General features: G+C 32.9%; 3 protein-coding genes across 4 annotated transcripts; all 3 read right to left on the minus strand.

Annotated features, from left to right (window-relative positions):
* Positions 1–9991: 9991 nt before the first annotated feature.
* Positions 9992–15898, minus strand: LOC101898948 (uncharacterized). The gene is made up of 3 exons (XM_059129562.1): positions 15348–15898; positions 15080–15272; positions 9992–10316 (listed from the first exon to the last, which is right to left on the minus strand). Exons 1-3 carry the CDS (start codon positions 15564–15566, stop codon positions 9994–9996), a joined length of 735 nt encoding a protein of 244 aa, XP_058985545.1. The 5' UTR covers positions 15567–15898; the 3' UTR covers positions 9992–9993.
* Positions 15899–19943: 4045 nt separating this feature from the next.
* On the minus strand, positions 19944–37586 carry LOC101897406 (transmembrane reductase CYB561D2). Of its 2 annotated transcripts, none has more exons than XM_005182389.4 (4): positions 37337–37586; positions 22929–23646; positions 20335–20527; positions 19944–20261 (listed from the first exon to the last, which is right to left on the minus strand). In XM_005182389.4, the coding sequence occupies exons 2-4, from the start codon at positions 23340–23342 to the stop codon at positions 19945–19947; spliced, it is 924 nt and encodes a 307-aa protein (XP_005182446.1). In that variant the 5' UTR covers positions 23343–23646; positions 37337–37586; the 3' UTR covers position 19944. The 2 variants fall into 2 exon arrangements, with proteins under 2 accessions (XP_005182446.1, XP_058985544.1); XM_059129561.1 differs by lacking the exon at positions 37337–37586 and adding an exon at positions 31623–31741.
* Positions 26116–46060, minus strand: LOC101898778 (uncharacterized). Its single transcript, XM_059129564.1, has 3 exons — positions 46008–46060; positions 26633–26825; positions 26116–26558 (listed from the first exon to the last, which is right to left on the minus strand). The coding sequence occupies exons 2-3, from the start codon at positions 26811–26813 to the stop codon at positions 26245–26247; spliced, it is 495 nt and encodes a 164-aa protein (XP_058985547.1). The 5' UTR covers positions 26814–26825; positions 46008–46060; the 3' UTR covers positions 26116–26244.
* Positions 46061–70057: the final 23997 nt, after the last annotated feature.

A 70057-nucleotide genomic window follows, 5' to 3' on the forward strand; every position in this document is an offset into this window, starting at 1 on the left:
ATACTTCCTGAGTCTCAGATTATAGCCTCATTCTCAAAAACCTATGCTTCATGGGCTTCAAATGATCTTGAAAATGGAAGTATTCTTAAAAACCCACGCTTATGATGCTTTCTTACTGCCTTGGAAATGATCCATGCTTAAGGAACACTTCACTCGAACTTGGGAAAATTCCACAAAAAAGTCCAAGCTTATAGACTTTTAAATGCCCTTTGAAAAATTCTTTAAAAACATCCAATCTTTTCAGAAAATATTAAAAAAGATCTGAAAAAAATATACGTAATTCCTTGGGCTTCTGATAGCCTTAAAATTATTCTTAAAAAAAATACACATTTTCTGACCTTCCGTTAGACGTGGAAATGTAAAATTCGGATAGCCTAGCATATATGCTAATAAAATCCATAGATTCCAGGGCTTCAGATAACCTTGAAAATTTAAGTATTCTTATGAAGTATTAAGTACGAAGCTTTCTTACTACCTTAGAATTATCTTGAAAATCCACTCTCAAGGAACTTCATATCGACTTGGGAAAATTCTTAAAAAGTCCACGCTTGTGGACATTTAAATAGCCTTACATTTTTTTGTCTAACTTTTCAGCTCGAGTTTCAACATTTTCTGGCCATAAGAAAGGCTTGAAAATAGTAAAAAAAAATTCCATTGATCGGAAGATTAAAATAGCCTGAAATTTTTTAAAAAATGAAAATATAAAAAATTTTCCCTTCCTTCACATGGACTTTGGAAAAAAATACACCATTTACAGCTTGCGATAGCTCTGAAAATACCCGTAACAAATCTAAGATTTTCTGGCCATAAGGAAGCCTTGAAAATATTACAATGAAGATTCAGGAAGCTTGAGATTTACATAGCCTAAAAAAATTAAGAAATTTACGTTTCCTGGAGTTCGTATGACCTTTTAAATATTAGCAAAATATCATCTCTGTAGAGTTATATATGTCCAGGGACAAATTCTTAAAAATATATAAATTTCTACAGCTTCACATAGGCATCGAAATGTTTTTAAAAAAGTTCAATTTCTAGATTTATTTTTTATTTCTAGGTATGCATTTTGGAAATTCAAATAAAAGTTTTTACTACAATAGCCGATTTTTCCTTTATGCTATCGAAAAAAATTGCAAAATTAGTAGATTTTCGCAGGTTCTAAACAGCCTTATGGTCTTGGAAAAATTTTAAGGTATTTTTACCAATTCAGGGTTCTGCTTTTTAATAAATACGAGTTAAAATAAACTATCCTCGAAAATATTTAAAAAAATCTAAATTCAAGGAAATTAAATCAAATAATCATGAAGTATTTTTTAAAATCCTGCTCTGTACAGCTTTGGAAATATTAAAAACATCTTATGATCATATGTGATCTCCGCGACTCTCCTTATCTTAAAAAAAATTAAAAGTATTTTAAAAATATTTTTATTTCTTGTACTTAGAAATTAATCGTTAAGCTCTTATGTAAAATTTCTTGAATAGTTCACAATTATGATTATCTAAATTCAAATGTTCTCAAGCTTCATAGCAATTAGGCAGTATTTTAAATGTATCTTTGGGAATATACAAAATTTCGAAATGTAGAGCGATTTGAAATTATTCCATAAATGTAGATGACATTGCCAAAAAAACTCCATGATTATCTAGAATCGAATTTTATTACGTCTTCGATTTTTAAAGGAAATACAAAAATTGGACCCCTAAATGATGCGAATACGGTATGAGTGTTGAATTTGAATAGTAACTTAACAACAAATAGAAAACAAAAACTAATAGCAAACTAATCAAAATATAATCCCCCAAGATAACTAAAAAAACAAATAATTATGCCTTTAAAGTGCTTTATTTTGGATAAATTAAAAAATTGTTCCAAAAAACTATTTTTGAAAACCAACACAACACAGAATCTCAAAGACATTTTATCGAATAAAAAAAAAGAAATTACTATTTATTATGAAAACATATTATATTTGAATGGCGAAATGTAAAATTATGTATTTAAAAACAATTTATGCTATAAGTTTTAAATTATTTCTATTTCAAAAGGCAGTGGATGATGCAGATTATGTTTGAAAGGTTTATTTATTGCAATACAAGAAAAAAGGAAAGGAGAAAAAATGTAACTCCCCCCAAACAAATAAAGGCCAAATCGGTTTTAAGAAGAAAATACCTATATCATTTCGATATATCAAAAGTAATAACACTTGGAGGATTCCCGACCTTTGTGTACTATATAAAAAATTTGTTTTATAAAAGATTTGTTGTTAGTCCCATAGAATCTGCAATTACTTACCGTATATCTATACAAATATTTGTAAGTCCACTGTATGCCTAACAAATTGGACTCTTTTTAGTTAAAAAAAACATTTAGAAAATACTAAAATTTTTATTAATTTTTTTACATCACTACTCTTACGCTATACACACAAAAAAGTATTATTTTTTAAATTATTTTCAAAAAAAAAAAAAAAAAAACAAATTAAAATTGCACTTAATTTTATTCAGAAAAAAAAATGCTAAAAAAATAAACTAAAACTAAATGTTTTAAATAACATTAAAAACTAATAGAAAATAATACTGTTTTTTATTTAAAGATGGGGAATAAATTTGGAATTCAAAGAAGACTTTTTATACCCTACAACACTAGGTGTGGGGGGCTATTATAAGTTTGATTGAGTCAAAAATTATGTAACACCTCGAAATATTGGTCACCCACATAGGAACCGTTTGTCCATGTTAATTTGTAATCAAGCTACTGGTCGCAATTATAGGCCGATCCTCACGAAATTAAAAATTTAGATGGGATTAGGGTTAGGGTCAGAATAGAAAATAAAAACCAGTAAAAAAAAGTCTAAAAGTCGGGCGGGGCCGACTTTATGATACCCTACACCACTTTGCTAATTTAGTAGAGCTCCACAGTTTTTATGGGAGAATTCAATCATACACGCCATGATTATGATTATAATTTAAAGTTCAAAGGATAAAATATGCCGAAGCATTTGTATCTCTTAAATTCGGACTTGTATTGCCCATTTGGTGCACAATTGAATTTTGAAATCGGATAATAATATAGATCTCGATAAAATTTTGCAAAGATATTTCTGAGCTGTATTTGATATATTTTCCTGAATATCGTTGTTACGGAGTGCATATTACAGCTGTGGGTAACAAATATAACAAATCGGATGAACAATATATATGGGAGCTATAGCTATATCAGAACCGATCTTCAACAAATTTGACGTACTAGCTTCTAGACTCAATTCGGTCGTAAGTTCCAAATTCCATCCCATTTGGGCAAATATTAGACGTTTAGTGCGCTATCAAAGGTAAATCGGACTAAGTTATATATGGGAGCTATATATTGAAATTTGAACCGATCTCGATAAAATTTAGGAAATGTATTTCTGAACTGTATTTGATATATTTCCCCAAATATTGTTGTTACAGAGTGCATATTACGGCTGCGGAGGACCAAAATAACAAATCGGATGAACAATATATATGGGAGCTATAGCTATATCTGAACCGATCTTCAACAAATTTGACATACTAGCTTCTAGACTCAATTGGGTCGTAAGTGCAAAATTTCATCCCATTTGGGCAAATATTAGACGTTTGGTGCACAATTAACGCGAAATCGTACGAAGTTATATATGTGAGCTATATCCAAATCTTAACCGATCTCGATAAAATTTGGCAAAGATATTTCTGAGCTGTATTTGATATATTTGCCCAAATTTTGTAGTTACAAAGTGCATATTACGGCTGCGGAGGACAAAAATAACAAATCGGATGAACAATATATATGGGAGCTATAGCTATATCTGAACCGATTTCGATCAAATTGGGTATACTCATTTTCAGGTCCAATCTGATCGTACGTGCAAAATTCCATACTATTCGGAAAGATATTACACGTTTGGTGCACAATAAAAGGCTAATCGGACGAAGATATATATGGGAGCTATATCCAAATCTAAACCGATCTCGATAAAATTTAGGAAATGTATTTCTGAGCTGTATTTGATATATTTCCCCAAATATTGTTGTTACAGAGTGCATATTACGGCTGCGGAGGACCAAAATAACAAATCGGATGAACAATATATATGGGAGCTATAGCTATATCTGAACCGATTTCGATCAATTTTGGCATACATATTTTCAGGTCCAATCTGATCGTACGTGCAAAATTCCATACTATTCGGACTGATATTACACGTTTGGTGCACAATAAAAGGCAAATCGGACGAAGTTTAATATGGGAGATATATCTAAATTTTGAACGATTACCTTCAATTTCAATAGAGTTCGTTCCTAGGTCAAACAAATGATTTGTGCAAATTTTCATCTGGATCGGACAATAAATGCGACCTGTACTTGGTTTACAAAAATACGTTGACAGACAGACGGACGGCCGGACATGCATAAATCGACTCAGAATGTGATTCTATGCAGATCATCAAAAGGAACTATGGGTCTATCTCGTTTCCTTTTGCCTGTTACAAACAAATGCACAAAGACATAATACCCTGACCACCTTGTGGTGTAGGGTATAAATATTTAGGGGTTGAAATGGACCAAAAACAGAAAAAATTCCTGATTTTGCAATTGCTCTATAGGCCTTAATTATGAAACAATCGACGCGAAAATTTACATGGATTTAGAGTTTAGAACTGGGCAGAAGCCTACCAAATTGGGCCATCGGACAATAATAGCTGGCAAAGTATACCCCAACTTTTATGTAAGAAAATACGAAAATTTCCATTAAACCCCGTATATTTTTAATCCCAACCAAATCAGAAATACATTTAAAGGGCACTTCGTGATGCTGATAGGCATGAAATCGGATATATAGCAAAATAGGAACAATGTATATATGTAAAAGAAATACATCTAATTTATTCTGATTATAAGTTAAGAACCGCTTGGCCGATTTTCACAATTCCCATCAATTCGGAATGGTATCTTGCCAGAAAAGGATAAAATTTAAGAAATCCGCAGAAAAATAAGTATTTAAGCCTATTGTCCTTAAGATGTACATTTAGTAGGGGTATAAATGGACTAAGAAAGTTAAAATTTTTCTAATTTTATAATCTCTCTATAGGCCACAATTGAAAACCAATCGAAACGGAATTTCGTACAGAAGAGAGGTTAAGTACAGGGAAGAGGTCTAGCATTTTTGGATGTCCATTGGATTCGATTTAGCTGTAAAATGGACCACAATTTTCATGTGATTTTTTTTTTTTGGGTACCTAACAATACGACCGATTGCGTAAATATGAGCCAAATTCCCCGGGTCAAAACCCTAAGGGTAACATCTGGGCAGGGCTCTTTGATATTGTTTCAAAAACGAAATCTTCCAAAAAATTCACGAATATAGCCTTTGCTTACTTGTTATACCCTCAGCCATATGGCTACAGAGGGTATATATCATTTGATACGGCCAAAACGTGCCTAGTCGAAATAACGGTTTTAGACCCTAGGTCTCTTTGGACCAAATCCGTTTCAGAACATTTAGAGTCGATCTAGCGATGTCCGTCCGTCCGTCCGTCTGTCTGTCTGGCTGGTTCGCACGATAACTCTCGAAGGGAGTATCCGATTTGGTCCAAATTGGGTACATCGTAATATTTTTGTCAAACTTAGATCGAGTTCGGAGATGGGCAATATTGGTCCACTCCTTTTGGTACCTCCCCCACAAAAGGTCGAAATGTTTAAAAAATATATTTTTTGCACAGAAAGTGAATCGATAATCCGATTTTGCTCCAACTTTGCATATCCTAAAATTTGCGTCAGTACTAGGTCAAGTGTGAAAATGGACAATATCGATCCACTCCATCAAGTACCTCCCCCACAAATGGTCAACATTTTGAATAATTACAACTCTCATAAAATGTGATGCAAGAGTCCGATTGTCTTCAAATTTCACACATCCTACTATTTGTAGTAACCCATGGTCTGGTGTGAAGGGTGAATACATCGGTCCACTCCTTCTGGTAGCTCCTCCACAAAATATTGAAATTTTGAGTACCCATGAAGCTCACAAAAGGCCAAATTAACATCCGATTCCATTTAGACTTGGCACATCTGTCGCAATATTTATACCCTACACCACAAGGTGGTCAGGGTATTATGTCTTGGTGCATTTGTTTGTAACAGGCAAAAGGAAACGAGATAGACCCATAGTTCCTTTTGATGATCTGCATAGAATCACATTCTGAGTCGATTTATGCATGTTCGTCCGTCCGTCTGTCTGTCTATGTATTTTTGTAAACCAAGTACAGGTCGCATTTATTGTCCGATCCAGATGAAAATTTGCACAAAGCATTTGTTTGACCCAAGGGTGAACTCCATTGAAATAGGAGATAATCGGTCAAAATTTAGATATAAGTCCCATATATATCTTCTTCCGATTTGCTTTTTATTGGCCACCAAACGTGTAAAATTAGCCCAAATCGGATTGAATTTGGCACTTACGACCAAAGTGAGCCTAGAAACAAGTATGTAAAATTTGATCGAAATCGGTTCCGATATAGCTATATCTCCCATATATATTGTTCCTCCGATTTGTTATTTTTATTCCCCACAGCCGTAATATTCGCTCCGTAACAATGATATTCGGGGAAATATATCAAATACAGCTCTGAAATACCTTTGCCAGATTTTATCAAGATCAGTTCAGATTTGGATATGGCTCTCACATATATCTTCGTCCGATTTGCCTTTTATTGTGTACCAAGCGTGTAATATTTAGGGGGAGGTACCAGAAGAAATGGTCCGATCTCTACCATCTTTATAACAGATATTGTGTTAATGGAAATATTGAGATTTGCCACGTTTGAATGGAATCGGATGGTTATTTCGTGTTTTATGAGCTTCATGAATATTCAAAATTTTGATCCTTTGTGGGGGAGGTACCACAAGGAGTGAGCCGATATATTCCATCTCAACACCAGACATTGGCCTAATTAATATTGCGATGTGTGTAATTTGAAGAGGATCGGGTGCTTATTTCGGATTTTATGATCGTTTTGGTTAATCAAAGCTTTGACCCTTTGAGGGGGAGATACCTGAAGAAATGGTCCGATCTCTACCATCTTTATAACAGATATTGTGTTGATCGGATGTTTATTTCGGGTTTTATGAGCTTCATGGTTACTCAACATTTTGACATTTTGTGGGGGAGGTACCATTAGGAGTGGACCGATATATTCCATCTTCACACCAGAAATTGGGTTAATAAAAATAATGTGATGTGTGTGATTTGAAAAGAACCGGATACTTATTTGGGATTTAATGATCGTTTTGGTTAATTAAAACGTTGACCCTTTGTAGGGGGGTACCAGAAGAAATGGTCCGATCTCTACCTTCTTTACAACAGATCTTGTGTTGATAAAAATATTGAGATGTGCTAAGTCTGAATGGAATCGGATGTTAATTTCGTGTTTTATGAGCTTCATGAATATTCAAAATCTTGATCCTTTGTGGGGGAGGTACCAGAAGGAGTGGACCGATACATTCCAATTTCACACCAGACCTTGGGTTATAAAAATATTGTGATGTGTGTAATTTGGAAAGATCCGGATGCTTATATCGAAATATATGATCGTTTTGGTTATTCAAAATTTTGACCCTTTGTGGGGGAGTTACCTGAAGAAATGGTCCGATCTCTACTATCTTTATAACAGATCTTGTGTTAATGGAAATATTGAGATGTGCCAGGCTTGAATGGAATCGGATGGTTATTTCGTGTTTTATGAGTTTCGTGGATATTCAAAAATTTGACCCTTCGTGGGGAGGTCCCAGAAGGAGTGGACCGATATATTCCATCTCCACACCAGACCTTGGCCTAATTAAAATATTGCGATGTATGTAATTTGAAGATGATCGGATGCTTATTTCAGATTTTATGATCGTTTTGGTTATTCAAAATTTTTACCCTCTGTGGGGGAGGTACCCGAAGAAATGATCCGATCTCTACCATCTTTATAACAGATCTTGTGTTTATGAAAATATTGGGACGTGCTAAGTCTGAATGGAATCGGATGTTAATTTTGCGTTTTATGACATTCATGAATATTTAAAATTTTGACCCTTTGTGGGGGAGGTACCCGAAGAAGTGGACCGATATATTCCAATTTCAATCCAGACCTTGGGTTAATAAAAATATTGTGATGTATGTGATTTGAAAAGAACCGGATGACTATATCGGAATTTATGATCGTTTTGGATATTCAAAATTTTGACCCTTTGTGGGGGAGGTACCAGAAGAAATGGTCCGATCTCTATCATCTTTATAACGGATCTTGTGTTGATGGAAATATTGAAATGTTCCAAGTCTGAATGGAATCGGATATTAATTTCGCGTTTTATTAGCTTCATGATTATTCAAAATTGTGACCCTTTGTGGGGGAGGTACCACAAGGAGTGAGCCGATGTATTCCATCTTCACACCAGACCTTGGCCAAATTAAAATATTGCGATGTGTATAATTTGAAGAGGATCGGATGCTTATTTCGGTTTTTATGATCGTTTTGGTTAAATGTCCGCCTTTTGGGGGGGAGTTACCAGAAGAAGTGAACCAATATTGTCCATCTCCGAACTCGAATTAAGTTTGATAATAATATTATGATGTACTAAGTTCGGACCATATCGGATACTCTCTTCGAGAATTATCTTGCTCACCAGCCAGAGAGAGAGAGAGAGAGAGACGGACGGACATCGGTAGACGGACTCCAAATATCCTGAAACGGATTTGGCCCAAAAAGACAAGGTATTTTTGCATTATTTAACAGATATTGCCCATTTTCGCACCTGACCTAGCACTGATGCAAATATTATGATTTGCAAAGTTGGAGCAAAATCGGATTATCATTTCTCTTTCTGTGCAGCAAAATTATTTTCTTTGAAAATTTCAACATTTTAAGGGGGAGGTATCAAAAGGAGGGTTCCGATATTGCCCATCTTCGAACTCGACCTATGTTTGATAATAATATTACGATGTACCAAGTTTGGATCAAATCGGATGCTCCCTTTGAGAGTTATCGTGTGCACCAGCCAGACAGACGGACATGGACGAAGGGACATCGCTGGATCGACTCCAAATGTCCTGAAACGGATTTGGTTCAAAGAGACCTGGGGTCGAAAACCATTATTTCGATGAGGCACATTTTGGCCGTATCAAATGATATTTACCCTCTCTAGCCCTATGGCTGAGGGTATAAAAATGGGAACTATATTTGAAGCTTAGGTAAAATGGAAAGATTCAAAATATTAGCTGGACAATTTTGGGATTAAGTTCAAGGTGATGGGGCTATATTTTAAATGTTATCTATTACTGAGAGTTATCCTCACATTCTCCATATGATCGATAGGAAAAAAATCCTTGGATGTCAATTTTTTTGGTGTATTGTTTTTTTTTATTTTTTGGTGGATGTAGGAGCTCTGAAAAATTTTTCGAAGTAAAATCAGAATTCATAAACCAAACCCTTGCTGCCCTGACCGCTACCTCACTCCTGATTACTGTGTTGATGGTGTCCGTCTTCGAAAGTCCCTTGTTGTATTGCCTTCCCTTTTCCACCTAACAACAATTATTCCTCCACAGCTTCATATAAATCCAAAACCATATCTGTCCGTAGATGGTAAGTAGCCATATGCTAACTACACTAACTTGTATTCATTATTTGAACTCTCTTTTACTTAAAAAATAGGATATAAATTTGAAATTCAAGTAAAAAGGAACCATTCAAAACATTACCTGGACATTTTTGGGATTTGGAAAAAATATGATGAGGCTATATTTTAAAATTAATCTAAGGATGAGAAATACAATCGCTACTCTAAAATTGAATCATATAATACATGAGCTCTGAAATTTCTTTCGAAGTAAGATCTGAATTTACAAATTAAACCCTCGCTGACTGCTTGACTGCTTCTCCACTCTCGGTGACCGTGTTGATGATGCTTGGACTTCCCTTCCCCTCCCCACCCCACTTAACAACAACTACTCCCCCACAGCTTCATATAGACGAGACACCATATCGGTCCATAGATGGTAAGTAGCCATATGCTACCGATACTAATTTGTATTAACCATTTAAAATCGTTATAGGTCGCTGCATCCAAGGAGTACTCGATGAAAATATTCGTATCATAGGCTGTGTACATGCTCAGCATTACCAGCGTGTAGGTCAATAGACCCCAAATGTTGTGCAGCGTTTTATTCAACATGGGCTGGATGCTTTTCATTTCGTGGGCATAGAGGGCACTAAGCCCACTGAGAAGGGTGAACAGTAGCATTACGGATGTGATGAGACCTGCAAAAAGAAAAAGGAGGAAAAACAAAATAATGAATTAAAAGAAATGAATTCGGAATAATTTTAAAAGCTAGTGATTATTTCAAGCATATGAGGAGGCGTGGATTTTTTAAAGAATATTTTTCCAACGACCTTCTCAGGCGTGGATTTTTTAAAGAATATTTTTTCAACGACCTACACAAGCGTGGATTTTTTAAAAAATTGTTTTTCAACGACCTTCACGGGCGTGGATTTTTAAAGAATATTTTTTCAAACGACCTTCACAGGCGTGGATTTTTAAAGAATATTTTTTCAACGACCTTCACAGGCGTGGATTTTTTAGAGAATATTTTTTCAACATGTATATGAGGCGTGGATTTTTTAAAGAATATTTTTTCAACATGTATATGAGGCGTGGATTTTTTAAAGAATATTTTTTCAACATGTATATGAGGCGTGGATTTTTTAAAGAATATTTTTTCAACATGTATATGAGGCGTGGATTTTTTAAAGAATATTTTTTCAACATGTATATGAGGCGTGGATTTTTTAAAGAATATTTTTTCAACGACCTTCACAGGCGTGGATTTTTTAAAGAATTGTTTTTCAACGACCTTCACAGGCGTGGATTTTTTAAAGAATTGTTTTTCAACGACCTTCACAGGCGTGGATTTTTTAAAGAATTGTTTTTCAACGACCTTCACAGGCGTGGATTTTTTAAAGAATTGTTTATCAACGACCTTCACAGACGTGGATTTTTTAAAGAATATTTTTTCAAAGACCTTCACAGGCGGGGATTTTTTAAAGAATATTTTTTCAACGACCTTCACAGGCGTGGATTTTTTAAAGAATTGTTTATCAACGACCTTCACAGGCGTGGATTTTTTAAAGAATTGTTTATCAACGACCTTCACAGGCGTGGATTTTTTAAAGAATTGTTTTTCAACGACCTTCACAGGCGTGGATTTTTTTAAAGAATTGTTTTTCAACGACCTTCACAGGCGTGGATTTTTTAAAGATTTTTTTCAACGACCTTCACAGGCGTGGATTTTTTAAAGATTATTTTTTTCAACGACCTTCACAGGCGTGGATTTTTTAAAGATTATTTTTTTCAACGACCTTCACAGGCGTGGATTTTTTAAAGATTATTTTTTTCAACGACCTTCACAGGCGTGGATTTTTTTGAAGATTATTTTTTTCAACGACCTTCACAGGCGTGGATTTTTTAAAGAATATTTTTTCAACGACCTTAACAGGCGTGGATTTTTTAAAGATTATTTTTTTTCAACGACCTTCACAGGCGTGGATTTTTTAAAGATTATTTTTTTCAACGACCTTCACAGGCGTGGATTTTTTAAAGAATTGTTTTTCAACGACCTTCACAGGCGTGGATTTTTTAAAGATTATTTTTTTTTCAACGACATTCACAGGCGTGGATTTTTTAAAGAATTGTTTATCAACGACCTTCACAGACGTGGATTTTTTAAAGAATATTTTTTCAAAGACCTTCACAGGCGGGGATTTTTTAAAGAATATTTTTTCAACGACCTTCACAGGCGTGGATTTTTTAAAGAATTGTTTATCAACGACCTTCACAGGCGTGGATTTTTTAAAGAATTGTTTTTCAACGACCTTCACAGGTGTGGATTTTTTAAAGAATTGTTTTTCAACGACCTTCACAGGCGTGGATTTTTTAGAGAATATTTTTTCAACATGTATATGAGGCGTGGATTTTTTAAAGAATATTTTTTCAACATGTATATGAGGCGTGGATTTTTTAAAGAATATTTTTTCAACATGTATATGAGGCGTGGATTTTTTAAAGAATATTTTTTCAACATGTATATGAGGCGTGGATTTTTTAAAGAATATTTTTTCAACATGTATATGAGGCGTGGATTTTTTAAAGAATATTTTTTCAACATGTATATGAGGCGTGGATTTTTTAAAGAATATTTTTTCAACATGTATATGAGGCGTGGATTTTTTAAAGAATATTTTTTCAACATGTATATGAGGCGTGGATTTTTTAAAGATTATTTTTTCAACGACCTTCACAGGCGTGGATTTTTTAGAGAATATTTTTTCAACATGTATATGAGGCGTGGATTTTTTAAAGATTATTTTTTCAACGACCTTCACAGGCGTGGATTTTTTAGAGAATATTTTTTCAACATGTATATGAGGCGTGGATTTTTTAAAGAATATTTTTTCAACATGTATATGAGGCGTGGATTTTTTAAAGAATATTTTTTCAACATGTATATGAGGCGTGGATTTTTTAAAGAATATTTTTTCAACATGTATATGAGGCGTGGATTTTTTAAAGAATATTTTTTCAACATGTATATGAGGCGTGGATTTTTTAAAGAATATTTTTTCAACATGTATATGAGGCGTGGATTTTTTAAAGAATATTTTTTCAACATGTATATGAGGCGTGGATTTTTTAAAGAATATTTTTTCAACATGTATATGAGGCGTGGATTTTTTAAAGAATATTTTTTCAACATGTATATGAGGCGTGGATTTTTTAAAGAATATTTTTTCAACATGTATATGAGGCGTGGATTTTTTAAAGATTATTTTTTCAACGACCTTCACAGGCGTGGATTTTTTAGAGAATATTTTTTCAACATGTATATGAGGCGTGGATTTTTTAAAGAATATTTTTTCAACATGTGTATGAGGCGTGGATTTTTTAAAGAATATTTTTTCAACATGTATATGAGGCGTGGATTTTTTAAAGAATATTTTTTCAACATGTATATGAGTCGTGGATTTTTTAAAGAATATTTTTTCAACATGTATATGAGGCGTGGATTTTTTAAATAATATTTTTTAAGATGTATATCAGGCGTGGATTTTTTAAATAATATTTTTTAAGATGTATATCAGGCGTGGATTTTTTAAATAATATTTTTTAAGATGTATATCAGGCGTGGATTTTTTAAATAATATTTTTTAAGATGTATATCAGGCGTGGATTTTTTAAATAATATTTTTTAAGATGTATATCAGGCGTGGATTTTTTAAATAATATTTTTTAAGATGTATATCAGGCGTGGATTTTTTAAATAATATTTTTAAGATGTATATCAGGCGTGGATTTTTTAAATAATATTTTTAAGATGTATATCAGGCGTGGATTTTTTAAATAATATTTTTTAAGATGTATATCAGGCGTGGATTTTTTAAATAATATTTTTTAAGATGTATATCAGGCGTGGATTTTTTAAATAATATTTTTTAAGATGTATATCAGGCGTGGATTTTTTAAATAATATTTTTTAAGATGTATATCAGGCGTGGATTTTTTAAATAATATTTTTTAAGATGTATATCAGGCGTGGATTTTTTAAATAATATTTTTTAAGATGTATATCAGGCGTGGATTTTTTAAATAATATTTTTTAAGATGTATATCAGGCGTGGATTTTTTAAATAATATTTTTTAAGATGTATATCAGGCGTGGATTTTTTAAATAATATTTTTTAAGATGTGTATCAGGCGTGGATTTTTAAATAATATTTTTTAAGATGTGTATCAGGCGTGGATTTTTAAAGAATATTTTTTCAAAGTCTATATGGGAAGGAGATTTTTTAAGAATATTTTTTCAAGGTCTATGTGAGAAGAGGATTTTTTAAGAATATTTTTTTCAAGATGTATAGGAGGCGTGGATTTTTTAGAGGATATTTTTCAATATGTTTTGCTTTGAAATATTTTGAAAAATTTATAAACACAAAATTATGGAAATATTCTCAAATAATCTACAATAATGAAGGTTCTTGCTATTCCAAAATTGAGCTCCTGATATGAAAATATTCTTAAAACAAGTTCATTCTTATGGAGTCTCTTTGTCCCTGGAAATACACTTAAAGGGTTCATGCTAATGGAAAAAGTTTTTAAAAATTTACCTTTTTAAGATCTCTGAAATGACATGGAAATAGTTTTAAAAAATTGCGTTTCTCATTTTCTTGGACATTTTGTTTAAATGCCACATTTATTATCTTGAAAATATTCTTAAAAAGTGCGCTTTCGTGGAACTCTAGAATTCCTTGAAAATATTGGATTGGATAGTCTCGAAAATGTTCTAAAAAAATCACATTTTTGAAACTCTATAATAATATGGAAATATTCCAAAGTCCACTTTTATGGACCAGGAGGATGCCCTTAAAAACATTCATTAAAATTTAACGTTTGATTGCCTTGGAAATATCCTTTTTAAAACCACGGTTATTGAGTTCCAGAATGCCACCGAAATATTCATAAACCTGCAAGGAAAGGTAAAAAGTCGGGCGGGGCCGAATATATGATACCCTACACCACTATGCGTAATTAGTAGAACTCCTGTAACAAAAAAAATTATATTGGGGATTTATGTGAAGTAGTAGTAGTAGAATCTTATTTGAATGCGTATCCACGGCCTTAGAATATACAATTACAATACAGGGAATAAAAAGGATTGTTTATGGAGCTCCGGAATCCCAGGGAAATTTTCTTTAAAAATGACATTTATGTAGTTCTGTATTGCCATGGAAATATTCTTGATAAATCTACGTTTATGGAGCTCCAAAATGCCATAGAAATATTCTCAAAAAAGAATTTTCCGGTGTATGAAACTCTGGAAGGCAATGGAAATATTCTTGAATAATCCTATTTTATGGAGCCCTAGATGGCCATGGAATATTTTTTTAGAAACGTTCATGTTTTTGAAAATTCCTGATAGCCTTAAAAATATTAACCAAAAATCCACGCTCAATGAGCTCTTATTAATACTCACCCACAATTCCATGTACGCTATGGAAATGTTTCTCCTCAATACCAATTTTGATGGCAACTCCAACTAAACCCAATATGGAACCACATAACTGCAAAATCCAATGGGTTTTGGTTTTCTGAGAACGATCACAGAATTTGGTGCGGGCATTGGCACGATAATAGGCCATGAGGCCCTCAGACATCAGGCAAACAAACTAGAAATTGGAGAGAGAGAAGAATTTATAAAGAAAAGCTGACATCATCAATCGAATCAATTTTTTCCGACTTACTCCAATTGTGCAAAACACAGCATGAAATGGTATTTCCTGCAACGGCAAACGCAGGCACATCCAACACATATAGAGGCAAACAAAACCCATTAGCAGGCGATTTAGGGAGATCAGCAAAAATTCCAAAATTTGACATTTTGTCACAACCAACTGGCCTGGTCGAGGGGGAGATTTCTGCTTCTCCACTTTATTGATGACAATTTTCCCCGTCTGACGCATTCTCTTGCATTGATCTGAAATGATTCAATATTCTTCGACAACTAATCACCTGGCAGAATATGTCTCGATATCAAAGCCCTCGCTACTGATTGGGAGTTTTCTTTCGGCTTCTTATCATCATCGATCATTCAAATGAAGAGAAAACAAATAGACAAACAAAAAAACAAGTGGTGCAATCTTTTTTTGATATGCAAACGGCAAAGGAGATCGTTGTAGGAAGCAGGAGGAGAAGAAGAAGAAAAGCAACTTTACATATCTAGCGAAGATATTGATGTATGGGGAGGAGTTTCTCATCATCTTATGTTATTTTGGAACTGATTAATGTTGACGGCATTGTGTTGGGTTGCCGGATATCTCCCAAGCTAAACACAAGGGGTTTCAAGAGGTAAAGTTATTCTTAAAAAATTTACCAATTTCAAGTTTTAAAATCTACCATTCTCTATTTTCAGATAGCTTTGGAAAAAGTCTTCCAGAATCCACATTTATGGAGCTCATGATTGGCTTGAAAATATTCTATAGCATTTTTCATTTACAAAATCCACATTTGGTCTGAAAATATTAAAAAAATCACACTCATGTGCGATCCCATGAAGACTCTGGAATATTATTGAAAAATCTACTTCTTTGGAACTTAAAATGCCAAGGAAATACTCCTAAAAAATCCACGCTCATGGAACCCCAAAAAACCTCTGAAATATTCTTCAAAAATATACGTTTTTGGAGGTCAGAATTCCATGGAAATACTGCTAAAAAATCCACGCTCATGGGACCCCAAATAGCCTTTGAAATATTCTTTAAAACTTTACGTTTTTGAAGCTCAGAATTCCATGGAAATACTTCTTATAAAATTCCACGTTCATAGAACTCCTCATATCCTTGGAAACATTCTAAAAAATCCACGTTTATAGTACTCCTCAGATTCTTGGAAACCTTTTTAAAAAGCCACGTTTATGGAACTTATAATTAGCTTGACGATATTATTAAATAATCCACGTTTATGGAACTCCTGATTGCCTTGAAAACCTTCTAAAAAATCAAAGTTTATGGAAGTCCTGAGAGCCTTGGAGATCCACGTTTTTGAAACTTCTAATTTTCTAGATTTTTTTTTTAAATCAACATTTATGGAACTCCTGTTAGCCTCGGAAATCCTCTTAAAAATCCACGTTTTTGAAACTTCTAATTTTCTAGAATTTTTTTTTTTAAATCAACATTTATGGAACTCCTGTTAGCCTCGGAAATCTTTTTAAAAATCCACGTTTATGGAAATTCTAATTGGCTCGAAAATATTTTAAAAAAATCCACCTTTATGGGACTTTTAATTGGTTTGAAGATATTTTTAAAAAAATCAACGTTTATGGAACCCCTGATAGCCTCGGAAATCTTCTTAAAAATCTACGTTTATTGAACCTCTAATTGGCTCCAAAATATTAAAAAAATCCACGTTTCTAATGGACTTGAACATATTTTTAAAAAATCCACATTTATAGAACTCGTAAGAACTTTGGAAATCGTTCTAAAAAATTACGTTTACGGAACTTATAATTGACTCGAAAATATTTAAAAAAAAATCCACGTTTATGGAACTGCTGATGGCCTTGGAAATCATCTTAAAAATCCACGTTTATGGAAATTTTAATTGGCTCGAAAATTTTCTTAGAAATCGACGTTTGTGTAACCACTAATTGCCTCCAAAATACTTAAAAAATACACGTTTATGGAACTCCTGAGTACTTTGGAAATCCTCTTAAAAATCCACGTTTATGGAACTCTTGAGTACTTTGGAAATCCTCTTAAAAATCCACGTTTATGGAACTCCTGAGTACTTTGGAAATCCTCTTAAAAATCCACGTTTATGGAACTTCTGATAGCCTTGGAAATCTTTTTAAAAATCCACGTTCATAGAACTCTTGATTACAGACTCGGAAATCTTTTTAAAAATCCACGTTCATGGAACTCCTGATGATAGTCTCGGAAATCTTTATTTTAAAAATCCACGTTTATGGCACTCCTGATAGCTTTGGATATCTTCTTAAAATTCCACGTCTACGGAACTTCTAACGTTACGGAACAGAATGTTTATGGAACATTTGAAAACAAAAGCCACGTTTATGGCACTCCGTATAGCCTTGGATATCTTCTTAAAAATCCACGTTTATGGCACTCCGGATAGCCTTGGATATTTTCTTAAAAATCCACGTTTATGGCACTCCGGATAGCCTCGGAAATCCTTTTTAAAAAATCCACTTTCATGGAAATTCTAATTGGCTCGGAAATCTCCTTAAAAATCCACGTTTATGGAACTTCTAATTGGCTGGAAAATAATTAAAAAATCCACGTTTATGGAACTCCGTATAGCCTTGGAAATCTTCTTAAAAATCCACGTTTACGGAACTTATAATTGGCTCGAAAATATTAAAAAAACATGTTTATGGAACTGCTGATAGCCTTGGAAATCTTCTTAAAAATCCACGTTTATGGAACTCTTGAGAGCCTTGGAAATCTTTTAAAAATCCACGTTTATGGAACTCTTGAGAGCCTTGGAAATCTTTTAAAAATCCATGTTTATGGAACTCTTGAGAGCCTTGGAAATCTTTTAAAAATCCACGTTTATTGAACTCCTGATAGCCATGGAAATTTTCTTAAAAATCCACGTTTATGGAACATCCAATTGACACGAAAATATTTTTAAAAATCCACGTTTATGGAACTTCTAATGATTTTAAAAATATTTTAAAAAAATCCACGTTAATGTGACTTCTACTACCTTGAAAATATCCTCAAAAAATTCTACGTTTATGGAACTCCTGATAAAATTAGCAAATGTCTTAACATGTCCCGAAATTTCTCTTTAAAATTCAAGATTCTCCTGCTTATTATTTCAATTATTTTTAAAGAACTAGACTACGGAGTCCGAAATATCCCTGGAATTTTTTCACCCTACACCACATGATAGCCTTGGATATCTTCTTAAAAATTCACATTTACGGAACTTCTAACGTTACGGAACGGAACGTTTATGGAACTGCAGATAGCCTTGGATATCTTTTTAAAAATCCACGTTTATGGAAATTCTAATTGGCTCGAAAATCTTCTTAAAAATCCACGTTTATGGAACTCCTGATAGCTTCGGAAATCTTTTTTAAAAATCCACGTTTATGGAACTCTTGAGTGCCTTGGAAATCTTTTAAAAAATCAACGTTTATGGAACTCCTGATAGTCTCGGAAACCTTTTTTTTTTAAATCCACGAGCCTGATAGTCTCGGAAACCTTTATTTAAAAATCCACGTTTATGTAACTCTTGAGAGCCTTGGAAATTTTTTTTAAAAATCCGTTTATGGAACTCTTGAGAGCCTTGAAAATCTTTTAAAAAATCCACGTTCATGGAACTCCTGATAGCCTTGGAAATTTTCTTAAAAATCCACGATCTTCATAGAATCACTTTCTGAGTCGATTTATGCATGCCAGTCCGTCTGTCCATGTAGTTTTGTGAACAAAGTGCAGGTCGCATTTATTTTCCGATTGAGGTGAAATTTTCCAAACAATATTTGTTTGGCCCAAGGACGAATCCTATTGAAATTGGAGAGAATCCGTTCGAATTTAGATATAGCTCCCACATATGGCTTCAACAGATTCCGACTTAATTGTGCACCAAATGGCCAATATCAGTCCAAATTACCTGAATTTTATAATATCCAACTGAATTTAGTCTAGCAGCAAGTAAATCGATTTGGAATTTTAACTTCCTCACATGCGTAATATGTACTCCAGAGGAAAGATATTTGGTACAAGATATCAGATACAGCTTAGAAATAAGTGTTTTAAATTTTGTCAAGCTTGGTTCAGATTTGGATATAGCTCTCGTATATATCTTTATCCGATTTCAGGGTTTTTGTGCACCAAATGGCTAATATCAGCCCAAATGGAGTGAATTGTGGCGCATCCGACCTATTTCAGCCTAGAAGCATGTACTTCAAATTTAGTGAAAATCTGTTCAGATATAGCTATAGCTCCCATATATATGTTTCATCCGATTTGGGGTTTTAAGCCCCCCCCCCAAAATAATAATCTTTGATACCGAACGTCAGACACTGCTCGAAAATGTATCTGCCAAATTTTATGGAGATCAGTTCAGATTTTTATGTACCTCCGATATACATCTTCTTCGGATTTTACGGTTATTTCTCATCTTATATATGTAATATCAGCCCAAATTGAATAGACTTTTTCATATTCAACCGAATTTTACCATTTTGTGAAGATAGCTTTGATTTTTTTTTTTGGAAAATCAGACTTTATTAATAATATATATAATTTTTTTTAACTGTCAATATTCTTATCAACTAAAATTTCAAAAAGAAATTCCAAAATCCTTCCCAATTCAACTATAATGTTTATAAATGCTACGCATTTTATGCATCATGGATTTGAAGGGACCCCACGCTGATAAGACCAAGGTGAGTAGGGTTAAAACTTTCATTAGAATTGTAAAATCATGCGAAGGTGTTTTACGTGAAAAGAATCCCGTCGTATAGCCATAATATTGGGCCGATAGGGCCACTGCGAATGTCACCAAACCCAAGAGATTATGGAAACTTTTATTCAGCAACGGACTTAGGCATTGTTTCAAACGCATTGAATAGAGGGCCGAAAGGCCGGAAAGCAGACTGATACAGCACAGGATTAAGGCGGCAAAACCTGAAATTTTGAAAAAAGAAGAATTTTGAAAAATATTTCAGATTTATTTTTTTTCCCCTCCATTTGGACTCACCCAATTTGCCATGTGTCGAGTGCAAGGAGAATCCCTTTTGTATGCACTTAATGAGCACGCCAGCTATGCCACAAGCTCCACCCAAAGCCTGAAGTACCCAATGTATGGTGGTCTTTGTTGTCCGACGATAATTATATGTCAGCACATTGTGATTGTAGAGACACATCACGCCCTCGGCCATGAGAAATGAGAACTGAAATGAGAGAGGGGGAGAAGAAAAAAATAAATAAAGGCCAATTGGGGATTTTTAGGATTTTTTCGAAAAATGTGGAGTTTTACGAATATTTTAAAGCCATCGGACTTTTTAAGAATTTTCCAATTCAACCCAGAGCTTCTTCAACGTGGATTTTTTAAGAATATTTTCAAAACAACCTGCAACCCATGAAACTTTGATTTGTAAAAAATATTTTCGAGACCATCCAAGGCCCAGGAAACGTGGATTTATAAATAATATTCTGAAGGCTATCAGAGGCTCTACAAATCTGGATTTATAAAAAATATTCTGAAGGCTATTAGAAGCTCCATAAACGTGGATTTATAAAAAATATTCTGAAGACGTGGATTTATAAAAATATTCTGAAGACGTGGATTTATAAAAATATTCTGAAAACGTAGATTTATAAAAATATTCTGAAGACGTGGATTTATAAAAATATTCTGAAGACGTGGATTTATAAAAATATTCTGAAAACGTGGATTTATAAAAATATTCTGAAGACGTGGATTTATAAAAATATTCTGAAGACGTGGATTTATAAAAATATTCTGAAAACGTGGATTTATAAAAATATTCTGAAGGCTATTAGAAGCTTCATAAACGTGGATTTATAAAAAATATTCTGAGGACGTGGATTTATAAAAAATATTCTGAAGACGTGGATTTATAAAAAATATTCTGAAGACGTGGATTTATAAAAAATATTCTGAAGACGTGGATTTATAAAAAATATTCTGAAGACGTGGATTTATAAAAAATATTCTAAAGACGTGGATTTATAAAAAATATTCTGAAGACGTGGATTTATAAAAAATATTCTGAAGACGTGGATTTATAAAAAATATTCTGAAGACGTGGATTTATAAAAAATATTCTGAAGACGTGGATTTATAAAAAATATTCTGAAGACGTGGATTTATAAAAAATATTCTGAAGACGTGGATTTATAAAAAATATTCTGAAGACGTGGATTTATAAAAAATATTCTGAAGACGTGGATTTATAAAAAATATTCTGAAGACGTGGATTTATAAAAAATATTCTGAAGACGTGGATTTATAAAAATATTCTGAAGACGTGGATTTATAAAAAATATTCTGAAGACGTGGATTTATAAAAAATATTCTGAAGACGTGGATTTATAAAAAATATTCTGAAGACGTGGATTTATAAAAAATATTCTGAAGACGTGGATTTATAAAAAATATTCTGAAGACGTGGATTTATAAAAAATATTCTGAAGACGTGGATTTATAAAAAATATTCTGAAGACGTGGATTTATAAAAAATATTCTGAAGGCTATTAGAAGCTCCGTAAACGTGGATTAATAAAAATATTCTGAAGGCTATTAGAAGCTCCATAAACGTGGGTTTATAAAAAATATTCTGAAGGCTATTAGAAGCTCCATAAACGTGGATTTATAAAAATTGTTCTTGAAGGCTATTAGAAGCTCCATAAACGTGGATTTAAAAAAAAAATATTCTGAAGGCTATTAGAAGCTCAATAAACGTGGATTTATAAAAAATATTCTGAAGGCTATTAGAAGCTCCATAAACGTGGATTTATAAAAATTGTTCTGAGGCTATTAGAAGCTCCATAAACGTGGATTTATAAAAAATATTCTCAAGGCTATTAGAAGCTCCATAAACGTGGATTTATAAAAAAATATTCTGAAGGCTATTAGAAGCTCCATAAACGTGGATTTATAAAAAATATTCTCAAGGCTATTAGAAGCTCCATAAACGTGGATTTATAAAAAATATTCTGAAGGCTATTAGAAGCTCCATAAACGTGGATTTATTAAAAATATTCTGAAGGCTATTAGAAGCTCCATAAACGTGGATTTATAAAAAATATTCTGAAGGCTATTAGAAGCTCCATAAACGTGGATTTATAAAAAATATTCTGAAGGCTATTAGAAGCTCCATAAACGTGGATTTATAAAAAATATTCTGAAGGCTATTAGAAGCTCCATAAACGTGGATTTATTAAAAATATTCTGAAGGCTATTAGAAGCTCCATAAACGTGGATTTATAAAAAATATTCTGAAGGCTATTAGAAGCTCCATAAACGTGGATTTATAAAAAAATATTCTGAAGGCTATTAGAAGCTCCATAAACGTGGATTTATAAAAAATATTCTGAAGGCTATTAGAAGCTCCATAAACGTGGATTTATAAAAAATATTCTGAAGGCTATTAGAAGCTCCATAAACGTGGATTTATAAAAAATATTCTGAAGGCTATTAGAAGCTCCATAAACGTGGATTTATAAAAAATATTCTGAAGGCTATTAGAAGCTCCATAAACGTGTATTTATAAAAAATATTCTGAAGGCTATTAGCAGCTCCATAATAGATCCTCCTCTTCAACTTACCCCAATTGTTACGAGCCATGCATGCAGTGCCGTTCCGGCCAAACCCGAGCGCAAACACATCCACGACATCCAAATCGTTACAAATCCAATACAGATTTGATTCAAAACATTTAGGAAATAATCGATCCGTTGATGGATCTGACGAATTTCACTGTTCGGCATTGTGTCAATGGACATTTTACCCAGCCGAGATGTCAACGATGAACGGGCGTATAAATTCGTGGACGAGGTGTATGGGAGACTTTGATAGCCAACGGCCGTTGCTGTTGCTGTCGTTGTTGTTGTGGACGCACTATCGTTATCCTCTGCTGCGGTATTCACCGAATCGTTACTAATCGAAATTTTAAACGTTGTACTGCCGTAGTCGGTCCGTATGGTACTACTGCTGGAGGTTGTAGTGTTGCGAGTAGGCATTTTTTTGGTTTGTTTTGTTGTTGTTGTTTTATGTGTGTATATATTTTATTTATTTCGTAATTATTAATTGTTTATGTGTGTTTTTGTTAATTTTAAAATGTTATTACTTGTTGTTGTTGGTGGTGATGTTGTTACTGCTTCTAAGTTCTACTCGCCGGCATGCTCCCTTATCTTAGAATATGTCTCTTCTCTTCTTTTTTTCTGATGTTTGCCTTTTGTCTCAGCTCGACGTTTTTTTGTTGTTGTTGGTGGTGTTGACAATTTCGTAACCCCCGTGTTGCTTTAGTTTTGACAAGAAAAAGCTCTGCAAAAGACGACAACAATAGAAACAAAGTTGAAAAAATGATAAGAAATCTGTTTTTGTTGAAATAAAATTTTGATTTGTTTTATTAGATTTAGAGGCAAAGCAGAACCAAGGAACGGAGTTTTTTTTTCTCAGATGGAAGGCGAATTTAGAGAGTACCCTACACCACAGCATATGACATTTTCAAACAAAAATTCAAAATAAAAACAACCACATTTTTTAAAGTAACAATCAAACGTGGATTTTTTAAAAATATTTTTTTCAAGTAACAATCAAACGTGGATTTTTTAAAAAATATTTTTTTCAAGTAACAATCAAACGTGGATTTTTTAAAAAATATTTTTTTCAAGTAACAATCAAACGTGGATTTTTTAAAAAATATTTTTTTCAAGTAACAATCAAACGGGGATTTTTTAAAACATATTTTTTCAAGGATTAATCAAACGGGGATTTTTTAAAACATATTTTTTCAAGGATTAATCAAACGTGGATTTTTTAAAAAATATTTTTTTCAAGTAACAATCAAACGTGGATTTTTTAAAAAATATTTTTTTCAAGTAACAATCAAACGTGGATTTTTTAAAAAATATTTTTTTCAAGTAACAATCAAACATGGATTTTTTAAAAAATATTTTTTTTCAAGTAACAATCAAACGTGGATTTTTTAAAAAATATTTTTTTCAAGTAACAATCAAACGTGGATTTTTGAAAAAAATATTTTTTTCAAGTAACAATCAAACATGGTTTTTTTAAAAAATATTTTTTTCAAGTAACAATCAAACGTGGATTTTTTAAAAATATTTTTTCAAGTATCAATCAAAAGTGGATTTTATAAAAAAATATTTTTTCAAGGATTAATCAAACTTGGATTTTTAAAAAAATATTTTTTCAAAGATTAATCAAACGCGGATTTTTAAAAAAAAATATTTTTTCAAAAATTAATCAATCTTGGATATTTTAAAAAATATTTTTTCAAGAATTTATCAAACGTGGATTTTTTAAAAAATATTTTTTTTCACGTAACAATCAAACGTGGATTTTTTAAAAAATATTTTTTTCAAGTAACAATCAAACGTGGATTTTTTAAAAATATTTTTTGCAAGTATCAATCAAACTTGGATTTTTTAAAAAATATTTTTTCAAAAATTAACCAAACGAGGATTTTTTAAAAAATATTTTTTCAAATATTTATCAAACGTGGATTTTTTAAAAAATATTTTTTCATGGACCAATCAAACGTGGATTTTTTAAAAAATATTTTTTTCAAGTAACAATCAAACGTGGATTTTTTAAAAAAATATTTTTTCAAAGATTAATCAAACGTGGATTTTTTAAAACATATTTTTTCAAGGATTAATCAAACGTGGATTTTTTAAAAAATATTTTTTTCAAGTAACAATCAAACGTGGATTTTTTAAAAAATATTTTTTTCAAGTAACAATCAAACGTGGATTTTTTAAAAAATATTTTTTTCAAGTAACAATCAAACTTGGATTTTTTAAAAAATATTTTTTCAAGGATTAATCAAACTTGGATTTTTTAAAAAATATTTTTTCAAGGCATTAATCAAAGGCGTGGATTTTTTAAAAATATTTTTTCAAGGATTAATCAAACTTGGATTTTTTAAAAAATATTTTTTCAAGGCATTAATCAAAGGCGTGGATTTTTTAAAAATTTTTTTTCAAGGCATTAATTAAAGGCGTGGATTTTTTAAAAAATATTTTTTCAAGGCATTAATCAAAGGCGTGGATTTTTTAAAATATTTTTTTTTTAAAAAATATTTTTTTAAAGTTGGGTGTTCCAAAATAAATTTAAAAGAGCATTATTAGGGTCGACCCTCCCTGCCTTGCTTTATGTGTTTTCCGAACTAATGACTAATTTCATTCAAATAGTTTCAGTTTTTTTTTTCTCAAAGCAACCTTTCAAACCAGCTGATAAAATAATTCCAATTGACAGTTATTTAATCGATAGGTGGTGGTGCTGGGTGGGTGGTGTTGTGGCGTGTAAACATTTTAAAGCCCTACAAGATTAAGCTGTCCACAACGTCTGTTATCTGGTCTATAGAAGTGTCTGTTTTTTTTCAGTTTCTATGGGGAATGATGTATGTCTAGAGCCGGAAAAACTATGTGTCGTTCATAGTTTAATGCTTCATTGGAAGCGCCAATGAATTGCCAGTTGTTTGCCGTAGAGCGGTGATGTTAACTACGCCATTAAAAAATTTGATACCACCCGGAAGCTGATATGGATATGTGTGTGGGAAAATAAGTGAAATACTTCTCAATTTTTTATAAAAACCCTAAGTGAGAGAAGAATGGGAAAAGAGAGCACTTTTCAGTTGAGAGGAGTTTTAAAAACAACCACCAATGGAGATCATTCTTTGAGATACAAATAAAACAACAATTTTAAATTTTTTATAATTTATTAAATTTATTGTTTTTATTTTTTTTAGAATTTTTCAGTTTTTATTATTTTTAAATTTTTTTTAAATTATTTTTTTAAATATTATTTTTATTATTTTTGAATTTTTTTAAATATTTTTTTATTATTATTTTTTTCTTATTCAATTATATCCTACTTTTCCTAAAATAATCTCCAATTCTAATTCACCTCAAATAAACAACAAATTTTGTGATACAAATTCTTCAAGGGACCCCAGCAGGACAAGATCAGGATCATCAACGTGATAACTTGTATCAGAATTGTAAAATCTTTCGAGGGAGTATTATGGCTAAAGAATCCGGTATTGAAGCCATAATATTGGGCACTTAGGGCCACCGCAAAGGTGCCAATACCCAATATGGTGTGAAAGGTTTTGGTCAGCAGGGGGCTCACACATTTCTTCATGAACTTGGCAAAGAAAGCGGCAAGTCCTGACACTAGACTGACACAACAAAGTATAAAGGCAGCAAAACCTGGAGGACAGATGTAGAGAGAAGGAGGGAGGTAAACAGTGAAATTTTAAGAATTTAAAAAAAAATTTTCTTACCCAGCTTTGCATGCAGATCATCAAACTTAAAGTTATGTTGTATACATTTGATCAGGGCGGAGGCTATACCACATCCACCACCCAAGACTTGTAGGATTCCATGAATATAGTTTTTCGTTGTCCGACTGTAACTCATTGTCAGAACATTGTGATTGTAATGACACATTATGCCCTCAGCCATGAGGCAGGAGAACTAAGGGGAAAGGAGGGAGGGGATTAGGTAGAGGTGATTTAAGAAAAAAATGTTGAGGACAATTTAATTTTGGATTTTTTAAAAAAATATTTTTTCAATGACAAATCAAACGTAGATTTTTTAAAAACCAAACTAACGTGGATTTTTTTTTAAATTATCAAACGTAGATTATTTTAATTTTTTTTTTCAAAAACCAAACAAATGTGGATTTTTTGAAAAATATTTTGTAAAAAATCTATCAAACGTGAATTTTTTTAAAAAAAATATTTTTTCAAATATCAATCAAATGTGGATTTATTAAAAAAATATTTTTTAAAAAATCTATCAAACGAGAATTTTTTAAAAAAATAGTTTTTTCAAATATCAATCAAACGTGGATTTATTAAAAATAAATAAAATATTTTTTCAAGGCAAATGCAAACGTGGATTTTTTAAAAAAATATTTTTTCAAGGCAAATGCAAACGTGGAATTTTTGAAAAAAATATTTTTTCAAGGACTTATCCGACGTGGATTTTTTAATTTTTTTTTTTAAATACCAATCAAACGTGGATTTTTTAAAAAATATTTTTTAAATACCAGTCAAACGTGGATTTTTTAAAAAAATATTTTTTAAATACCTACTAGACGTGAATTTTTTTAAAAAAAAATTTTTATGGTATTACCAAACGTGGATTGGTATTACCAAACGTGGATTTTTGAAAAAATATTTTTTTAAATACCAACCAAACGTGAATTTTTTAAAAAATATTTTTTTTTAATACCAACCAAACGTGGATTTTTGAAAAAATATTTTTTTAAATACCAACCAAACGTGGATTTTTTAAAAAATATTTTTTTAAATACCAATTAAAACGTGGATTTTTTAAAAAATATTTTTTTAAATACCAATTAAAACGTGGATTTTTTAAAAAATATTTTTTTAAATACCAATTAAAACGTGAATTTTTTAAAAAATATTTTTTTAAATACCAATTAAAACGTGAATTTTTTTAAAAATATTTTTTTAAATACCAATTAAAACGTGGATTTTTTAAAAATATTTTTTTAAATACCAATTAAAACGTGAATTTTTTTAAAAATATTTTTTAAATACCAATTAAAACGTGGATTTTTTAAAAAATATTTTTTCAAGGGCCTATCCGACGTGGATTAAAAAAAATATTTTTTTCAAATATCAATCAAACGTGGATTTTAAAAAAAAATATTTTTTTCAAATATCAATCAAACGTGGATTTATTGAATATTTTTTTCAAATATCAATCAAACGTGGATTTTTAAAAAAATATTTTTTCAAGGATCAGGATTTTTTTAAAAATATTTTTTCAAGGACCTAACCGATGTGGATTTTTTAAAAAATAGTCTTTCAAGGACCTATACGACGTGGATTAAAAAAAAATAGTCTTTCAAGGACCTATCCGACGTGGATTAAAAAAATAGTCTTTCAAGGACCTATCCGACGTGGATTAAAAAAAATAGTCTTTCAAGGACCTATCTGACGTGGATTAAAAAAAATATTTTTCCAAATATCAATCAAACGTGGATTTTTTTAAATATTTTTTCAAGGACCTATTCAACGTGGATTTAAAAAAAATTCTAAAACCTATCCAACGTAGATTTTTTAAAAAATATTTTTTCAAGGACCAAACAAACGTGGATTTTTGGATATAAGAACGTGGATTTTTTTGAAAAAATAATTTTTCAAAAATCGATCAAACGTAGATTTTTTAAAAAATATGTTTTGAAGGACAAATCAAACGTGGATTTAAGAAAATATTTTTTCAATGGATATATGAACAAGGAATTTTAAAAAAATATTTTTTCAAAAATCGATCAAACGTAGACTTATTTAAAAATATTTTTTCAAAAATCGATCAAACGTAGACTTTTCTAAAAATATTTTTTCAAACATCAATCAAACTTAGATTTTTTTAAATATTTTTTCAAGGACCTATCCGGCGTGGATTTAAAAAAAAATTCTAAAACCTATCCGACGAAGATTTTTTAAAAAATATTTTTTCAAGGAAACTTGGATTTTTTTTTGGCAAAATATTCTTTTAAGTCAAATGCGTACGTGGATTTTTTAAAAATATATTTTTTTTCAAATATTTTTTTTGTCACCAAAATTTTGATTTCGAATCATTTTTTTTAAATACCATCAAATTGAAGAAGATGTTTTTTTTTAAACACCACCACATTACAATCTTTTTTCACATCGTACCTCAAAGACGCCAAGCAAGGCAATATTTTAAAAAAAAAATATTTTTTCAAATATCAATCAAACGGGGATTCAAAAAAGTAATTTTCAAGTACCGTTCAGACGTGGAATTAAAAAAAATTTCAAGTGCCATTCAGACGTGGATTTTTTATACCCTACAACACTATGTGTTGAGGGTATTATAAGTTTGATTGGGCCAAAAATTATGTAACACCACGAAATATTGGTTTCCCACATAGGAAAGTATATATGGATCTTCCTATCTCGCCGAGCTGAGTCGATCTAGCTATGTATGTCCGTCCGTCCGTCTGTCCGTCTGTCCGTCTGTCCGTCTGTCCATGTTAATTTGTAATCACTCTACAGGTCGCAATTATGGCCCGATCTTCACGAAATTTAGAATGGAGGTGGGGCTAGGGTCAGAATAGAACCCTATTTCTTTTGGAGATGATCGCCAAATGTTTAGGGGTTGAAATGGACCAAATACTGAAAAAATATCGGATTTTGCAGTAGCTATACAGGTCGCAATTTTAGACCAATCGACGCGGAATTTCGCATGTAGCTAGAGTTTAGGGCGGGGAAGAAGCCTACCAATTTGGGTGGTCATCGGATAATATTTAGCGGGTAAAATAGACCATATCTTTTTTGTTGAAAAAATTCAACATTTTTCATTAAACCGCAAATATTTTAAATCCCGGCGAAATCTCAAAGCCATGACAAGGTGACTTCTGATCTTTACATTAATGTTAAGATCCAAAAAATAATATATAGCAAATACATGCGATATATATGTCTATCAAAGAAGATATGCTTGAAAGATCTCTTATATGTCGAGAACGGCTGAACTGATTTCGACAGTTCTCATTAATTCAGAATGGCCTCTTGGCAGGAAAGAAAAAACCTCTAAAAAATCGCAAAAAAATATCTCTCTAAAGATGAAAATATTGATTTTGTAAAATTTTCTCATATTTTTTCAATTTTTTCATATTTTTGGCATATTTTCATTTTGAATTCAACTTTTGGTAATATTTCTACAGCTAACAAAACTGAGTAGTTAGGATACCAGGATATCATATACAGATCGCATTTATGGCCCGATCCTTACGAAATTTTGCATGGGGATAAGATGAGGGTCAGAATAGAAGCCTACTCTTTTTGGAGATGATCGCCATATATTTAGGGGTTGAAATGGACCAAAAAACTTCAAAATTGTGAGCAGGTCGTAATTATCGCCCGATCCTCACGCACATTTGAATGGGGGTTACCGGACACTGCAAAAGCCAAGCTGTTTTGGATGGCCATCCAAAAATGTTCAATGTGTGAAGGAGTTTGCCAACTTTTATAGACAAAATACGAAAATGTCCATTCCAGTGACTTTTTGGAGAATTCACAAATACAGGAAAGACGCACTTCTGACTATTTCGTTAACGCTGATTTCGTTGAAGATTATAGTCAAATGTCTGTATCTCATATAGATGCGTTTCAGTCAAAAACCAATAATAAATGTTAATCTTTTGCCACTTCTGAGAGATTATAGGTCTTTGGGAAATATTGGTTCCAGATCTAGGAAGACCATTTAAGTGCAACATCTACCAATAAATCGGAAATGAGCAAATTAGTTTAAGTTGCTATTATTCGAAAATTGGAGAACGAAACTTGATGGTTTTCTTTTATTATTTGTCGTTTATTATAGTGTTGTAGGGTATTCAACGGTCGGCCCGCTCGACTGTAGCCTTTGCTTACTTGTTTTTTAATATTTTTTCAAGGACCTATTCAACGTGGATTTTTAAAAAACTATTGTTTCAAGGACCTATTCAACGTGTGTTTTTAAAAAAGTTTTTTTCAAGGACCAAACAGACGTGAATTTTTTTAAAAATATTTTTTTCAAGGACCAATCAAATGTGAATTTTTTAAAAAATTATATTTTCCAGGACTAATCAAAGGTGGATTTAAAGAAAAATATTTTCCAGGACTAATCAAACGGGGATTTCTTAAAAAAATATTTTCCAGGAATAATCAGACGGGGATTTCCAGGATTAATCAAACGTGGATTTAAAAAAAAATATTTTTTCAAGGACCAATCAAATGTGGATTTTTTAAAAAAATTATTTTCTAAAAAAAAATTCTCCAAGAACCAATCAAATTTGGGTTAAAAAAAATCTTTTCTAAAAAAATTCCTCAAAAACCAATCAAATTTGGGTTTTTAAAAAATTATTTTTTTCAAGGACAAATCAAACGTGGATTAAAAAAAATATTTTTTCAAGGCAAATAAACGTGGATTTTTTAAAAATAAATATTTTTTAAGAACCAATCGAACTGGGATTAAAAACAAATTATTTTTTAAAGAACCAATCGAACTTGGATTTGAGAAAAATTATTTTTTCAAGGAAACTTGTATTTTTTGGCAAAATATTTTTTCAAATCAGATGCGAACGTGGATTTTTTAAAAATATATATATTTTTTGCCACCAAAATTTTGATTTTTACACAATTTTTTTCCAAAATATCACCAAATTGAAGATTAAAAAAAAATATTTTTCTTTCTTAAAACACCACCAAATTAAAATTTTCTTCCACCTCTTACCCCAAAGACACCCAGCCAGGCATGCAGAGCTGTCCCTGCTAATCCAGTGCGCAGACACAGCCAGCTCATGTAGATGGTGACGAAGCCGATACAGATTTGTGTCAAAACATTGACAATATATTCCAAGCGCTGGCAAATGCTAGTTGCTTCCGAGTGGCCCATTTTTGTGTGAAACTTTTTCAAAAAAAAAATCTTTAAAAATATTCAAAGGGTGGCGTTGTGTTCCTTCCCATGCGAGGTACTTAACGTTGTGAAAATTGTCTTACAATGTTTGGCGGTATTTATAAATAATTTTGTTCTATTTATTTATTTTCTAATGAGTCATAACACCCTCAACCACCCCACCCCCTACCATTTCGTTCAGAATGCGCCTGAACCTCACAACCATTTTTCCAAAAGGTTAACGCTCAACATTTTGCTTAACACTTAGATAAGAGAAACGTGATACGATATACATTTTGAAATTAAGTATATTTAATTGATAAATTTTGTAAAATATCGATTTTTTTGAAATAATTGATTTGTTTGAATTTTTTGCTGTTGTTGTTGTTCCCTGCAAAATTATGTCCATATGGTGCGATCGAATTTCACTTTTTTGTATAAATATTTAATTGAGATTAAAGAGGAGGCTTTTCCCCTTAAGTGATGGTACCAAGTTTGAACAACTATTGTTGGAAAAAATATAGCAATTTGGTAAAGGCTATTTTTAAATAAAAATTATTAAAGAGAATTTTTTTGTTGGAGTTTTAGGCCTTGGAGGTTAAATAAAAAAGGCCTTAAAAGATTTTTTTTTGAAACTAAAAAAATATTTTTTTTGCCATTACATTTTGATAAAAATAATTTTTTGTATTTCAAAATCTTGAACCCTATGTGGGGGAGGTACCAGAAGGAATGGTCCGATCTGCACCATCTTTATAACAGAACTTGTGTTGATAGAAATATTGAGCTGTGCCAAGTCTGAATGGAATCGGTTGTAAATTTCACGTTTTAGAAGCTTCATGGATATTCAAAATTGTGACCCTTTGTGAGGGAGGTACCAGAAGGAGTTGACCGATATATTCCATCTTCACAGTAGATCTCGTGTTAGTAGAAATAATGGGATGTGTGAAATTTGAAGAGAATCAGATGCTTATTTTGCATTTTACCGGCTTCATGGATATTCCAAATTCTGGCCCTTTGTGGGGGAGGTATAAGAAATAATAGTTCGATCTCTACCATCTTTATAACAGATCTTGTGTTGATGGAAATATTGAGATGTGCCAAGTCTGAAATGGAATCGGATGTTAGTTCCGCGTTTTATGAGCTTCATCGATATTTAAAATTTTGACCCATTGTGGGGGAGGTACCAGAAGGAGTGGTCCGATCTCCACCATCTTTATAACAGACATTGTGTTGAAAGAAATATTGAGCTGTGGCAAGTCTGAATGGAATCGGATGTTTGTTTCGTGTTTTATGAGCTTCATTGCTATTCCAAATTCTGACCCTTTGTGTGGGAGGTTCCAGAAGGAGTTGACCGATATATTCCATCTTCACAGCAGATCTCGTGCTAGTAGAAATAATGGGATGTGTGAAATATGAAGATAATCGAATGCTTATTTATGATTTAATAATCGTTTTGGTTATTCCAAATTCTGACCCTTTGTGGGGGAGGTATATGAAAGAATAGTTCGATCTCTACCATCTTAATAACAGATCTTGTGTTTATGGAAATATTGAGGTGTACTAAGTCTGAATGGAATCGGATGTTAGTTCCGCGATTTATTAGCTTCATCGATGTTTAAAATTTTGACCCATTGTGGGGGAGGTACCAGAACGAATGGTCCGATCTCCACCATCTTAATAACAGATCTTGTGTTTATGGAAATATTGAGATGTACTAAGTCTGAATGGAATCGGATGTTAATTTCGTGTTTTATGAGCTTCATGGCTATTCCAAATTCTGACCCTCTGTGAGGGAGGTACCAGAAGGAATGGTCCGATCTCTATCATCTTCCCAGAAGATCTTGTGTTAGTAGAAATAATGGGATGTGTGAAATATTAAGGGAACCGGATTATTATTTCGCATTTTATTATCGTTTTGGTTATTTAAAAATTTGACCCCTTGGTGGGGGAGATACCAGAAGGAGCGCACTGGTAATTCCCATCTTCACACCAGACCTCGGGTTAATAAAAATATTGTAATGTGTGTAATTTGAAGTCGATCGGATCCTTACATCACATTTTATAAGAGTTATAATTATTTCAAATTTTGACCGTTTGTGGGGGAGGTACTTGATGGGGTGCACCGATATTGTCCATTTTCGCACCTGACCTAGGACTGCTGCAAATATTAGGATTTGCAAAGTTGGAGCAAAATTGGATTATCCTTTCTCTTCTAGTGCAGTAAAATAATTTTATTGAAATTTTGACCTTTTTGTGGGGAAGGAGTGGACCAATATTGCCTATCTCCGAACTCAATCTAAGTTTGACAAAAATATTACGATGTACCAAGTTTGAACCAAGTCGTATACTTCCTTCGAGAGTTATCGTGCTCACCAGCCTGTCAGACAGATAGTCGGGTGGACGGACGGACATCGCTAGATCGACTCCAAATGTCCTGAAACGGATTTGGTCCAAAGAGACCTAGGTTCAAAAACCATTATTTCGATAAGGCATATTTTGGCCGTATCAAATGATATATACCCTCTCTAGCCATATGACCATGACGCGTATTGAAAAAAAAAAATTTCTTTCTCAAAACGCCACCAAATTTATATCTTCTTCAACCACTTACCCCAAACACACTAAGCCAGGCATGTAGAGCGGTCCCTGCTAATGCAGTGCGCAAACATCGCCAGCACATGTAGATATCTTACTAAAGGCGGACTGTATTGATATATATTCTTGTTGAACTAAAATCTCTCTTTCTCTCCCTCTCTCTCTCTCTCTCTCTCTACTTCCGCTATTTAATTTTTTCAACAAAAAAAACGACCTTTCCAGATCTTTTTGGACGTAATTTCTGATGTAAAATCAAAACCGTAACGAAAATCTACAATTTTATGCCTGTCAGTACTGATGTTTGATTCAAAACCACATCAAGGCATTCTCCTGCCAAAATCTCAGGCATGATCGTAGCAAATGTATACAAATTCAAGCATGGCTTTAATTTCGTGATACTCGTTCTTAGTAAATATTCCACAATTTCATAAATAATCGAATTAGCTCATTCCACTCTTCCAACGTCACGTTGGGCGCCACTGTGTTAAGCCATACATTTGCTTAGTATAACTGAAATCTACGGGTTATTTTCAAAGTCATAATCTTTTTAAATAATTTTGCGGATAAAAATATTCAGAATTCCGTAAATTGGAGTTCCTATGAATATTGCGTGATATCTCAAGGAGTTAGTCCGCTATTTCAAAAAGCAGATATTCCTCTTTTTATATCCACCACCACAATGTGTCTGTCTGTTATAATCACGCCATCTTTAAAGCGAATTGAGATAGAAGGCTAAAATTTTGAACAATTTCAATTTCGTATTTGAAGTTCCTATGACAAAAAATTGCAGGTCCATATCTTCTTATGTCTTCCATTTAACGATACCTCCCGATATTCGGTATTTTGATGATTTTAGTGACATTATTCACAGAAAATGAAACTTTTTTCATTTTCTCCAGATATCTCAGGTTATTTGCTCGTTTACGACCATTATCCATGATTGGGCGCCACAGTAACGACACATGTTAATGGGGAGATTCCTTCAATGAATTATAGAAAAGGGTGGGAGGTGTTATTCTCAAAAACCTTAGCCATAATATGTGCTTCCATATGGGAAATATCCCAGCTAATATTTTTTCCGAATTCGGAAAAGAACTCTGCACAGATTTCCGATTCTGATGTCAAATTCAAAACGAACTCGGAAAAAATTGTGATTCTAAAAGTTTTTATTTTTTGAAAAAAAAAAAAAAAAACGGAAAAACCAAATCGGTAGTCTAGAATTCATCCCGTAATCTAACATAAACATACCACATGTAATAATCATTTGATTGAAAAGTTTTATTCTTTTTTATCCGTGATTGAGCGCCACAGTAACGACACATGATAATGGGGAGTTTCCTTCAATGAATTAGAGAAAAGGGTGGTGGCGTTATTCCCTAAAACCCTCAGCCATAATCTGTGCTTCTATAGGGAAATATCCCAGCTAATATTTTTTCCGAATTAGGAAAAGAACTCTGCACAGATTTCCGATTCTGATGTCGAATTCAAAACGAACTCGGGAAAAAATTGTGTTTCTAAAAGTTTTTTATTTTTTGAAAAAAAAAAAAAAAAAAAAAAAAAAAAAACGGAAAAACCAAATCGTTTACGACCATTACTCGGTAGTCTAGAATTCATCTCGCAATCTAAAACAAACATACCACATGTGATAATTATTTGATTGAAAAGTTTTATTCTTTTTTATCCGTGATTGGGCGCCACTGTAACGACACATGTTAATGGGGAGTTTCCTTTAATGAATTATAGAAAAGGGTGGGTGGCGTAATTCCCAAAAACCTCAGCCATAATCTGTGCCTCCTCTTTCCGAATTCGGAAAAGAACTCTGCACAGATTTCCGATTCTGATGTCGAATTCAAAACGAACTCGGGAAAAATTTGTAATTCAAAAATTTTTTATTTTTTGAAAAAAATCGGAAAAACATTAGATTTTCGTGACGAATTCGTTTAGTATTCGCAAAAGAAAAAATGAAAATTCGGAAGATTTTCATATGTTTGATACGAAAAGTTGTCGGACGTTTGATCCGAAACTCGGAAAAAAATCTGAATTTGTTCTCTAGTTTTATCCGGAAATCGGGAAAAAATTCATTTGAAGAACTTAAAAGTGTCGGATGTTTGATACGAAATTCGGAAAAAAAATTGAAAAATTTCCGGGAAAACGGCAGAAAGTTTCGACAAAAAATCGGAAATCAGAGCCCTTGGAAAAAATTGTTAGCTGAGATCCTGCGTTTGAAGAACGGAAAAGTGTCGGATGTTTGATACGAAATTCGGAAAAAAATTGAAAATTTTCCTGGGAAACGGCAGAAAGTTTCGACAAAAAATCGGACATCAGAGTCCTCGGAAAAAATTGTTAGCTGAGATCCTCCGTAAGTATTTTCCAGTGAATAACAATCTCTAAAATCCGTGGGTGGGTTAGTTACTCTCTCTCATGTCCCCGTTTGGGCGCCACTGTAACGACAAATTTTAGCCGAGAGTTACATTTTAAAAATTTCTTTAAAGTCGTGTTTCTCCGGCAAAATCGCACACATAATCAATGATAGATCATCAAAATTTTTTAAAAGATATTAGAGGTTTGCTCACTTTATATTCTCAACTTGTTTAAATTTGGAGTATATTAAAATAGATCCCTGTTTAACTAAAATCTCTCTCTCTTTCTCTCTCTCTCTCTCTTCTACACAAGTATGCTCCGTTATATATTTTTTTTTTTTAATTAAAAAAACATGATGACTATTCCTTGGAAATTTGGAGATTTGAGAAATTTAAAAAGAACTCCGAATTTTTTTTCCTATACGAATTTCAAGCCGTAGATATAATCGTAGAATATTGATTTACTTTTTATGGGAAATTTTGGCTGGGCTAAATTTACTAAATTTTGAACTGCCTAGAAAATGGTTATTAAGTTTCTTAAAATATTTTTTTTCTTAAAATATTTTTTTTTTTTTTAATAATTTTCTTTATACTTACCTTTTTAATTTAATTTGCCATAAATAAAATTTGTATGGAATCCAGTGGATTTATTTATGGAAGGCCACTAAACTGTCGAACTTGATGATGATTTATTTTAAATTTGAAATAAACAAACAGACAAAACAACCGAATACCGGAAAGAATTCACTTCATTTGTTGAAAGCAGCAGCAGGGTACAGCATACGTCTGAGCGATTCAAGCGTGAGCGTGAGTTAAAAATAATTTCCAGCTAATGTTGGCAAACAGAAAATGCATTCTTAGAAATTGTGGAATATTTACAAAACATTACAAATTTTTCCGCGTGTCTCCTTTTTGGGGGATTTTTTCCCGATTCCTGGAAAGCAAAATCAGTGAAGAGGTGGAAAGGCAGGAATTTTGTTTTTTTTTCGAATAGGTTTTAAAAGGAAATTTTGGGGTTTAAAGATCTTGGAAAGGTAATTAATTTTGAAATATTTTCATTTAAAAATGACAATTTCAAGGGCAATTTAAAGACTCCTAAGTAAGTTGCTCTTCAAGGCAATGTCTGAAATAACCAGTAAAGAAAGTCTTAAAGTCGGGCGGGGCCGATTTTATGATACCCTGCACCACTTTGCTAATTTAGTTGAGCTCCACTTAATAATTAAAAGTTTTTATGGGAGAATTCAATCATACACGCTATGATTATAATTATAATTTAAAATTCAAAGGACTAAATATGCCAAAGCATTTGTATCTTTTAAATTCGGACTTTGGTGCAAAATTAATTTGAAATCAGATAAAGATATATGTGGGAACTATATCCAAATCTGAACCGATCTCGATGAAATTTGGCAAAGATATTTCTGTGCTGCATTCGATATATTTCCCTGAATATTGTTGTTACGGAGTGCATATTACGGCTGTGGGTAACAAATATGACAAATCGGATGAACAATATATATGGGAGCTATAGCTATATCTGAACCGATCTTCACCAAATTTGACATACTAGCTTCTAGACTCAATTCGGTCGTATGTGCCAAATTCCATCCCATTTGGGCAAATATTAGACGTTTGGTGCACAATTAACGCGAAATCGGACGAAGTTATATATGCGAGCTATATCCAAATCTGAACCGATCTTGATAAAATTTAGCAAAGATATTTCTGATCTGCATTTAATATATTTCCCCAAATATTGTTGTTACAGAATGCATATTACGGCTACGGAGGACAAAAATAACAAATCGGATGAACAATATGTATGGGAGCTATAGCTATATCTGAATCGATTTCGATAAAATTTGGCATACTTATTTTCAGGCCTAATTTAGTTGTTTGTGCAAAATTCCATACTATTCGGGCTGATATTACACTTTTGGTGCACAATAAAAGGCAAATCGGACGAAGATATATATGGGAGCTATATCTAAATTTTTACCGATTATCTCCAATTTCAATAGGGTTCGTCCTTGGGCCAAACAAGTGATGTTTGCCAAATTTCATCTGGATAGGGCAAAAAATGCGATCTGTACTTTGTTTACAAAAATACATGGACAGACGGACGGACGGACGGACCGACATGCATAAATCGACTCAGAATGTGGTTCTATGCAGATCATCAAAAGGAACTATGGGTCTATCTTGTTTCCTTTTGCCTGTTACAAACAAATGCACAAAGACATAATACCCTGACCACCTTGTGGTGTAGGGTATAAAAAAATGTTAAGTGGCGCCCAATTGTGTTTAAACTGGCATATTTCATGAAAATGGCGACCAATCCTTGAAATTAAAAAGAGAAAACATTTACAAACGTCATCGATTTTTTTTTTGGGTTTTTGAAAACTGACCCCCAGCTATGGAGTAGAATATTAAGCACAATTTAAAATATGGCGCCCAATCGTTGTAAAATTAAGATGTCCTCGAATTGTGGCTAGATAGGGGGGATTCTCTTAAATGAGACGCCCTTTTTATACCCTCCACCATACATAGTATGGAGGGTACATAAAGTTCGTCATTCCGTTTGTAACTCATCGAAATAATATGTTTAGACCCAACAAAGTATATACAGGGTGAGATGCAAAAAACCGGCAATCAACTTCAGACTGTTGCCATGGTGATGGTGTGCGCCGCCATAACAGCTGATGGTCGCTCTCCGCTCGTATTAATCGACCGTGGCATCAGAATAAATGCCGAATATTATCGGGAAAACATTCTGGAGGGTGTATAAAAAGCCTTGGGCACGCAAACATTTTGGCCGCAGACCTTGGACATTCCAACAGGACTCAGCAGCATCGCACTCAGCACACGCCACCCCAGAATGGTTACAAAATGAGATTCCTCGTTTAATTTCTTCCGCACAGTGGCCCCCTAAAATCTCCGGATAACAATCAGTTGGACTATTGTGTCTGGAGTATTTTGGAAAGCAAAGTTGGCACTAACAACTACCACAGTGTCGATCACCTCAAGCAAGCGCTTTGCCCCCGGGAATGGGCCAAAATACCGTAGAGCAACATTCGGGTGTGGCGTGTGACGGTTTCATTAGCCATTTGAAGGCCATAATTCGTGCCAAAGGTGACCAATTCGAACAAATCTAAACTTTTTCTAAAATTTGATACTATTTCCGACATTTTTTGCTTTCATTCAATAAAATTGTAAAAGAAAATATGAAAAAATTATGACGTTTGACGTTGTTGCAGTTTTTTTTATCTCACCCTGTATATTCTTAATCAGCTTAAAATTCAAAGACGATTTAGCCATGTCCGTCCGGACGTCCATCTGTCCGTCTCTTGTAATCACGCTGGAGTCTAAACGAATAAACATAGGAAGATAACATTTTGCACAGATCTGTCTTTTGTCTGCAGGCAGGTCAAGTTCGATGATGGGCTATATCGGTCCACGATAACATATAGCCCTCATATAGCGGTACCTCCCGATATTCGGTATTTTGATGATTTTAGCCACATTTTTCAATGGAATTGTCTGAAAATCCGCAAAAGGAGTTCCTTCGGAGTACTTTACTCCCTGGAAGAGAATTGTCTATATAGGTCCACGTCTTCGTATAGCCTCCATATAACGTTACCTCCCCATATTCGGTATTTTGATGATTTTAGCCACATTTATCAATGGAATTGCTTCAAATTTGGTATTTGAAGTTCACAATGGATACTACAGTCTAGGACAGAAAATTGTCTACGTGGGTCTAGGTTTACGAGTAGCCTCCACGTATAAGTACCTATCTATATTCGGTATTTTGATAATTTTAGCGACAGTATTCAATGAAATTGATTGAAATTTCGTATTTGAAGTTCCTATTAGGTATTGCAGCCTGTTACAGAAAATAGTCTATGCAGGTCCAGGTGTTCGTATATCCACCATACAACGGTACCTCTCGATATTCGGTATTTTGATTATTTTAGCAACAGTATTCACCGGAATTGTATCAAATTTCGTATTTGAAGTTCCTAATAGGTACTACAGCCTGTTACAGAAAATTGTATATGTAGGACCAAGTCTTCGTATAGCGTCCATATATCGATACCTCCCAATATTCAGTTTTTTGATCATTTTAGCGACATTTTTAATCTGAATTCTTTCAAATTTCGTATTTAGAGTTCGTAATGGGAACTACAGCCTATGACAGAAAATTGTCTATGTAGGTCTAGGTCTTCTTATAGTTCCCATATATCAGTACCGCCCGATATTCGGTATTTTGATTATTGTAGCCAAGTTTGTCAATGGAATTGTCTGAAAATCCACAAAAGGAGTTTCTTCTGAATACTTTACCCACTGAAGGAATCTTGTCTATATAGATCTACGATATTGCATACTCCCCTACAACGGTACCACCCATTATTCGGTATTTTGATTTTAGCGACAAAATTCACTGGAATTGTTTCAAATTTAGTATTTGAAGTTCCGAATAGGTACTACAGCCTGTGACAGAAAATTGTCTATGCAGACCCACGTCTTCGTATAGCCTCCATATGACGATATCTGCCTATATTCGGTATTTTAATGATTTTAGCGACATTATTCACCGTAGTTGTTTCAAATTTCGTACTCAGAGTTCGTAATGGGAACTGCAGCCTGTGACAAAATATTGTCAATGCAGGTCCATGCCTTCGGACAGCCCCATATAATGGTAGCTCCCTATATTCGGTATTTTGAAGATTTTAGAGACATTATTCACCGGAATTGTTTCAAATTTGGTATTTGAAGTTCGCAATGAATACTACAGCCTATGACAGAAAATTGCCTATGCAGGTCCGTGTCTTCGTATAGCCTCCATGCATCAGTACCTCCAGATATTTGGTATTGTGATGATTTTAGCGACATTATTCACCGGAATCGTTTCAAATTTGTTATTTGAAGTTTGTAATAGATATTATAGCCTGTGACAAATTGTCTATGCAGGTCCAAGTCTTCGTGTAGGCCCCATATATTAGTTCCACCCCATATTCGGAATTTTGACGATTTTAGGTCACCGAAATTGTTTGATATTTAGTATTTGAAGTTCTTAATAGGTACTACAGCCTGTGACAAAAAATTGTCTGTGCAGGCCTAGGTCTTCGTATACGCCCCATATAACGATACCTCCCGATATTTGGTATTGTGATGATTTTAGCGACATTATTCACCGGAATCGTTTAAACTATCGTTTGGAACTACATTCTATGACAAAAAATTGCGTATGCGGGTCCAGATCTTTGAGTAGGCTCCATATATCAGTACCGACCGATATAAAGCATTTTGACGATTTTTGCGACAATATTCACCGGAGCTGTTTGAAATTTGGTATTTGAAGTTCGTAATGGATATATTACGTCTATGACTGAAAATTGCTCATGCAGGTCCCAGGTCTTCGTGTATGCCCCATATATCACTACCTTCCGATATTCGGTATTTTAATGATTTTAGCCACATTATTCTCCGGAATTGTTTCAAATTCGGTATTTGAAGTTCATATTAGATACTACAGTCTATGACAGCAAATTGTCTGTGCAGGTCCACGTTTTCGCATAGCCCCCATATAACGATACCTCTCGAAATTCGGTATTTTGATGATTTTGGCGACTTTATTCACCGGAATTGTTTCAAATTTCGTATTTAGAGTTCATAATGGATATTACATCCTATGGCTGAAAATTGTCTATGTAGGTCCAAGTCTTCGTATAGGCCCCATATATCAGTACCTCCCTATATTCGATATTTTGATGATTTTAGCGACATTATTCACGGGGGTTGCTTCGTATTTGGAGTTCCTAATAGGTACTACAGCCTGTGACAGAAACTTGTCCGTGCAGGCCTAGGTCTTCGTATAGGTCTCATATATCAGTACTTGCCGATATTCGGTATTTTGACGATTTTAGGTACAATTTTTATTGAAACTGTTTGAAGTTTAGTATTTGAAGTTCCTAATAGGTACTACAGCCTGCGACAGAAAATGCAGGCCCCATATAACGATATCTCCTGATATTCGGTATTTAGATGATTTTAGCTACACTATTCACCCGATTTTTTTCAAGTTTCGTATTTGAATATTTTAATGGCTTATGGCAAATGTCGCCTATGCAGGTCCACGTCTTCGAATAGACCCCAATATAACGTTTATATTCAGTAGTTTTTAAGATTAGAACAGTGTGGCTTGTTTGTTCGGGATACCGTAGTATTTTGTTGTTGCAAAATGGTCAGGCTTTATCCCTTTATTGTTGTTTTTATTGGGGAGAATATCCCAGACAAAAAACAAGGGAACTGATGAGGATTGGTGGCTCTTTCCGAAACCTAGGTATTCCCTGCCTTACCCCCTGGTAAACATTACCATCGTTCTTCACTATAAACAAACGTTGTTTTTATAAAAACAACAATAAAGGGATAAAGCCTGACCATTTTGCAACAACAAAAGTTTTTAAGATTTTAACAGAATCTTTGACGGATTTAATTTTTTTTTATTTCCAAATTTGTTCAAAATGTTGGAGGCTATTCAAAGTTCGACCCGGTCGAATTTAGTGCTTTTTTACAGTCTTATTTTTTTTTTTTTGCAAAATCCTTATCTTGGAATGTCAGATCGATGGAGTCCTTATTTTCCACTCCTCCAACAAAAATATATATCCCCATGAAATTTCGAAATTTGAAAGTCAAAGCTCAAAGCAACGCGTGACGCCCTTCACTGATTTTGATTTCAAATTTCTTTGGATAAAAATATGAAAATATTTTTAATTTTTTCACTTTTTTATGGCCGGCAATAAATATTCACGGCCTTTAAGATCTTATTCTTAACTCTTCTTAGAGAATATATATTTCCACGGAATTGCCGAATCTTAAAGTCAAAGTACAAAGCAATGCCTGACGCCCTTCATTGATTTAGTTTGGATGTTTTTTTTTTTTGGATAAAAATATGAAAATATTTTCGATTTTTTTCACTTTTTTATGGCCGGCAATAAATATTCACACCCTCTTAGATCTTATGCTTAACTCCTCTGCGAGAATATATATTTCTACGAAATTGCCAAATCTTAAAGTCAAAGTTTGGATTTTTTTTTTTAAGAAAATTTTAAAATATTTTCGATAATTTTCACTTTTTTATGATTGGCAATAAACAATCACAGCCTCTAAGATCTTATGCTTAACTCCTCTTAGAGAAAATATATTTTTCCACGAAATTGCCAAATCTTAAAATCAAAGCCCAAAGCAATGCCTGACGCCCTTCATTGATTTTGTTTGGATTTTTTTTTTTTTGATAAAAATATTAAAATATTTTCGATTTTTTTTTTCAATTTTTTAAGCCGACAATAAATATTCACAGCCTCTAAGATCTTATGCTTAACTCCTCTTAGAAAATATATATTTCCACGAAATTGCCAAACCAATGCCTGACGCCCTTCATTGATTTTGTTTGGATTTTTCTTTTTTTGATAATAATATTTAAATATTTTTTTATTTTTTCACTTTTTTATGGCCGGCAATAAATATTTACACTCTCTTCTGCTTAACTCCTCTTAGAGAATATATTTACCCACGAAATTTACGAATCTTAAAGTCAAAGCCCAGAGCAATGTCTGACGCCCTTAATTGATTTTGTTAGGATTTTTTTTTTTTTTTTTTTGATAAAAATATTAAACTATTTTCGATATTTTTTACTTTTTTATGAGCGGCAATAAATATTCACGCCCTCTAAGATCATACGCTTTACTGCTTTTAGAGAATATATATTCGCACGAAATTGCCAGATCTTAAAAAGAAAACCCAAGGAAATGTCTAACGCCCTTCATTGATTTTGTTTTTTTTGATAAAAAATATTAAAATATTTTTCTATTTTTTTTTCACTTTTTTTGTGATCGGCAATAAATAATCACAGCCTCTAAGATCTTCTGCTTAATTCCTCTTAGAGAATATATATTTTCCCACGAAATTGCCAAATCTTAAAGTCTAAGACCAAACCAATGCCTGACGCCCTTCATTGATTTTGTTTGGATTTTTCTTTTTTTTTGATAAAAATATTTAAATATTTTCGATTTTTTTCACTTTTTTATGAGCGGCAATAAATATTCACACCCTCTAAGATCTTACGCTTAACTCCTCTTAGAAAATATATATTCGCACGAAATTGCCAGATCTTAAAAAGAAAACCCAAGGAAATGTCTGACGCCCTTCATTGATTTTGCTCGACTTTTTTATTTATTTATTAATTTATTTTATTTTATTTATTTTTTTTTTTTTGATAAATATTAAAATATTTTTTTCATTTTTTTTGATCGGCAATAAATATTTACACCCTCTTCCTCTTAATTCCTCTTAGAGAATATATATTTCCACGGAATTGCCAAATCTTAAAGTCAATGCCCAAAACAATATCAGACGCCCTTCATTGATTTTGTTTGGATTTTTCTTTTTCTTTTTTTTTATAAAAATATTAAAATATTTTCGATTTTTTTCACTTTTATTATGGTCGGGTAATAAATAATCACAGCCTCTAAGATCTTCTGCCTAACTCCTCTGCGAGAATATTTATACCCACGAAATTTACGAATCTTAAAGTCAAAGCCCACAGCAATGCCTGACGCCCTTCATTGAGTTTGTTTGGATTTTTTTTGAAAAAAATATTAAAATATTTTCGATATTTTTCACTTTTTTATGATTGGCAATAAACAATCACAGCCTCTAAGATCTTATGCTTAACTCCTCTTAGAGAAAATATATTTTCCCACGAAATTGCCAAATCTTAAAGTTAAAGCCGAAAGCAATGCCTGACGCCCTTCATTGATTTTGTTTGAATTTTTCTTTTTTTTTTTTTTGATAAAAATATTAAAATATTTTCGATTTTTTTTTACTTTTTTAAGCCGAAAATAAATATTCACAGCCTCTAAGATCTTATGCTTTACTGTTTTGAGAGAATATATATTCGCACGAAATTGCCAGATCTTAAAATCAAAACCTCGATTTTGTTCGACTTTTTTATTTATTTATTTTTTTTTTTTTTTGATAAATATTAAAATATTTTTTTCACTTTTTTTTGATCGGCAATAAATATTTACACCCTCTAAGATATTCTGCTTAATTCCTCTTAGAGAATATATATTTTCCCACGAAATTTACGAATCTTAAAATCAAAGCCCAAAGCAATGCCTGGCGGCCTTCATTGATTTAGTTTGGATTTTTTTTTTTTTTTTTTGATAAAAAATATTTAAATATTTTCGATTTTTTTTCTCACTTTTTTATGATCGGCTAATAAATATTTACACCCTCTAATTCGGAAATCTACGACACAACTGATTAATAATCTACTAAAAAATTAAAAAAAAAACTCAAACACAGCATGCAAATGCAAAATGCAAGTGCAAAAAAAAATACAAATCGGAAAAATCCCCCCACAACAAAACGTTGAATGGCATTAAATTGTCATAATTATAATGGCATAACGACGTACAAGGGGGCGGAGGGCTGGAAGTGTGAGCGGAGAACTGAGAACGTTTTGCAGTGGTTTCCATTAAAACTTGTTTCAAACGACATTACACGAGAGCTAAGCGTGTAAGTGCGCTGAGCCTCAAACAGATATTGACATTTTACTTCTTTTTTTTTTTTTTTTTTTGATAAAAAAACTCTTTATAACAAGGTCAGTGTTTAAGCAGAGTATCGAGTGAAACAAAAGAATAAGAACTTATTTTTATGGCAAACCAAAAATAAGAAGCTCATAAATAATCTGTCTTCAGACTTTGTTTTTTGACATGGGACGCGTGGAAAGATTTTGAACCCTTTCAAAAGGCTAAAAATACCCAAGTGAGACAAATCTTTTGGATTACTCATCGCCAAACCACTAAAGCTGCAGGGCAAATTTATTTAGATCCCAAACCCATTGAGGTATTTGCTTTAAGACCAACACAGAATCAGAGCACACCATATTGCTTGCAATATACAGTGGCTCAGAGCTTATTTTAACCACCAACCATACTAGTGTTTTGGGGGGATATAGTTTCTAAACATATTGAGGAATTCAAAAAAAAAAAAAAAAAAAAATAGTAGTAAGTTCGACCGGACCGAAATGTGAATAGCCTCCAGGCTTTAAAAAAATGGAAATTTTCAAAAAAAATTTTTTTTTTTAAATTTTAAAAATACAGTATATAGGAAATCATCATTATTTTGGGGTCTATACGAAGACGTGGGCCTGTACGGACAATTTTCTGCCTTAGGCTGTAGTATCCATTACGGACTTCAAATACGAAGTTTGAAAAAATTCCGATGAATAATGTACCTAAAATCATCAAACCACCGTATATCGGGAGGTGCCGTTTTATGGGAGCTATACGAAGACCTGGACCAGCATAGACAATTTTGTGCCACAGGCTCCAGTACCTATTACGAATTTCAAATACGAAATTTGAAACAATTCCCGTGAATAATGTAGCTAAAATCATCAAAATAACGAATATTGGAAGGTACCGATATTTAGGGGCTATACGATGACGTGGACCTGCATAGCTAATTTTTTGTCACAGGCTGTAGAACCCAGTACGAATTGCAAATACGAAATATGAAACAATTCCGGCGAATATAGTCGCTAAAATGATCAAAATACCGAATATCGGGAGGTGGCGTTATATGGGAGCTATAGGAAGGCGTAGACCCACGCGGACAATTTTCTGTCATAGGCTGTAGTGTCCATTACGAACTTCAAATACCACATTTGAAACGATTCCGGTGAATAATGTTGCTTAAATCATCAAAATAACGAATATCGGAAGGTACCGATATTTAGGGGCTATATGAAGACCTGGACCTGCTTAGACAATTTTCTGTCATAGACTGTAGTTTCCATTACGAACTTCAAATACCAAATTTGAAACAATTCCGGTGAATATTGTACCTAAAATCATCAAAATACCGAATATCGGGAGGTACCGTTATAAGGGGTCTATACGAAGTCGTCGACCTGCTTATACAATTTTTTGTAATAGGCTGTAATATCCATTACGAACTACAAATGCCAAATTTGAAATAATTCCGGTGAATATTGCACCTAAAATCATCAAAATACCGAATATTGGGAGGTACCCTTATATGCGAGCTATAAGAAAACCTGGACCTGCATGGAGAATTTTCTGTCATAGGCTGTAGTATCCATTGCGAACTTCAAATACCAAATTTGAAACAATTCCGGTGAACAATGTCGCTGAAATAAGCAAAATACCGAATAACGGGAGGTACCGATATATGGGAGCTACACGAAGACCTGGACGTGCATAGACAATTTTCTGTCATAGGCTGTAGTATCCATTACGAAGTGCAAATACGAAATTTAAAAGAATTCCCGTAAATAGAGTCGCTGAAATCATCAAAATCCCGAATATCGGGAGGTACCGTTATATGGAAGCTATACGAAGGCGTGGACCTGCATAGACTATTTTCTGTCATAGGCTGTAGTATCCATTACGAACTTCAAATACGAAATTTGAAACAATTCTGGTGAACGATGTCGCTGAAATAAGCCAAATATCGAATATAAGAAGGTACCGATATTTGGGGGCTATACGAAGACCTGGACGTGCATAGACAATTTTCTGTCAGAGACTCTGGAACCTATTAGGAACTTCAAATACGAAATTGGAAATAATTCCGGTGAATAATGTCGCTAAAATCAACAAAATACCGAATGTCGGGAGGTGTTATATGGGAGCTGTAGGAAGGCGTGGACCCGCGCTGACTTTTTTCTGTCATAGGCTGTAGTTCCCATTACGAACTTCAAATACCAAATTTGAAGCAATTCTGGTGAACAATGTCGCTGAAATAAGCCAAATACCGAACATAGGAAGATACCGATATTTGGGGGCTATATGAAGACATGGACCTGCATGAGCAATTTTCAGTCATGTGCTGTAGTATTTATTACGAACTTCAAATACGAAATTGGAAACAATTCCGGTGAATAATGTTGCTTAAATCAACAAAATACCGAATATAGGGAGGTACTGATATATGGGGCCTATGCGAAGACCTATGAACATGTATAGACAATTTTCTGTCACAGGCTGTAGTATCCATTACGAACTTCAAATACGAAATTTGAAATAATTCTGGTAAATAAATTTGCTAAAATCATCAAAATACCGAATAAAGGGAGGTACCGTTATATGGGGGCTATACGAAGACGTAGACCTGCACAGACAATTTTCTATCACAGATTGTAGTTCCCATTACGAACTTCAAATACCAAATTTGAAACAATTCTGGTGAACAATGTCGCTGAAATAAGACAAATACCGAATATCGGGAGGTACCGTTATATGGAAGATATACGAAGGTGTGGACCGGCGCAGACAATTTTCTGTCATAGGCTGTAGTATCTATTACGAGCTTCGAATACCAAATTTGAAACAGTTCCGGTGAATAATGTCGCTAAAATTACCAAAATACCGAATATCGGGAGATATCGATATATGGGGGCTATACGAAGGCGTGGGCCTGCACCGACAATTTTCTTTCATAGGCTGTAGTATTCATTACGAACTTCAAATACTAAATTTTAAACAAATCCGGTTCACAATGTCTCTAAAATCAACAAAATACCGAATATCGGGAGGTACAGTTATGTGGAGGCTATACGAAGACGTAGACCTGCACAGACAATTTTCTGTCAAAGGCTGTAGTACCCATTGGTAACTTCAAATATGAAATATGAAACAATTCCTGGTGAATATAGTCGCTAAAATCATCAAAATACAGAATATCAAAAGGTACCGATATTTAGGGGCTATATGAAGACCTCGACCTGCATAGATAAATTTCAGTCATAGACTGTACTTCCAAATACGAACTCTAAATATGAAATTTGGAAATGTATAATCGTTTTGGTTATTCAAGATTTTGACCCTTTGTGTGGGAGGTACCAGAAGAAATGGTCCGATCTCTACCATCTTTATAACAGATCTTGTGTTGATTGAAATATTGAGATGTACTAAGTCTGAATGGAACCGGATGTTAATTTCGCGTTTTATGAGCATCATAAATATTTAAAATTTTGATCCTTTGTGGGGAGAGGTACCAGAAGGAGGTAACCGATATATTCCATCTTCACACAAGAACTTGGGTTAATAAAAATATTGGGATGTGTGTAATTTGAAGACAATCGCATTTTTTACATCAGAGTTATAATTATGCAAAATTTTGACCCTTTGTGGGGGAGGTACTTGATGGAGTGGACCGAAATTGTACATTTTTATACCCTACACCACATAGTGGTAATGGTATTATGTCTTTATGCATTTTTTTGTAATATGGAGAAGGAAGCGAGATAGACCCATAGTTATTTTTGAGGATCTTCATAGAATCACTTTCTGAGTTGATTTATGCATGTCAGTCCGTCTGTCCTTCCGTCCGTCCATGTTTTCTTGTGAACAAAATGCAGGACGCATTTTTTGTCCGATTGGGATGAAAATTTCTAAAAAATATTTATTTGTCCCTAGGACGAACCTTTTTGAAATTGGTGATAATCGGATCAGATTTAGATAATGATATTTGGTACCAGATATCTTATAGAGCTCGGAAATACATTTGTCGAATTTTATCAAGATCGGCTAAAATTTGGATATAGCTCCCATCTATATCTTCAACCGATTTCGGGTTTATTGTAAAAATAATGGCTAATATCAGTCCGAATGACCTTAATTTCCGCGCATCCGACCGAATTCATTCTAGAAGAAAGTACATAAAATTTGGAGAAAATCGGTTCAGATATAGCTATAGCTCCCATTTGTATATTTTATCCGACTTGGGGTTTTATGTCCCTCACATGCATAAATATGCATTTGGCAACAATGATATTTGGTATCAGATGTCAGGTACAGCCCAGAAATACCTCTGCGAAATTTTATCAAGATCGGTTCAGATTTGGATATAGGTCCCATATATATCTTCAACCGATTTCGGGTTAATATTGCACCAAATTGCCAAAATCAGCCCAAATGACCTGAATTTTGTTACATCCAACTGAATTCTGTCTAGAAGAAAGTACATAAAATTTGAAGAAAATCGGTTCAGCTATAGCTCCCATATATATGTTTCATCCGATTAAGGGTTTTAAGTCCCTCACATTCGTAATATACCTTCGACCACAATGATATTTGGTATCAGATATCTTATAGAGCTCGGAAATACATTTGCCAAATTTTATAGAGATCGGCTAAGATTTGGATATAGCTCTCATATATATAAGTCACTCTCAGGTGTAATATTCATTCCACAACAATGATCTTTGGTACCAGATGTCAGGTACAGCCCAGAAATACCTCTGCCAAATTTTATCAAGATCGGTTAAGATTTAGATATAGCTTCCATATATATCTTCAACCGATTTCGGGTTAATTGTGCACTAAATGGCTAATATCAGTCCAAATGACCAGAATTTTGGCACATGCGACCGAATTTAGTATAGAAGCAAGTATATCAAATTTGATGAAAATCGGTTCAGATATATATATATATATATATATATATATATATATATATATATATATATATATATATATATATATATATATATATATATATATATATATATATATATATATATATATATATATATATATATATATATATATATATATATATATATATATATATATATATATATATATATATATATACAGAATATATACAGATATAGCTCACATTTATATATTTTATCCGACTTGGGGTTTTAATTCCCTCACGATCGTAATATGCCTTCGACAACAATGATATTTGATATCAGATATCTTATAGAGCTCGGAAATACATTTGCCAAATTTTATAGAGATTGGCTAAGATTTGGATATATCTCCCATATATATCCTTAATCCGATTTCAGATTTATTGTGCACCAAATGGCTAATATCAGCCCAAATGGAGTGAATTTTCATATATAGGACCGAATTCAGTCTAGGAGCAAGTATATAAAATTTGGTGAAAATCAGTCCCATAGCTATAGATAGTTACCAGATATCTTATAGAGCTCGGGAATACATTTGCCAAATTTTATCAAGATCGGCTAAGATTTGGACATAGCTTCCTTATATATCCTTAATCCGATTTCAGGTTTATCGAGAAAATAATGGCTAATATCAGCCCAAATGGAGTGGATTTCGGGATCTACGTTTCCATTTAACGGAACTCGGCTCCGATAAATATTCTTTTAATATAATCCTTCTCGAAGTGATATCATGCACTCTATAGCAATGTTATTTGGTATAAAAGATTAAAATGTCCGCGTCAAATTTTGTGAAAATCGATTCAGAATTGGATATGCCTGCCATACATTAGTTGCCTCTGAAACCAAATTATAACTACTCTGGTTAATAGGAGGTATGATCTACTTCAAATCAATTATTTTGTTACGAAAGCTTTACTAAATATACATAGTGGTGTAGGGTATCATATAGTCGGCCCAACCCGACTTTTGATTTTTCCTTACTGGTTTTTATACCCTCCACCTTGGAAAGGAGGGTATATTAACTTTGTCATTCCGTTTGTAACATCCTTAAATATTCGTCTTAGACCCCATAAAGTATATATATATTCATAATCAGCATAAAATTCTAAGTCGATTTAAAGATGTCCGTCCGTCTGTCTGTTTGTCCGTCTGTCTGTCTGTCTGTCTGTCCGTCTGTCCGTCTGTCCGTCTGTCCGTCTGTCTGTCTGTCCGTCTGTCAGTCTGTTGAAATCACGATACAGCCCACATTATTTGACGTAGAGCGCCAAAATTTAGCAGAGCTATTTGAATTGTGTCTAGGATGGTTGGTATTGAAAATGAGATATATCGGTCCACGTTCTGGTATAGTCCCTATATAACGGTACCTCCCGATATTCGGTATTTTGATGATTTATGCCACGTTTTTTCACGGATTTGTCTTAAAATTGGTATTTGTAGGTCATAGCAGGTCCCTGAGCGTGTGGCAAAACATTGCATGTATGGGTCCAAAATTTGGTATAGCCCCCATATAACGGTACCTCCCGATATTCGGTATTTTAGTTTTTTTGCCACATTTTTTTTTACGGATTTGTCTGAAAATTGGTATTTGTTGGTCATAATGGGTTCCAGCTCCGGTGGCGAAATATTGCATGTATGGGTCCATGATTTGGTATAGCCCCCATATAACGGTACCTCCCGATATTCGATAATTTGATGTTTTTGCAACCTTTTTTTTACGGATTTGTCTGAAAATTGGTATTTGTTGGTCATAATGGGTTCCAGCTTCGGTGGCGAAACATTGCATGCATGGGTCCATGATTTGATATAGCCCCCATATAACGGTACCTCCCGATATTCGGTATTTTGATGATTTATGCCACATTTTTTCACGGATTTGTATGGAAATTGGTATTTGTAGGTCATAACGGGTCTCTGAGCGTGTGGCAAAATATTGCATGTATAGGTCCACTTTGTGGTATAGCCCCCATATAAAGGTACCTCCCGATATTCGGTATTTTAGTTTTTTTGCCACATTTTTTTTACGGATTTGTCTGAAAATTGGTATTTGTTGGTCATAATGGGTTCCAGCTCCGGTGGCGAAATATTGCATGTATAGGTCCACGTTGTGGTATAGCCCCCATATAAAGGTACCTCCCGATATTCGGTATTTTAGTTTTTTTTGCCACATTTTTTCACGGATTTGTATAAAAATTGGTATTTGTGGGTCATAATGGGTTCCAGCTTCGGTGGCGAAACATTGCATGCATGGGTCCATGATTTGATATAGCCCCCATATAACGGTGCCTCCCGATATTCGGTAATTTGATGATTTTTGCCACATTTTTTCACGGATTTGTCTAAAAATTGGTATTTGTGGGTCATAATTGGTTCCAGCTCCGGTGGCGAAACATTGTATGTATGGGTCCATGATTTAGTATAGCCCCCATATAAAGGTACCTCCCGATATTCGGTATTTTTATGGTTTTTGCCACATTTTTTCACGGATTTGTCTAAAAATTGGTATTTGTGGGTCATAATGGGTTCCAGCTTCGGTGGCGAAACATTGCATGCATGGGTCCATGATTTGATATAGCCCCCATATAACGGTACCTCCCGATATTCGGTATTTTGATGATTTATGCCACATTTTTTCACGGATTTGTCTGGAAATTAGTATTTGTAGGTCATAACGGGTCCCTGAGCGTGTGGCAGAACATTGCATGCATGGGTCCATGATTTGATATAGCCCCCATATAACGGTACCTCCCGATATTCGGTATTTTGATGATTTATGCCACATTTTTTCACGGATTTGTCTAGAAATTGGTATTTGTAGGTCATAACGGGTCCCTGAGCGTGTGGCAAAACATTGCATGTATAGGTCCACTTTGTGGTATAGCTCCCATATAAAGGTACCTCCCGATATTCGGTATTTTATTTTTATGGTTTTTGCCACATTTTTTCACGGATTTGTATAAAAATTGGTATTTGTGGGTCATAATGGGTCCTAGTTTGTGTGGCGAAACATTGCATGTATGGGTCCATAATTTGGTATAGCCCCCATATAACGGTACCTCCCGATATTCGGCATTTTAATGGTTTTTGCCACATTTGTTCTAATGTTTCTTTTACCCTAAAGTGGAGGGTATTAAAAGTTTGGCCCGGCCGAACTTAATGTTTTTTTTACTTGTTTTTATTATTACAGCCTCTTTCCATATTCCAAACGACTAGTAATTATTTCTTTTCATTCCGATTTTTAGTACTAATAGTACTATTTTATGATTTTAGTACCATAAGTTCTCAGCTTAATTGTTACTCTTGGAATATAAAATCTTCAACTCAACTCGAAAGCGAAAATTTTCAAAATTATTAAATTTTACACTTCTTTTATTTTAAATTAACTAACTCCCAACAATTTTTCAAATACCTCCCCTTCAAGTGTAGCGCGCCTAGTTTGTTTTTGCAAAGTAAATCTAAACCAAAAAAGCAATCATTGTCGGCCAAAAAAACAAAAAACAATTTGTTAAACAAAAACTATTCGTTTGAAACTCAATACTAGTTTAAACAGACGAAAATATACGTATACTTTGTGGTTCTGCTTATTTTTTTTTGAGGTCTATCATTGCAAATGTTTGACCTTAAATGAAAACAAACTCAATTCGACTGAAAGTAAAATTGTGGGTTTTTACGTTTCTGCCTTTTTTTTTTGTTTTTCATTTTATTTTTTTTTTTTTTTTGATTTTTTTTGTTTTTGATTTTAGTTTTATTTTCCTAACTGTCTCGAGATTTGCTGGAAATTCAAAGATAATGAACATGCATCTGGAATGGAATGTATGTAGACATTCTACATATGAAATAAATTCGTTTGAATTTCTAATAAGTTTCACAACAGATTTTCAAATGGCGTAAAAACCCGAAACCTATGGTCGTCCGCGGCAAATATAAAAAATTAGGGTATTTTTAAGAAATATTGGAAAAGATTTTGGTAAAAAATAAATATTTAAAATATTGTGCAGAATATTATTAAAGTCAATAATTTAAAAGAAAACTTCAGAAAAAAGTTAAAAACAGTAAGTTCGGCCGGTCCGAACTTTGAATACCTTTCACTGGACATTCTCAAAAAATAACAAGTAAAAAAACATTAAGTTCGGCCGGGCCAAACTTTTAATACCCTCCACCTTAGGATAAAAGAAACATTAGAACAAATGTGGCAAAAACCATTAAAATGCCGAATATCGGAAGGTACCGTTATATGGGGGCTACACCAAAACGTGGACCTATAATTAAAATGTTTCGCTACACAAACTAGGACCCATTAGGACCCACAAATACCAATTTTTAGACAAATCAGTGAAAAAATGTTGCAAAAACCATCAAAATACCGAAAATCGGGATGTACCGTAATATGGGGGCTATATCAAATCATGGACCCATGCATGCAATGTTTCGCCACCGAAGTTGAAACCCATTATGACTCACAAATACCAATTTCTAGACAAATCCGTGAAAAAATGTGGCAAAAAAAACTAAAATACCGAATATCGGGAGGTACCTTTATATGGGGGCTATACCACAACGTGGACCAATACATGTAATGCTTTGCCACACGCTCAGGGACCCGTTATGACCTACAAATACCAATTTCCAGAAAAATCCGTGAGAAAATGTGGCATAAATCATCAAAATACCGAATATCGGGAGGTACCGTTATATGGGGACTATACCAGAACGTGGACCGATATATCTCATTTTCAATACCAACCATCCTAGACACAATGCAAATAGCTCTGCTAAATTTTGGCGCTCTACGTCAAATAATGTGGGCTGTATCGTGATTTCAACAGACAGACGGACAGACAGACAGACAGACAGACGGACATCATGAAATCGACTTAGAATTTTATGCTGATTATGAATATATATACTTTATGGGGTCTTAGACGAATATTTAAGGATGTTACAAACGGAATGACAAAGTTAATATACCCTCCTTTCCAAGGTGGAGGGTATAAAAATTCTGTTAAAATCTTAAAAATGCCGAATATTGTGGTCTATACGACGTGGACCTACATAGGCTTATAAGCCATTACCATATTCAAATTCGAAACTTGAAATAAACGTTGATTAATGTAGCTAAAATCATCAAAATTCCGTATATAGGCATATAATCATCAAAATACCGGTTATATCAGAGCTATACAAAGACCTGGACCTGCATAGACAATTTTCTGTCAAAGGCTGTAGCTTCCATTACGAACTTCAAATACGACATCTCAAACAATTTCGGTGAGCGTTGTACCTAAAATCGTCAAAATACTGAATATAGGGCCTATACGAAGACCTGAACCTGTATAGACAATTTTCTGTCTTAGGCGGTAGTATCCATTACGAACTTCAAATACCAAATTTGAAACGATTCCGGTAAATAATGTCGCTAAAATCATCAAAATACCGAATATCGGGAGGTACCGTTATATGAGGGATATACGAAGACGTGAACCTGCACAGATAATTTTCTGTCCTAGGCTGTAGTATCCATTACGAACTTCAAATGCCAAATTCGAAACAATTCCGGTGAATAATGTCGCTAAAATCATCAAAATACCGAATATCGGGAGGTACCGTTATATGGAGGCTATATGATAACTTCGACCTACATGGCCCATTTACGAACTTAACCTGCCTACTGGCAAAATATACATGTGTGCAAAATTTTAGCCTTCTATCTCAATTTGCTCGAAAGATAGCGTGATTACAACAGACAGACAGACGGACAGACAGACAGACGGACATGGCTAAATCGTCTTAGAATTTTACGCTGATCAAGAATATATATACTTTGTTGGGTCTGACATGAGTATTTCGAGGAGTTACAAACGGAATGACAAAATTAATATTAATAGTATGGTGGAGGGTATAAAAACGTCAAAAGTCGGCCGGGGTCGACTACGTGATACCCTACACCACTTAGGCATATTTAGTAGAGCTTCCGTAACAAAAGAATTTATTTGAAGTAGATCATACCACCTAAGAACCTTCGCCTTCAGAGCAGCTATAATTTGGTTTCAGAGGGAAGTAATGCATGGCAGGCATATCCAATTCTGAATCTTCTGGACGGAGACATTTTTATATTTTATACCAAATAACATTGGTATAGAGTGCATGATATCACTTCGAGAAGAATTATATTCAAAAACATGTAAGAAAAAAACAGTAAGTTCGATGAAATTTGGCGTAAGTATTTTCGAGCAGTATCTGATGCTCGATATCTAATATTATGCTTGTGGAGTGCATATTACGCATGTGAGGTACTTAAAACCCCAAATCTGATGAAATATATATATGGGAGCTAAAATTATAGTTGAACCGATTTTCACCAAATTCGATGTACTTGCTTCTAGATTGAATTCGGTTGGATGTGCCAAATTTCATCCAATTTGGGCAAATATTAGACGTTTGGTGCACAATAAAAGGTAAATCGGACGAAGTTATATATGGGAGCCATATCCAAATCTGAACCGATCTTGATAAAATTTAGCAAAGGTATTTCTGAGCTGCATTTGATATATTTCCCCAAATATTGTTGTTACAGAGTGCATATTACGGCTGCGGAGGACAAAAATAACAAATCGGATGAACAATATATATGGGAGCTATAGCTATATCTGAACCGATTTCGATCAAATTTGGCATACTTATTTTCAGGCCTAATTTGGTTGTATGTGCAAAATTTCACACTATTCGGGCTGATATTACACGTTTGGTGCACAATAAAAGGCAAATCGGATGAAGTTGTATATGGGAGCTATATCTAAATTTTTACCGATTATCTCCAATTTCAATAGGGTTCGTCCTTGGGCCAAACAAATGTTGTTTGCAAAGTTTCATCTCAATCGAATAATAAATGCGACCTGCATTTTGTTCACAAGAATACATGGACAGACGGATTGACATGCATAAATCAACTCAGAAAGTGATTCTATGCAGATCATCAAAAGGAACTATGGGTCTAACTTGTATCGTATCCAATTTTATGCGAAATCATCAATTCCGACAAATTACTTATTAATATCAGAATACTGGTTAAGAGAAATATTTAGATATAGCAAAGTATCGCCGACTTATTTCGCAAGTTATGACAGTTATAAGTTGGCAGATCTATATCATCTTCACAACAGATCTTGTTTTTAAAAATAATATCTGTATGTGGGAAATTTGAGGAGATGGATGGATGCATTTGGATGTTTTTTTTTTTTCGAATTCCTTGAGCGTTTTGTTTTTAAAAATCTTGAAACCTATGTGGGGGGGGGGGGGGGGTACAAGAAAAAATGGTCCGATCTCTACCATCTTTATAACAAATCTTGTGTCGATGAAAATATTGAGAAGCTTCAAGTCTGAATGGAATCGGTTGTAAATTTCGCGTTTTACAAGCTTCATGGATACTCAAAATGTTGACTCTTTGTGGGGTAGGTACCAGAAGTAGTGGACCGATATATCCCATCTTCACACCAGATTTTGAGTTAGTAAAAATAATGGGACATGTGTAATATGAAGAGAACCGTATGTTTATTTCAGAATCTTTGCTCGTTTTGAGCATTCAAAACACAGGTCCTTTGTGTGGGAGGTACCAGAACGAATGGTCCGATCTCCAACATCTTTATAAAAGATCTTGCATTTATGAAAATATTCAGATGTGCCAAAGTCTGAATGGAAATGGATATTAATTTAGTGTTTTAAGAACTTGATGGATATTTAAAATTTCGACCTTTTGTGGGGGAGGTACTTGATGGAGTGGACCGATATTATCCATTTTTACACCTGACCTAGAACTGACGTAAATATTAGGATTTGCAAAGTTGGAGTAAAATCGGATTATCGCTTCTCTTTCTGTGCAAAAAATGCATTTTTGCCAATTTTGACCTTTTGTGGGGGAGCTACCAGAAGGAGTGGACCGATGTTGCTCATCTTAACACCAGAACTTGGGTTAGTATAAATATTGGGATGTGTAAAATTTAAAGACAATCGGACTCTTGAATCACATTTTATGAGAGTTGTAATTATTCAAAATTTTGACCATTTGTGGGGGAGGTACTTGATGGAGTAGACCGATATTGTCCATTTTTACACCTAACGTAAAACTGATGCAAATATTAGGATTTGCAAAATTTGGAGCAAAATCGGATTATCCCTTCTCTTTCTGTGCAAAGAATATTTTTTTTGCAAATTTCGACCTTTTGTGGGGGAGGTACCAGAAGGAGTGGACCGATATTGCCCATCTCCGAACTCGATCTAAGTTTGACAAAAATATTACGATATACCAAGTTTGGACCAATTCGGATACTCCCTTCGAGAGTTATCGTGCGCACCAGCCAGCCAGCCAGACAGACGGACATCCCTAGATCGACTCCAAATGTTCTGAAACGGATTTGATCCAAAGAGACCTAGGGTCTAAAACCGTTATTTCGACTAGGCACGTTTTGACCGTATCAAATGATATATACCCTCTGTAGCCATATGGCTGAGGGTATAAAAATTGTGTTAAAATCTTAAAAATACCGAATATAGCCATTATATTGGGGTCTATACGAAGTCATGGACGTATATAGGCAACTTTTGTCATAAGCCATTACAATATTCAAATACGAAACTTAACAAAAATCAGGTAAATAATGTAGCCAAAATCATCAAAATATCGAATATAGGGAGGTATAAATATATGGGACCTATACGAAGACCTGGACCTGCATAGGCAATTTTCTGTCATTGACTGTAGTTCCTATTACGAACTCTAAATCTTCCACATTTACCACATTTGAAAAAATTCCGGTGAATACTGTAGCTAAAATCATCAAAATACCGAATATAGGGAGGTACTGATATATGGGGCCTATACGAAGACCTGGACCTGCATAGGCAATTTTCTATCACAGATTATAGTTCCCCTTAGGAATCCTAAATACGAAACGACTGCGGTGAATAGTGTCGCTAAAATCTTCAAAGTACAATGTTATATGGGGGCTATAGGAGAACGTGGACCTTCATTGACAATTTTCTGTCATAGACTGTAGTAGCCATTTCGAACTTCAGATACCAAATTTGAAACAATTCCGCTGAATAATGTTGCTATAATCGTCAAAATACCGAATATCGGGAGGTACCGTTTTATGGAGGCTATAAGAAGGCGTGGACCTGCATACGCAATTTCTTTGTCATAGGCTGTAGTACCCATTGCGAATTCTAAATATAAAATTTGAATTTTGATGATATTAGCGACATTTTTCACCGGAGTTACGTCAAATTTCGTATTTAAAGTTCGGAATCGTTACTACAGCCTATCACAAAAAATTATTTATCCCGAACCACGGCTCCGTATATAGCTCCCATATAAAGGTATAAAGTCGCCATATAACAGTACCACCCGATATTTGGTATTTCGGAATGATTTTCGCCAAATTTTTTTCACGAATTTTTTTCACGAATTTCTCTAAAAATTGGTATTTGTAGGTCATATTGGGTTCAGGTTCCGGTGGGGAAAAATTGTATAGGTCAATGTTTGCGTATAGCTCCCATATAACGGTGCTTCTCGATATTCGGTATTTCGGTATGATTTTCGCCAATTTCTTTCGTGGATTTCTCTGAAAATTGGTATTTCTATGTCAAAGTGGATTCCATCTCCAGTGGCGGAACATGTTATGTATTGGTCCACGTTTTTGTATAGCCCCCATATAACGATACCTCCCGATATTCGGTATTTTGATGATTTTTGTCACATTTTTTTCAGGGATTTATCTAAAAATTGGTATTTGTAGTTCGAAATGGGTTCTAGCTCCGGTGGCGTAACATGGTATATATAGGTCCACGTTTTGGTATAGCTCCCATACAACATTACCTTCCATTAGTCGGTGTTTTGATGATTTTTGCTCCATTTTTATACCCTACACCACAAGATGGTCAGGGTATTATGTCTTTGTGCATTTGTTTGTAACAGGCAAAAGGAAACGAGATAGACCCATAGTTCCTTTTGATGATCTGCATAGAATAACATTCTGAGTCGATTTATGTCTGTCTGTCCATGTATTTTTGTAAACAAAGTACAGGTCGCATTGCCCGATCCAGAAATTTTGCACAGATCATTTGTTTGGCCCAAGGACGAACCTTATTGAAATTGGAGACAATCGGTCAAAATTTAGACATAGCTCCCATATATATCTTCCTCCGATTTTCATTTTATTGTGCCCCAAACGTGTAATATCAGCCTGAATTGTACGGAATTTTGCATATACACCCAAATTAGGCCTGAAAATAAGTATGCCAAATTTGATCGAAATCGGTTCAGATATAGCTATAGCTCCCATATATATAGTTCATCCGATTTGTTATTTTTGTCCTCCGCAGCCGTAATATGCACTCTGTAACAACAATACTTGGAGAAATATATCAAATGCAGCTCAGAAATACCTTTGCTAAATTTTATCGAGATCGGTTCAGATTTGGATATTGCTCCCATATATAACTTCGTCCGATTTGCCTTTTATTGTGCACCAAACGTCTAATATTTGCCCAAATGGGATGGAATTTGGCACATACGACCGAATTGAGTCTAGAAGCTTGTATGTCAAATTTGGTGAAGATCGGTTCAGATATAGCTATAGCTTCCATATATGTTGTTCATCCGATTTGTTATATTTGTTACCCACAACCGTAATATGCACTCCGTAACAACGATATTCAGGGAAATATATCGAATGCAGCTCAGAAATATCTTTGCCAAATTTCATCGAGATCGGTTCCGATTTGGATATAGCTCCCATATATATATATTTATCCGATTTTAAATTAATTGTGCACCAAATGGGCAATACAAATCCGAATTTAAAAGATACAAATGCTTCGGAATATTTAGCCCTTTGAACTTTTAATTATAATTATAATCATAGCGTGTATGATGGAATTCTCCCATAAAAACTATTAATTGTTATGCGGAGCTCTGCTAAGTTAGCAAAGTGGTGTAGGGTATCAAAAAGTCGGCCCCGCCCGACTTTAAGACTTTCTTTACTGGTCTATTTGTAGGCTGTAATGGGGATCTAGTTCCTGTGGCGGACCATAGTATCTATAGGTCCGGATACTAAGGTCCTCTGGATACTAAGTATTTTGAGAGTGTTTCCCACAATTTTCCACGGATTTGTCTAAAAATTGGTATTTGTAGTTCATAATGGGTTCTACAGAACACATATAACGATAGCCACCGATGCTTACAGGATTATCAAAATACCCACAAAATTGGCATTTAAGAAGATTTGGTCGATGACAATCCTTGAAGTATAAACTTGTCTATAGAGGTTCTGTTTCGGTATGGCCGTCATACAACGTCCTCACCCATTTTATGTGTATAGTTTCTTAAACCATTATTTCAAGATGTTTCAGTGTATTTTTCCAAATATATTTTCATTTTGTTTTCATTCCACCCTAATACCTCAGTACATTAGCGTCTTTGTTACCCAAAGGTGTCTCAATGAAATTCATTGATTCGTTGTACTTTTTTTTTCTGAATAGTAATTTGTTTCAATATCTTGTCATTTTTTTTTTTTTTTTTTTTTGAAAAAGTTCTCCATTGTATATACTAGCTGGCATATACATACATATATGTGTACATATAAATATGTACGTATATATCTACATATTTCAATGAACTCACGTAAATGATAAGAAATTCACGTCTGTTTGGATTTTGTCGATGATAATGGATGGGTACTTCGAGTGTCTTAGGAATTTCTAGGGAATTTGTTTGTGGTACCTAGGAAATCTTTGAAAAATAGTCATACAAAAAATCTATGCTGCACCGGCATTTTGAAAAAAATGAAAAAAATTTTGAATATGCCGCTTAAAAAAGACTTTTCCAAGAATGTCTAGGCAGATAATGATAGGTTGAAAGAGGGTCTTTATTGAGGTCTTGAAAGCAATATTTTTATAAAATCCACGTTGATTGATTTTCCGTCAAAAATCCATGTTGATAGATTCCTTCTGAAAAAATATATTTTTCATAGTTTTTCCCTAAAAATCCACTTTGATGGACTTACTTTGCAAAAAATATTTTTAAAAAATCCATTTTGATAGATTTTCCTTCCAAAAATATTTTTAAAAAACCTATGTTGGTGGAATTTTCCTTGAAAATGTTTTTGAAAAATCCACGTTAATAAATTTTCTCTCAAAAATAGTTTACAAAATCCCTCAAAAAAATTTAAAAAATTCATGTTGATAGATTTTCCCTGAAAAAAATATTTTTATAAAATTCACTTTGATATATTTTCCTTTAAATGGTATTTTTAAATCCACGTTGATAGATCTTTTCTGAAAAAAATATTTTTAGAAAACCACTTTGATAGATTTTACATAAAAAATATTTAAAAAAGAAACACGTTAAGAGATTTTCCCTGTAAAAAATATTTTAATAAAATCCGTGCTAATAGATTTTCGCTCAAAACATATTTTTAAAAAATCCTCAAAAAGTATTGATAAATTTTTCCTCAAAAATATTTTTATAAAATTCACTTGATAAATTTTTTTTCAAAAATATTTTTTATTAAATCCACGTTGATAAATTTTTGCTCAAAAATATTTTTGAAAAATCCACATTGATAGATTTTCTTTCAAATTTTTTTTTTTTTTTTAAATCTACGTTATAAAATTAATAAAAAATCAATATTGGTAGATCTTCCTTCAAAACATATTTAAAAAAAAATCCAAAATTATTTTTAAAAAATCCACGTTGTAAGTTTTTCCTTAAAAAATATTTTTAAAAAATCCACGTTGATAGACTTTACCTCAAATAATATTTTTAAAAAATCCACGTTGATAGACTTCACCTCAAATAATATTTTTAAAAAATCCATGTTTATAGATTCTCCCTAAAAAAATATTTTTTAAAAAATTGTCGTTGATAGATTTGCCCTTAAAAAATTATTTTTAAAAAATCCTCTTCGATAGATTTATCCTCAAAAATATTTTTATAAAATCCACGTTGATATATTTTCCATCAAAAAATATTTTTATAAAATCCACGTTGATATATTTTCCATCAAAAATATTTTTAAAAAATCCACGTTGATAGATTTATCCTCAAAAAATATTTTTACAAAATCCACGTTGAAAATATCCCCTCAAAATATTTTTGAAAAATCGATAGATTTTCCCTCAAAAATATTTTTAAAAAATCCAGTTTGATAGATTTATCTTCAAAAAATATTTTTAAAAAATCCACGTTGATAGTTTTCCCTCTAAAAATATTGAAAAATATACACTTTGACGGATTTTCTCTGAAAAAAATATTTTTAAAAAATCCTCAACAAATATTTAAAAAAAATTGACGTTGATATATTTTCCATCAAAAAATATTTTTATAAAATCCACGTTGATATATTTTCCATCAAAAAATATTTTTATAAAATCCACGTTGATATATTTTCCATCAAAAAATATTTTTATAAAATCCACGTTGATATATTTTCCATCAAAAATATTTTTAAAAAATCCACGTTGATAGATTTTCTTTAAAAAATATTTTTAAAAAATCCAGGTTGATAGATTTTATTTAAAAACTATTTTTAAAAAATTCACGTTGATAAATTTATCCTCAAAAAATATATAAAAAAAATCCAAGTTGATAGATTTTCCCACAAAATATATTTCTAAAAAATCCACGTTGATAGATTTTATTTAAAAAATATTTTTAAAAAATCCACGTTGATAGTTTTTTCCTGAAAAAATAGTTAACAAAAAAAATACATGTTGATAAATTTATCCTTAAAAACTATTTTTATAAAATCCACGTTGATAAATTTCTCCTCAAAAAATATTTTTATAAAATACACGTTGGTAGATTTTCCTTGAAAAAATATTTTTGAAAATCTATGTTGATAGACTTTATCTCAAAAAAATATTTTTAAAAAATCAACGATAGTATTTTTTTCCTTCAAAAATAATTTAAAACAAATCCACGTTGATGGTTTTCCCCAAAAAATATTTTTAAAAAATCTATGTTTATATATTTTCCCACAAACTATAATTTCAAAAAAAAACCCGTTGATAGATTTCATCTAAAACTTATTTTTAAAATTCCACGTCAACAGATTTTCCCCGAAAAAATATTTTTAAAAATTTCACGCTGATAGATTTTCCTCAAAAATATATTTTTATAAAATCCAGTAATATTTTTACAAATCCAAGTTGATAAATGTTTCCTCGAAAAAATATTTTTATAAAATCCACGTTGATAGATTTATCCTCAAAAAAATATTTTTAAAAAATCCACGTCGATAGATTTATCCTCAAAAAATACTTTTAAAAAATCCACGTTGATATATTTTCTCCGAAAAAATATTTTTACAAAATCCACGTTGATATATTTTCTCCGAAAAAATATTTTTATAAAATCCACGTTGATAGATTATCCCTAAAAAAATATTTTTACAAAATCCACGTTGATATATTTTCTCCGAAAAAATATTTTTATAAAATCCACGTTGATAGATTATCCCTAAAAAAATATTTAACAAAAAATAATACATGTTGATAGATTATTGTCAAAACATATTTTTATAAAATTCACGTTGATAAATTTCCCCTGAAAAAATATTTTTAAAAAATCCACGTTGATAGATTTTCCCTGAAAAAATATTTTTGAAAAGTCCACGTTGATTGATTTTTCCTAAAAAAATATTAAAAAAAAAATCCAGAACGATTTTACCTAAAAAACATTTTTATAAAATCCATGTTAATAGATTTTCTCTACAATAATATTTTTATAAAATCCACGTTGATAAATTTTCCCTGAAAAATATTTTTAAAAAATCCACGTTGTTATATTTTCCCTCAAAAAATATTTTTTAAAAATCCACGTTGATAGATATTCCCTAAAAAATATTTTTAGAAAATCCACGTTGATAAATTATCCCTGAAAATATATATTTTTATACCCTCCACCTTGGAAAGGAGGGTACATTAACTTTGTCATTCCGTTTGTAACATCCTTAAATATTCGTTTTAGACCCCATAAAGTATACATATTCATAATCAGCATAAAATTCTAAGTCGATTTAACGATGTCCGTCTGTCTGTCTGTTGAAATCATGATACAGCCCACATTATTTGACGTAGAGCTCCAAAATTTAGCAGAGCTATTTGTTCTTTTACCCTAAGGTGGAGGGTATTAAAAGTTTGGCCCGGCCGAACTCAATGTTTTTTTACTTGTTAAAAAATCCCCGTTGATAGATTTCATCTCAAAAAATATCAACAGAAAAAATATTTTTAACAATTTTACGCTGATAGATTTTCCCCAAAAAATATTTTTATAAAATCCACGTTGATAAATGTTTCCTCGAAAAAATATTTAAAAAAATCCACATTGATAAATTGTCCCTAAAAAATTATTTAAAAAATCTACGTTGATACCATTCCCTTTAAAAATATTTTTTTAAAAGTCCTTGTTTTTTTTTTTTCAAAAAATCCACTTTTATAAATTTTCCATCAAAAAATATTTTTAAAAAATTGACGTTGTTAAATTTTCCCTCAAAAAATATTTTTAAAAAATCAACGTTGTTAAATTTTTTCTAAAAAAATATTTAAAAAAAAATCCACGTTGATAGTTTTTTCCGGAAAAGGATTTTTAAAAATCCACGTTGATAGATTTTCCCTGAAAAATATTTTCAAAAAATCCACGTTGATAGTTTTTTTCCCGGAAAAATATTTTAAGATTTTCACTGAAAAAATATTTTTAATAAATCCACGTTAATAGATTTTCCCTGAAAAAAAAATATTTTTAAAAAGTCCAGGTGGATAGATTTTCACTGAAAAAAATATTTTAAAAAAATCCACTTTGATTAATCTTCACCCAATAATTTTTTTTTAAAAAAATTCAGGGTGATATTTTTCCCAGAAAATAATTTTGTTGAAAAAAATCGGAAATTCGAACTTTAAGGTTACGAAATGTTCTAAAATGGGGTGAACGGATGGAGCTAAAAACTTGGAATTTGCTGTGAGAATCAAGGTTGGAAAGTAAGTATGTTATAATAAGGTTAATTTTGGAAATGTGTACTAAGTGTGTGAACTGTGGCAAAATGGTACTAAATTTAGTACATTTTGTTTGAGGTGAATAGATGAATCTGGAATTTTGAAATTTGATATTGAGGTTCCTGTTGGTGGTTGTTTTGTGATAAAGAGGTGGTTTTGGAAATGTGTACTACGAGTGCACGAAAATACCAAAATAGTACTATATTTGGTACAATTTGCTATTGGTTGAACAGATAGTGCTTCAAATCTTAAATTTGGTATTAGGGTCGCTGTGTTGAAATAAAATTCTGAAATTTGATATTTAGATTACTGATGGTATCTGTGTTTGAGATTTGGCGGTGGTATGAAAAAGCGTACTATATTTGTACCAAAAGTACTAAACGGTTTTAAATTTGGGATAGGGCTGAAACCCTTAAATTTGATATGGACGTCTATGTTGGTATCTGGTATTGAGATATGGTGTTGGTTTTTGGAAATGTGTACTACAATGGCACGAAAAGTACGAAAATAGTACTAAATTTGGCAAAATTTGCTATTGGGAGAACAGATAGTGCTTGAAATCTGAGATTTGGTATTAGGGTCGCTGTTCAAGTGTAGCCTGGACATATGGAGGTGGTTTCGGAAATGTGTACCATAATTGTACGAAAAGTACTAAGTGGTACAAAATTTGTTATTGGTTGAAGGGATAAAGAAAAAATTCTGAAATTTGACATTGGCGGTGGTATGGTGGTAATTAATATATGGCTGTGGTATGGAAAGCGTCATATATTTGTACGAAAAGTACTAAATGGTACTAAATTTGGTATTAGTTAAAGGCATATGACTGGAATCCAAAAATTAGATATTCAGGTCTCTGTTGGTATCTGTGTTTGAGATTTGGCGGTGATTTGGAAATGAGTCCTAATTTTGTACGAAAAGTACTAAGTGATACTAATTATGGTATTAGATGAAGAGATAAGGCTGGAATCCTCACATTAGTCTTTAAGATCTCCGTTGGTATCTGGAATTGAGATATGGAGGTGGTTTTGGAAATGTGTACAATAATTGTGCGAAAAGTACTAAATAGTACTATATTTGGTATTGGAGTAGGAATAGAGCTGAAATCCGCAAATTTCATATCGATATCAATGTTGATTAAGAGAGCTGATTTTAGACATGCGTACAATAATTGTACTCAATAGTCATGTTATTAAGATCACTGTTGCTGCCTGAGGTTGAGATATGGAGGCAATTTGGAAATTTGTACTAAAATCTTGAAATTTTATATTAAGGTCACTGTTGCCGCCTGTGGTTGAGATATGGTGTTTTTTTTTTTTTTTTTTTTTTTTTTGAAAACTCGTACTTTTTGTGACCCCAAAATTTTGACCCCATTGTGGGGGAGGTATCAGAAGGAGTCGCCCGATATATTCCATCTTCACAACATATCTTGTATTAATCGAAACATTAGGACGTGTCGAGTTTGAAAGGAATTGGATACTCATTTCGCGTTTTATTAGTTTCATGGCTATTCGAAATTTTGACCCCATTGTGGGGAAGGTACCGAATGGAGTGGACCGATTTTTTCCTATTTTTCCTTATTTCCTACGCCTCTTCGTGCTTACCCTTTTTCGGCCACGAAATTAAATTGCAAAAAAATGCAACCAACATTGAACCACTTATTACAAATTCATTAACAAAAATCGAGTATCGGTTCACTTCGTCAAATCATGCATTAACGGTTTTGACCGCAACTTTATTCAACTGTGAAGAAACAAAAAGGTCTCTGCTCAGACAACTTCTAGAAAAAAAGGAAATGAAGCAAAATTAACAGCAATTTCAATTGTTATATAACTTGTTATAATTAATAATTAACAAAAAAAAAACAAAAATTGAAATGAAGAACAAAAAGCTATTAGTCACTCGCTACGAACGTAGAGACAATTACAAATGGCAACAGCAAAAAAAGTAAAAGTCCATTGCCAAATTATTAATGTTTATTGGTAATTAATAATAGTTGTTATTAACAAAATAATAACAAATCATATTCCACCTAATAAGAGTTCATTGATCTGGGATAATGTTGTGACCTTCAATAGGAAAAGATTATAGACATGAATGAATCTCTTGGCTGTGGATTTTTTTCTAAAAGAAAAAAATTCAACATTTTTTTTCAAAAGAAAAAAAAATTCAAAATTTTTTTCAAAAGAAAAATATTCAAAATTTTTTTCAAAATTTTTTTTTTTCTAAAGAAAACTATTCAAAATTTACTTCAAGAAATTTTTTTTTTCAAAAAAAAAAAAATTCAACATTTTTTTCAAAAGAAAAATATTCAAAAATTTTTTCTAAAAAAAATATTCAAAATTTTTTTTTTCAAAAGAAAAACCAGTAGGGAAAAGTCAAAAGTCGGGCGGGGCCGACTATATGATACGCTGCACCACTATGCATATTTAGCAGAGCTCCCGTAACAAAATAATTTTTTTTGAAGTAGCTCACACCACCCATCAACATTTGGCTTTAGAGCAGTTGTAGTTTGGTTTCGGAGGGAACTAATATTTGGGAGGCATATCCAATTCCGAATCGATTTTCAACAAATTTGATGGCGACATTTTAATATTTTATACCAAATAACATTGCTATAGAGTGCATGATATCACTTCGAGAAGGAATATAATCCAAGTAAAAAAGCTGTAAGTTCGGCCGGGCCTAACTTTGAATATCCTCCACCATTTAGCAATTACCCTCCACGAATTTGACAATTCTCAAAAACAATAAAATCC

The sequence above is a fragment of the Musca domestica genome, unplaced genomic scaffold, assembly GCF_030504385.1.
Source record: "Musca domestica strain aabys unplaced genomic scaffold, Musca_domestica.polishedcontigs.V.1.1 62, whole genome shotgun sequence".
NCBI classification, from domain to species: domain Eukaryota; kingdom Metazoa; phylum Arthropoda; class Insecta; order Diptera; family Muscidae; genus Musca; species Musca domestica.

What these genes read in the sequence shown, in the direction of transcription:
- LOC101898948 (XM_059129562.1), bottom strand. Translation starts at nt 15,566, where the DNA reads ATGCGTCAGACGGGGAAAATTGTCATCAATAAAGTGGAGAAGCAGAAA. An exon ending in CTGTGTTTTGCACAATTGGA is followed by an intron (nt 15,273 to 15,347) that starts GTAAGTCGGAAA and finishes TCCAATTTCTAG; the next exon opens with TTTGTTTGCCTGATGTCTGA. An exon ending in TAGCGTACATGGAATTGTGG is followed by an intron (nt 10,317 to 15,079) that starts GTGAGTATTAAT and finishes TTCTTTTTGCAG; the next exon opens with GTCTCATCACATCCGTAATG.
- LOC101897406 (XM_005182389.4), bottom strand. Translation starts at nt 23,342, where the DNA reads ATGCCTACTCGCAACACTACAACCTCCAGCAGTAGTACCATACGGACC. An exon ending in CATGGCTCGTAACAATTGGG is followed by an intron (nt 20,528 to 22,928) that starts GTAAGTTGAAGA and finishes CTCTCATTTCAG; the next exon opens with TTCTCATTTCTCATGGCCGA. An exon ending in CTCGACACATGGCAAATTGG is followed by an intron (nt 20,262 to 20,334) that starts GTGAGTCCAAAT and finishes TCAAAATTTCAG; the next exon opens with GTTTTGCCGCCTTAATCCTG.
- LOC101898778 (XM_059129564.1), bottom strand. Translation starts at nt 26,813, where the DNA reads ATGGCTGAGGGCATAATGTGTCATTACAATCACAATGTTCTGACAATG. An exon ending in TGATCTGCATGCAAAGCTGG is followed by an intron (nt 26,559 to 26,632) that starts GTAAGAAAATTT and finishes TCTGTCCTCCAG; the next exon opens with GTTTTGCTGCCTTTATACTT.